General features: G+C 37.8%; 1 pseudogene; it reads right to left on the minus strand.

Annotated features, from left to right (window-relative positions):
• Positions 1–29,248: 29,248 nt before the first annotated feature.
• LOC124235131 (elongation factor 1-alpha 1-like) lies at positions 29,249–36,934 on the minus strand (annotated as a pseudogene).
• Positions 36,935–72,089: the final 35,155 nt, after the last annotated feature.

Here is a 72,089-nt window from a genome sequence, read left to right on the forward strand (position 1 = left end):
TCTATATTTTTGAAATTTATTTTTATCACAAACCGTGAATCAGAAAGAAAATGATATATGTTGTCAGTGAGAACAATTATGCTTCTCTTTGTAACTAGAAGGTAGAGTGTGAAAAGACAAACCACAGAGACTTCTTAGGTCATTGCAATGGGCCAGGATTGTGTTAGGTAAGTAAAGGCAAGAAATTTCCAGATGCCTTTTGAGCAAAGCATAAAATCAAACTAAATTTGATTTCGTAAACAAGATGCCCCAAGGCCAACTCTACTTAGTTTTACTTTGTATTACTTCACATAGACATGGCTAAATGGGTCCTCAATCACCCTCTGGACTAATTACACTTGATTAAGGGCTTCCTTAAAAGCTCTTCTTTCACCGTGAATTTAAAATGACTGCTAACCTCCATTGACAGATGCAGTGGGATCACCCATGAATTGATTAGGTAGTGCTGCATTATCCCCTTGGGATACCAGTTCTGTGGGGCCTCTGGAACCCTGGCTCCATAGATCAATGGGTGAGGATGGTAATTACAATATTCTCTTGCTATTTCTGTGCTGTAGTCCCCTCCATGTGGTGTAGTCACTATTTTCCCTCAATCCAAATCGGCGGATCCTCTGCTCATCTGGTTTTGCTCTACACTTCTCAGTGGTATCTTGTTCATAGCTGTTTGTTCAACCTAAGGCCGTTAGCTCCCCTGTGTTTTATGCCAGAGGGTTTTATTTTATAGTTTTATGCCTACAGAATGGGGTGGCAGGAGAGGGTAAGGATGGCTGAAAAGCAAATGGGTTGAACTATTAGAAATGTCAATTAAAAAGAAAGAGAAGTAAATGTCCAAGAGAAGTCTGTGGCCGACTACTCAGAATTTGTTTTTGAACAATGTTGGAAACATAATATGAATTGCAAACAGAATGTGATTTCTGGGAATAGTATTATATATATATATATATATATGTATATATACACACACACATATTTCAAATCCATTTCAAAAATAAACAAATGCTTCCATCTAACAGTCTTGGAAGTAAAGAGGTCACTTTTTTGGTATGTAGATCTTAATCGAGATTTAGCTTTGTCTCTCTCTTAGGTCTCTCGCTCCAGCTGTGACTCACACAAAACCCGAGAAGAGAGAAGGGGAGAATGGGAGAGGGGGGAAAGAAACCAAGTCTCCCATCAGTAAAGCTCACGGAAACATAAGTTTCAACTAAAGAATCCCAAAGGAAAACAGGCTCTGGGAACGACTATGCACCCAATAAATGTGGTCCTCTGTGAGGAGGAGAAAATTTAATTTTACTTCGTTAGAAGAATAGAATTCTTTTAGAGGGTTTAGCTGTTAACAAGCAGGTTCCACCGCTTTATGCCTGTGTTTTGATCCTGGCTCCTCTACAAACTAGCTGTATGACTTTGGGCAAATTACTTAACCACTCTCTTTTCATCAGTAAACTGGGTTAGTTATAGTACTACCTACCTCATAACATTATTATTAGGAGTCAATAATCTAATAAGTGTAAACTGCTTAGAATCGTGCCTGGCTCATAGTAAGTATGCAAATAAATGCCAGCTCTTGTTATTTTTATGCCCTTTATCTTTAACCAAAATTTTGTCAAAACTTTCTTAAGATAGGTTAAGTGTTGGTATTAGACATTTTGTCTTAAGTTTGAAATTATTTTCCTTTGTCCTAGGTTTATAGCTGTTACCCAGATGCTGCACTATATTTTGAGATTTCTTTTACGAATTCAAGATATTCTGGCTATCATCTTTTCCAAACATTAAGTCATTGTTATTAGAATAATAATAATAATAGCAAATATTTACTGAGTGCATTTATGTGCTAGGCAGAGTTCTAAGTGCTTTACATGGATTAATGCATTTATGCCTCATAACAACCCTATAGCATTATCCCCATTTGACAGGTAAAAATCTTGAGATACATAAAGGTTGAAGTATCTTGCCAGAGCTTGCCCAGCTAGGAAATGGCAGAGCCAGTGGCCAAGCTGGGCAGGCTGGCTCCAAAGGCACACCTTCACACTCTCGACTGAAACTACAGCTACTGACCATCAAATTGACTGCCTTAGGGTATCCTTTGGCTAGTATAAGAGCTCCAGACTTACTGGGGGATTGGCAACTAACCAGAATTTTTGAGTCATTGGCTCATCAATGACGTTAAGAGATATATTAGTAGAATTGATCAAAAGCATGATTCTTTCCAATAATCAAATTAACTAGAGACACAAATGTTTCTCTAGTAGTGGTTCTTGCTGGTGCATCTCCATGTGATTTATCTGTGAGCTGCTTTCTTTCTGTGTTAATGGCTTCACACATAAGAAGGGAACATAGCTCACATTTTTAATGCCCCCTGGTGCCTACTATAGGCTTAGATGAAAACATAACATTGGAACCTTTGTTTCTTCCATTCCTTTGTTTTCCTACGTTGAATTAACTGCTGAATATTCTCAGTTCATCTCCTTATTTTGTGTAGGACAGACTTGCTAACTTGCAGGACCTAGGTAGAAAAATTGGCTGGAATTGTGCCATTGGAACTATTTGTCAAATGTGTAGAGAAGCCTAGGTGTTGGAAATGAAAGCCTTCTTCCTAAAGGACAAATCTCTCAGGTTTCCTTACCCCACTACATTTGCCCGGCACCCCTACTCTTGATGGTGGACCCTCTAGAGTGAAGTCCAGCCTGAGAAGGAAGATGTGTAGCAGGGTGACTGCTGGAAATCAACATAGCTCAATTTGTCCCAAGGGTTAACTCCGAGCTCGGCAGGACTTCTTCATTTTTCTATCTGGTTTTAAAGGGTGTTCTTTCAGCTGAATTCTTTAACCTTAAAAAAATTATCTTCTTAGTGTACTCATTTAGTCAATGTTTACTTATTTACTTTAAATTTCTTTAATCTTTTTGTTTTATTGTCTTATCTTTTTACTGTATCTTATATAGCCTGAAGTTTTAGTTTGCTATTTTATCTTGTTTATTTTGTCCTATATTGTCTTCTTTTATTTAACTTGTGTGTATTTGCTTTATATGTGTGGTTTCAATTTTCTTTACACTTTATTTTATCTTTAATGGCAAGACGAAGTGCAGGAATCAGGTGAGCCGCTGGAGGACAGTCCCTAACCTAAACAAGAGCAACTGGATTCCTTGTTTTTCTGAATACCTTGCTAAATAGCCCTTTAAGTTTCCCATTGTATGTTTTTTCTTCTTCCCAATAATGAAATTTCAACAGAAAATATATCAAGCTAATTATGGAGATTCATCTGTCAGCTTCATTTTCTCTTACGTTTACCCTATCGTCCCAGGATAATAATTTTTAATTTTAGTGCCAGTAGCTTGGAGTTAGAATTGTGCCATCTCTTCATGATATTGGCCCGAACTTTCTAATTGCTTTCTGATCTAAATTTACAGTTTCTATATTTTACAACTGCTGGATATTGACTAGGCCTTGCATACAAATTGTGAGCAACTGAGAAAAACACAGGTGGGAGAGTCCTTCAGGATAGCCTCCCACTGCATATTTAATCTTCCTCTAACATTACAGCTGTTCCCTCCTTTATTTCTCATGGTCTCAACTCCATTAAAAGCCTTCACTACCACTTTGGACCCCTGTAAGTGCTGGATAACTGGACACCCCAGCTCAAGTCTCTTTCCCCTTGTTTCTTCCTGGTGAACCTCTTCCACATTGTTTTTCTTGAAGTACAGCCGTTTTTTCAAATGCCTCCACCAGTTCCCCATGGCCCATGAATGAAGTCCAAACTGCTCAGCCCAGCATTCAAAGCCCCCAGGTTGTCCCCAGCCTCCTTTTCCAAACATCTCTCTAATTCTCTCCCTCATGTTGGACAAAATAACCAAACCTGATGGTTTACGAGTCTTCATTTATGGCTCAAACGTTTCCACTTGGAATGTGGAGTTCAAAATTTCCGTTTGAAATGTTTGAGCCATAAATAAAGTTTATGGCAAATTTGGCCAGTACTGTGTTGTTTCTGTGCTCACTCTCTTTGTTTTTTAATGTATTTTTTCCTTAATTTGTGAATGTCAATACTGCCCTCTTTAAAGCCCTTTTCCCGCTTCTTGACTTCTCTAGATGAAAATAATCAACCTTTCCATGATGTTCCCAGGAGAAATACTCTTTTATGGATTTAGCATGGGTTTTGACCCTAGATGGACCTCAGTCCAAATCCTGGCTATGCTATATACTAATTATTGGACCTGAGGCAAGTTATTTAACTTTTTGAGCCTTGTTTCCACTCCTCTAAAATGAGGTTCATACAACCCATCTCACAGGGCTGTTAATAAAGAATAAATGGGATGAAGTATGAAGTTCTGAGGTCTTTTTTAGTTAAAAAGCTTGATGGTGTGATTCAGTAGTTGAGGAGAAGGGAAGGAGAGGGCTCCTCTGTTACAGTAACAGTTATAGAGTCATGGGTTTTGGAGTAGGGGGGTGTGAGACACACACATACACACACAGACAACCCCTCCCCCGCCCCCCCCAAGGGGTTTCAACTCCTGAAGCTGGAATTCTCATTTGATATAGTCAGGTTTTCTAGCTTTTCTGATTCTACCTGGGTTTAAGAGTCTTTTTATATATGGAAATACACTTCTTTTTGTCTAAGAAATGCCAAGGTAATCCTAGATAGACCATTTTGAAAACAAGTCAATTCACATAAACATCCTTTCTATTATTGAGGTCTGTTTGTATCTGGAGCAATTTCAAACTGTGCAAATATACTGATACCAGGATATCAAGTATTTAAGATAAGCTAAAAACATTGAAGTATACAACTAAAAAAAGCCTTGGAAGTGATGTTACCTGAGCAGGAAATTCCAACATGTGGAGGGAAATCGAGGGGACGGGGCACTTTTTATGGGAGATGTAGAGAGGTGAACAGTTAATGACAGGCTTGTGAATAAACACATCCATCAGTGCAAGGAAAGCGAGGATAACTTTTCCTGATTATTCCATTTTCGTGATGGGGCTCTGTCACCAAAGGAATTCAGCTAATAGGGCACAAATTGACAAGAGCACAGTCGTTCCAGTGACAGCACAATCTGCCTAAAGCTATAAAGGCAGAGTGAAGTTTGAAACACACGAGAAAGAAGAGACAGTAGTATTTCAAGTGAGGACTAGTCAGGGGTGAAAGCTGATTTTAAGTGAAAAGATACCTCTCTCTGATCTTTCTAAGTTAACATCACTTTAGGTTGAATAAAAACAGACTGGAAGGGACAGACATATTCTGAAACATATTTGTTCTTCACAGGATGTATTAAAGAGTGTGGAGATTTCTCTGCTTTCCTCTCTTCCTTCCTAGGAACTGAGGGACCAGATAGGCTGTCAACTTCCTTAGCAAAGGGAATGTAGAGGAACTTGTTATGAGCTGAAATGAGGAGGAGGAAATGAGGCAAAGTGACAGAATGTCAGAGACTGTGGCTTTGTGGGGAAAGTCCATTGTTTCATTTGGAACATTTCTTTAATATCGTTACTGAAACCAAAGTGGATTTGCCTCTTGGCAAGTAAATCAGACTCTCCACCAGAAGCAGTTGTCTCACAAAGTACAGTGTATTTGCAGCAAATAGGAGACCATGAAGGATCATTTCCAGAGTCATGGCATCCCCAAATAAAGGGAAGCAGAGACATTTATTTCGGATGGGGAATGAATATTCAAAAGGGAGAGGTGGGTATTCGCTTGCACAGGCTCAGTTGGAAAACATGCTTCCACATACACTGCAGGTATAGTAGTAAGGCCTAAGCTCCTCCTGGAGAGATCTTAGAATTAAAAATAAGGCAAAGGTCATAGGTGTTAGCTCTTTTGGTGAGGCTTGGTCTGGTTCAGGATGGCTGGTGATTGCATCTCCTTAACATAATAAAAGGAAAAATAACAATTTGGCAAAACAGTTAAATGCTTCCAAACCCAACCTTTAGTTCCTTGGTGGTGACAAAATCACTAATTATGGTGTTTTATATATGTCTATACGTAATCAGACTAATTATAAGAATGCTACATATAGGCCTACTTACATATATGGTATGCTATGTAATTTTAGTTTAATGATAGTAAATATATTACTGAGTGCCTAGTGTACACTAGATTATTAATGTTATCTTAAATGCTTCAAGTGACTCTGTAAGGTAGATATTATTTCAGTTTTAACAATGTAGAAACTGTAGCTCCGGGTGCTTAAGTGACTGAATCAAGCCAGCTCTAAGTGGCAGAGTCCTAACGCAGAGTCACTATTGTGGGATCTCTGATTAAAACAAACAAACAAACCAAAAAACCAAAACCATGCACTTTGCACAATACCTAATCATCCAGAAAAGTTTAAACAGTGTAAACTTTATAAATATCATGTGTACCAGGTAGTTTTGCAATTCTTATCACTTGACATTTTAGGCTTAATTATCATCATGTGGATCCGAATAGTGTTGGTTTGTAAATTGTCTAACTTTGGTTTGTTGACTGAAACTATTCTCTCTTTAATTCGTGTTTTCCTTGTGATTCTCGTTCAGGCAAATGCCGAAGTCGCCAGGCTGCTCTCTCTCTGCTCCCGGAGCACCCGGCTCCTCAAGCCCCTAGCCATGGCAATAACCAAGGGGGCAGGTATTGCTTTCAGTTTGGCTTCTGAAGCTTTAGATAACGATAAGCACAAAAATGGTCAAAACAGGACTAGATGATGCAGTCGTTGGCCCTGTGGTAAGCAGTGCTGAGTCTTAAGGACTGAGACTGAAGGCCAGGGAGTCTGGCCCCGGGGCGTGCATTGTGCTAGCTCAGCAGTCTCAAGCTTGCGCTGGAAGAAAACACCCATAAATCTAGAACCAGACAGGTGGTGAAAAGAGCCAAGAAGGGGAGGGCCGGCAGCAGGGAAAGAAAGCTGAGTGAAGTGGGGAAGCTAGAGGAAAGCAGAGACTCCAGGGAGAGGAAGAAACTGTGCGGTGGGGCCCGAGAGGATAACATTGCCACACCTGCAAACGGTCATGGACATACCACAGCTCCTTTGTGTCCTTAAATTGGCGGGGCCGTGACACGCACCTCTGAATGAACTGTATGCTTTCCTGGCTTGATTTTCCTCATAAAGTCAAATTATTTTGTGAGTCGAGACACACCCTTTCTATAACATACCTGTGACACGAATATATCCTATATTCTCCAAAATTGAATAATTCATCCTTTTTAGGATTGGTGTCATTAATTTTAATGTTTGTGTTTGATAGAACAAACATGCTTTATCTTCATTATATTGAAATGCCGTTCTCCCAACCTTTATCAAAAACACCTATCCATTTATGTTTTCAATTTACTTTGTGCCATTTTTCAAAAAGTCGGGTCAAGACCTAATTTCTAAAGCAATCTTAACAGTGTTTTATCGTTCACCAGTGACTTATATGATTAAGGAATCCATCAGGATTGTTTTTGTTCTTTCTATAGCATCTCCTTTGCCAATATCTCATTCTCTGTGGTTTGCAGTTCAGCATCTTGAATAAAAATTCATACAAGAAATGGTGCTGTGCTTTAGAAAACGGCAGCTCTATTTCAACAGCCACATAATTTCTTAGAATTTGTGCTTTCTTATTGTGAACTTCAATCATCTAAATATAAAAAAGCATTCAAATACTTAAATATAACATCTACCTGAGATTAATATGGCACCATGATTTTCTTTCAGTCATAACAATGGTACCCAAACATTCATTTCTAAAAAAGATTAAAAATTCAAATAATTCATCAAAAAATAAATGAGACTGAAAGGTTGATACTCAACTACTAGATTATTGAAAAGCCACTTTGGTGGGAACACTATGGAAGTTACTAAGATGTGAGGAAAGAAGGCAAAGACTGTGACACAGCCATAGCTCCCATCTGCTTTTAGAATGCCAATGAAGAGCAATTCAGTTCCAGGCTTAGAAAGTAAAAATCTTTTTTAAGTCCTCAGTTTACTGGTTGCCCACATGCCTTGCAGCAGGTTTAGAGGGAAAATTGTGTTCTTAACAGGGCAGTAAACGGACAGAGGAAATGGACTTCTTATTAAGGTAAATGACATTCATTTAGCATGCATGTTAATGGCACTAGGACATGTGGAATCAGGAATGACCGTGATATCTGTCTTGTTATATCTCATGTGCTAAAGCAACACTGACGTGGAAAACATGAGAATATTCTCACAGTGAAGCAAACAACCCCCATGATATACAGATTGAAATGAACCGACTATAAGACTTTACAGGTTAATATTTTCCTCAATTTCAAATATTGTCTTAAATCATATCATGTAATAAGCCAAAACTGAGTAATAGCTAAAAATGAAAATATTTTAAATTTGCTGTAAATAAAGTAAAGGCTACAGTTCCATAAATTGTCAGTGCCTAGAATTGACCTTCATAAAGATAATGTATTAGTTGAACTAATTCCGTTACGCTGCTAGGTTAAAGAACCATAGACCACTGCCGTGAAAAGGTTGAGTGTTAAACATATACACCATCAAATATAATTTTTTATCATGTCTTTTACAAAACATTGTTCTAAGTGAAATAGATTAGATAAAATAATCTCAAGTGACTAAGATTCTTTACTATTAATAAATGAAGTGAGCAGATATATATTTAGCATTAATAACAGTATAAATCAGTCATTTACAATTGGAGTATTCATTTGGAAAAATGCCTATTAAATTTGTTTGCTTTTCATTCATTCATTCATTCATTCGTTTGTTCATGTATTAACGTCTTTCTGTTTCAATTTTTTAAAATAAATATTTCTGGTAACTTATAAGACTATATATCATAATTTGGAAAAATATAATTCATTGCCCATAGAAAGACCAGAAAAATTTAGAATAGGGAGAAAAATATTTCTACAATTAGTTTTTAGAAGTAACAGAGCTTCCAAGCGGCCAGAGGAAAAGAAATGAAGATGTGTTTGATTACATAATTTGTATTCTTAAGGCAAAAAGTCATATCAGTTTCTGAGGAGAAAGATTTTCCCCCTTGGACCTCGGTATGAATTATACTTATTGAGTGCATGTTCTCAAATGGTCATTGAGTCACGTGTGGGTAAATACCGTTAGCTATTTAAACATGGCACAGGCAGTACCAGTTTATCTAGCATCTAGTGATTTGATCTCTGTGTGTTTCAGCATAGTCCTGGTCCTGTGGCCACTCTTCCCTAGTGACATTTATCACTTGTCCTATGTCTCCCATCTTTAGACAAGATATCAAGTCCTCTCTCACATTGTCTCTCTTTCTCTAACTTTTCCTTAAAAATTTGTTCATTATCCAAAGGTTATATTGCAACTCATGAAATGCATGCTAACTTTTCAAATGACAAAATGACATCAGAGAACGTGAAATCTCTTCCTGACTGTGAAAAGGTGATTTTACTATATAATTTAATTAATCAAATTGTTACATTATTAATAGCAGATTCCTAGAGAAAAAGAAGTATACTGATGATAGAGGGAATTAGGTCAGCTTTAGGTCAGCTGGGCTGGCAGTTGGGAAGGAAAGCTGGAGGTGAAGTGGAAGGAGTGAAGAGAAGCAGGAACCCATGAAGACAAACTGGAACCCACATCTGTCTCTCTTCACTTCCAGCTTAGTGATGCTGGTGACCTATGGGAGAAGCTAGTGTCTTAGGATACACTATTACACACGTGTCTGGACCAGGACTTGGGGAGCTGAGCAAAAAGATCTACAGGGAGATAGAGGAGTTGTGGGTTTGGGTGCTGACCGCATCAACAAAGGGAGCCAGTAGATGAATGAAAGTGTGCAGACGTGGCCATAGTGCCTACTGTTCTGCACTAGCCTTCAGAACATAAAAATTACTGCTTCTTTACTTCTGCTTTCCAAATCCTGGATAGATTATCATACGAGGTAAAATATTACACAAGGTAAGTGGCCAAGCCTAACCCATAATTGCATACAGAAGAGAAGTCTGGAACATTCAGTTCCAGTTTAGCTACAGTGACACAGCACCAAGCCGTCACAGTCCACTCTTTGTCAATTTGGCGTCTCTCTGCACCTCTTTTATTCATACTTCAATTCCTTACTAGCCTTCTTACAAAATAAGATATAAAGTCCCTCTATCTATATTTGGGGGATATTCATTCCTCTTCTAGCTGAGCATACCTGCATTTAATTACCGAAATATAAAGTTAACTGCTTTTAACATACCTAAGCGAAATGGAAAAAAGGAAGAAATTGATGAATATATCCACACATTTGTTCATATCAAAATAAGGAAGACATTAATAACAATTACAGTTCTTGTTTCTATCACTGGTCACTTGGTCATAGCTGGAATTTAAAACTATCTTCTCTCATTATCCATTCTGTATTCCCTGTGTTCTCAGCAAGCACCTCAGCTGATAGTGGTTCCCTGACTAGTGGGATGACCCAAGACTTAATTCTGGAATGGCATGAGCCAGTAGCAGTCCGACTTATATTGGATTGTTGTACTGTTATGTTAACTTTTATCACAGGACATGGAATTATTAAGATGCTCCTCAGGGCATCACCTGTATTCCAAACATACTCATTCATATTCCCATTGTGGAATAGCAGCCCAGTTGCCCCTTGAAAGTCAAGATCAATCATTCCAGCTGACAAGATAACTCCTCTCTTTGCCTGTTGATAAATTGGCATGAGTAGCCCAAACTGGCCTGGTGGCAGTGTCAACTTCCAGTTTTAAGAGAACCACAGCTGTGTCCTCTGGTGGAAGCATTCTTCCCTTGGGAACTAAGCCCTCTGGACTAGCAGAGCCAAAGTTGTGGGTTTGGAGTGAAAATATTTTGCTCGCTCATCACTAGGGAAATTGAAAGGAGCGGCTTCATTTTTATCCTTATGCTCAGAGATGTAATAAGATAGATTTCTATATAATGATCTCTAGGATTTATTTATTTAACTTTAATAGGTATAATTTATATAGAATAAAAATGCATAAATTTTTAACTGTATATTCTGATGAATTATCACAAATTTATACACTGTGTATCAACTCCTACAATCAAGGTGTAGAAAATTTTCCATCACTTTTCATTTCCTGAAAGTTCTCTTATGTCCTTTCCCTGAAAATTCCCCCACTCCCTGGCCCCAGACAACCACTGATCTATTTTATATCATTATAGATTATTTTTGTATTTTCTATACTTTTGTAAAAATGGACCATAGAGTATTTGCTCTCTGGCATCTGAACTTTTTCACTCAGGAATCTTTTTTTCGTTTTTAAGATTCATCCACCTTGTGTGACACATCAGAAGTTCTTCTTCTTTTGAATATTACTTTTTTGTATAAAAATATCACAACTTGTTATCCATCCCTCAGTGTATGAACATTTATGTAGTAACCAGGTTTTGGCTATGATAAAAAAGTCACTATGAGTATTCTTGTCCTGTCTTCGTGTGGACACATTTTCATTTTTCTTCAGTAAATACCTAGGAGTAGACTTTATGGGTCATATAATAAGTCAAAATTTAACTTTTTAAGAAATTGCCAAACTTTTCTTAAAAAGTTGTTTATTATATTACGTTCCTACCAAAATTTTATGAGCATTCTAGTTGCTCTACATCTCTACCAACACTTGGCATTATGAGTCTTTTTTGTTTTTTCCATTTTAATAGGTTGACAGTGGTCTGTCATTGTGGTTTTAATTTGCGTTTCTCTTGTCACTGATGATGTGGATTTTCCTGTGCTTATTGGCTACTTGAATATCTTGTGAAGTGTCTGTTCAAATATTTTTACCCATTTTTTTATTTTTTGTTTTTGTTTCTTAATACTGAGTTGAAAGAATATTTGATATATTCTGGATACCAATCCATCGTGTATGTATGTATATATGATATACATAATTCTTTGGCTTGCCTTTCCATTTCTTAACCATGATGTTCCAAGGGCAAAAGCTTTTAATTTTCATGAAGTTAAATTTATCAAATTTATGATTCATGATTTTGGGTTTTTTCCTAAATAATCTGTCTATTCTGAACTCAGATTTTCCTCTGTAATTTCTTCTTGAAGTGTTAGAGTTTTAGTTTTACATTTAGTTCTATTTTCAGATAATTTTTGCTTATGGTGTGAGATAAGAATTGATGTTCATTTTTTTTTCCCATAAAGATATCTAATTGTTCCAACACCATTTACTGAAAAGATTCTTCTCTCCTTATTTTGTCTAATATTGATGTTGCCACCTCAAAATTCTTGTCTTGACTATACAGACTTGTTTTCTTGCTTTTATTTTCAACTTCTAGGTCTTTGTATTTAAAGTGCATTTCTTATAGATGGAATACAGTTGGTCTTGCTTTTTGAGCTAGTCTAACAATATCTGCCTTTTGACTGTAGTATTTAGTCTAACAGTAGAAATTTTTAAGTAACATTTACAATAGCATCAGAAATATAAAATATTTTTGAATAAATTTAACAAAATACCAGTAAAATCTGTATAATAAGAACTGTAAAACTAAGCTGAGAAAAAAATGGAAATACTGAAATTAATATGCCATGTACACGTTGAACAGAAATCATGTTTTGTGTGTGTGTGTGTAAAACAAAAAGAAAAATTCTTATCTCCATAGAAGCAATTTTTCCACGGTCTTATACAACAGTTAAATGGTAGATCTGTAACCTGAATCCAGGTTTGTCAGACTCCCAAGGCCGTATTATTTTAAATACATGATATTACCTTCCTGTACCTACTTATCATGCTTAAATATTGCCTAATTTTCAAGACCTTCTGGCTTGTTGAGCTGAAAGAGAATGATTCATTGGTCACATAACCTGGATCAGTTGGAGTTGGCCCAATGCATTGACCTTTGCCTAATTCTTGCCTAACACCATGTACTCCCAGCTAGATAAGAGATGGGTAAGGATCATTTCACATCTACCTGGGATTATACTTTAAACTGATTTTTTCATATTCCGGAAGGATCCCAGGAAGTCTTCCTTGAATCATTTACCACAAAAATCAAGAATTATAACTAGGAGACATGAAAACTTTGGAAACCTCAGAGATATCTGTGACTTCAGCACATCAGTTACAGCCGTCACTCCCAGTCTGTTTCCACATAGAGTTAGTGAGAAGCATTTCCCATGAGATAGTCCAGCAGGCCTGTTTCATGGATCGCGATGGCAGAGGGAGCTGAGAAAATGGTCTCCTACTGTGACGCTAGACTTGGAAGGAAATAACCTAAGCAATAGTATGAAGAACAGCTTTAAAAAGCAGAAGAAAGGGGCCAACCCTATGGCATAGTTGTTAAGTGGCAGCCTGGGGTTTGCAGGTTTGGATCTCGGGGGCAGACCTACACGCCACTCACCTAGCCATGCTGGGATGGCGTCTCACATACAAAATGGAGGAAGACTGGCGCCGGTGTTAGTGTAGAAATAATCTTCCTCAAGCAAAAAAGAGGAAGATTAGCAACAGATGTTAGCTCAGGGCCAATCTTCCTCACAAGAAAAAGCAGAAGAAAATTAGCTTCAGAAAAAAAAGGGAAAAGGGTACAAGGTGAGCCAAGATGGGACTGAGGACCCACTTTAGTTTTGAGGTGGACTCTTATCTAGGGACGATTTATGATTATTTGGCAACTTGAAGAAAATTCAGACTGTCAAAACAGTAGCAGGACTGTACATTCCTCAGGCTAAACTGTAGTTCTTAATTTTTTCATCTCTATAAAAAATGGTCAAGTGAAGAATATTATCATATTTTTTTTTTTAAGATTTTTATTTTTTCCTTTTTTCTCCCCAAAGCCCCCCAGTACATAGTTGTGTATTCTTCGTTGTGGGTTCTTCTAGTTGTGGCATGTGGGACGCTGCCTCAGCGTGGTCTGATGAGCAGTGCCATGTCCGCGCCCAGGATTCGAACCAACGAAACACTGGGCCACCTGCAGCGGAGCACGCGAACTTAACCACTCGGCCACGGGACCAGCCCCAGTATTATCATATTTTTTATGGAAAAAAGATTAGTTGCTTTTCATTCTACAAATACTATTTGACAGCCTACTAAAAATTATCTTGGCAAAATACTGAGGGTAAATAAATGATTCAGTCATGGTCGCTGCCCTCAAGAAATGTACTGTTTATGGAAAGAAATACACAATAAGACATTTATAAAGTAAACACTATATCAGGTTATGCTAAGTTATGCAGTGGTTAAACAACAACCCCAAATCTATGTGGCTTTGCGTGACACGTTTTTATTTCTTTTTCATGCATTGCCTGCTGTGGGTCTGAGTGCCTCCGTGCGTGTGTTCATTGTTCCAGCTTCTTCAATCTTGTGGCAATCCTACATCAACAGGTGATTTCAGGATCACCATGATAGAGGAAGAGAGAGCCAGAGAGTAGAGCATCAGAATCAAGCATTCTGTTAAGGAGTGGCACTTGTCACTTTCATTTGTATTTCATTGACCAAGTAAGGTGTATAGCCATTCTTAATTTCCTGGCGGGGAAATTCAACTTCCCCATGTGCCTGTAAATAGAGGAGAATCAGGTATTAGTGAAAAGTGCTGGCTGCTACAGTATCCTATACAACAGAGGTTTGGTCAAAGGATCATGTGTCACTGGTCAGTTAGTATCAGAGGGTAAAGTGGCCATTGCTTGTATTTTCCTCTAGTTGTGGGATGGAAAACTAAGTTGGTAAGTTCTGACATATATAGTAAAGGGAAAAGATAGGAAATCATTAAAATGAGGGTCTCTCTGTGCACTCTAATCTCTAATCTAGACAACAAAAAATATGAAATTTGCACCCACTTATGTAAAGTCTGATGCAAAGTGCAAAATAAATAGAAGATATGATTCTGGCTCTTAAAGATCTTACAATATAAAGGGGCAAACCTAAAGAAATGCAGTAAAAGCTGATCGATCTGATAACCTGTGAACTGGAAATCTTTATTACTTCCCTACATATATAGGACAATAATAATGATAACCTTGTGACTCTGCAAAACCCTAAAGTGCTTTCAGAAGACTGCACAACCCTAAAGTGCTTTCAGAATCATTAAAGGAAGATTAAAGTATTTTCAGTATGGTTTAGGTTTGAGGCTATTATTGAATTTTAATACAATTGAATTCAATACAATTGAATAGACAATTAGTCATTCATGCACAGTGTATATTATATATCTCTAGTAACTTGAAACTGTGATGAACTAGAGTACCCCATTCTCTGATCATTTATAAACAAAATTAGAGAAACAGATAAACATTTGCTTCTAGCAACATCTGCACAGAATTGCTTATGCACATTGAGCAATCATGGTGATTTATAATGGGAGTGAGATGGAAGTGGGTTAAGTAGGAGTTTGTATAAAAAGTCTATCTGAAGAAGATGAGTATGTTTTTCAGGAGAGGCAAGAGGTACTTTGGTGCATAAGGAGATAAAGGTGGGGAAAGCATCTCAGAAAAAGAAGTGAGGTAGTTTAGAAACAGATATGAGGCTTGGTCACAATAATTGTGTTTGTGCAGCCAGAAAGGAGTATATAATGGAAAGTAGCAGGGGGAAGAAAGTCGTAATAATCAGTGAAGTCTTAATGCTTATGACCAGGAGTTTTTTCACGGTTCAAAGTGAAAATTAAAATCCATTCAGGTTCTCATTAGGCAGGTTTGGAGATACAGTTCCTGGATTTGTTTGTAAGGTAAGTTGGATAGGGAGAAGTTGCCAAAATGGTTGGTGCTGGAGTACAGACATGGATGCCCAGTAACTTCCAGAACAGAAGGTGAACCTTAAAGACTATAGGGAAGAGCAGTAGATTGGGTATTCCTTAGGTTTCTGTCTGAGATTCTCTTATTTCACCATTTCAGTGACCTTATCCATTGCAGAGATGTCAATTACCATCTATATGCTTATAATTCTTATCTAGAAATAAAATAGAAAAAGCATCATATAGTAGTAAAGCGTGTACTCAGTAAGTGTTAGCTATTATTATGTCTGCCAAGATCTATTTATTCTGAACCAAATTTTGTATATCCATCTGCATTTTGGCTATGTCCATTTGAATACCCAAAAGAAAGCCCAAGCTCAACAGGTCTAGAAGTATCCCCTCTCTTGTGTTGTGTTCCTTTTCATTTGGCCTACTGAATATATCTCCAACATGCTTATCATTGTATATGCACATTGTTTACTACATAGTACGTGCCCCAATATATTAGTATGAGACTATTCCATGTGAATAAAGACTAGATAAGAACAATGAAGGAGCTGAATTTTGAGTACAACTCTAAGGTCATAAACTTAGGTAGAAACGCAATTGGGAGTTGTAGGGAAACAATGTGGACATGAGAGTCATGGCTCAATTGTTGATATTACTCGAAATCTGCTTTACTTAGCAAATGCTTTATATTAGCAAAGCACAAATCATCAAGAAGCCCTTAGAAAAGGAATTTTTTCAACAAGCAGTCCTTCATTGCCTTCAAACATTTCCACACCTCACTGATTTTCTCTTCCTCCATAAAACAACACAACATTGTGGCAAAGAAGAAGGTGAAACTCTCGTCCATTATGGAAATTCAGCATCTTCTTGGCTTATATTACTCTTAAAAATAAGAGGTGACATCCTCTGGAAAGATTCCTGAAGGACACAAGTCAGCATCATTTTATAGGAGGAAAAAAGGGCATGCTTTGATGGATAGATAATAAAGCATGGGGGAAGAAGAAGATATTTCAGATGAAAGAAATGACAGACAAAGAGGGTTAGTGAAGGGTCAAAACAATATATGAAGATATCAACATTTCTCTCACAATCATTCAATAAAAATGTCAACAAGCAAAAGGCTGGCTGGCAATAACACAACCAAAATGGGTAATTTAAGTGAAGAGAGTAGGCTAACTAAGCTCAACATGGCTATTAACACTTATTTACTGGTCTCAGTGGAATAAAATACTGAAAGACAAGAGCTTGGAGTGAATAAAATTGTACCCAATTTACAATCAAATGAAAAGATAGTGGGCTCAGAGCCAAACAATATTCTTCAATTAAGCTTCTCTTCAATGGCTTTAGTTTAAGCAGCTGGGTTTTTATTTAAAGTTCTAAAAAACTACTATCATATTCAACCTTTTGAAAAGCATGATTTTCCTTTTAATAGGTAATCTATTTCTTTTACTGAAATGAAAGTCAGCAATAACTGTTCTGCACACATGGAAACAATGAAATTGACACAGAGAAATGGAAGGTGCAGCCCCTATTCTCAGAGACATGATAAGTCTATGAAGAAGAAATATATGGCAAACAAGATATAAGGGCTTGTAGGTCACGGGCATGCACGGGCCTGCCCCAGGTTTTAGTGCAAACGTACTTTGTTGTTTGCCAGTCAACTTAGGTTATAAGTAATAATTGAGATTCTATGTTTAATATAACAGCATGATTTTGAGGATGACGCCTCGATAAAAGCCTAGCTTAAGGTCAAAATGTTCCAATTAAGTAGTCCTCTTGCCATATACTAATATATGCAGTATAATTTGGTAAAATTTCCATTCCCAAATATATAAAAATCATTCAAAATTCTGGTACTTGAAGAGGTAAGCTTTTATCACCTGGAAAATTCTGTTTCACTACCATGCTGAATAAGTTGAATGGTACTATACTAGGAAACATATTTTATCTTTCACTTTGCATTTAAATTTTAAGACAAAAATCACAATATGAATATATAAATATAACCATATATGATGTTCCTGTGTTAGGATATTCCATATAAAGGGATAGTTTAATAGGTAAAAGTTTGGATTCTTTAAATGTCAAGTAATCAAATGTAATGTTTTATCGCTACACATGCAAATGAAGTTGAAAAACTGTGAAATCGGCAGATAGTCCAATCCAATCAACAAATGTTTGAATCCCTGCCACAAACAAGTGTGAATTCTGCAAATGCCGTAGAGTGGAGTGATATAGAGTCTCTGCTCTCACCAACTGCCACTGAGATGGCCCTAGAAGGAGATAAAATAATATCAATGTATCGATAACTACTACCAAGCAAAGTAAACTGGGAAGCAAAGCAGGGGGAAGTATATTTAATTGGAGAAAATTAGCAATGCCTCCATAGACAAGATGGCATGTAAGAAGGGCTTTGAAAGATAGGGAGAATCTACCTATAAAGAGAAAAGGGAGTAGGGCATTTTAGGGACTATAAAAGCACGAGCAGGTGGTAAAGAATGAGATGGATTTAGGAGAAATTCTGAGTAATACAGTTCTTTCTTATCAAAGGATATTGAATAGGGAAACTGATGGATAAGCTTGGGTTAGGTTGACATTAGGTAACATTGTAAGGCTCTGAGTGCCAGACTAAGGCTTTCGTACACCTTTCAATTAAAAGATGCTTGTTTTGCCATGCAATCTGCCCTAAACCAGAGCGTCACTTTTGAATACAAATGGCTGGATCTCAAGGGCTCCAGCAAAACAAGATCAGAAGATCTGTCTGACCAGGTTTCCATGAGATCTTAGTTTTCTTAAATGCATGTGGGAAATTCTTTCTTTCCTTGATGATTTGTGTCCTATTCAGCAGTTGCCCCAGTGACACTCTTTACCACTGTTTATGAATGCAAACATTTTTATAACAGTTTTATTAAATATAATTCATAGACCATAAAGTTCATCCTTTTAAATTGTACAGTTCAGTGGTTCTTAGCACATTTACAGAGTTGTGCTACCATTGCCACTATCTCATTTTAGAACATTTTTATCACCCCCAAAAGAAACTCCATACCTATTAGCTATAACTTCCCCATTCTTCCTACCCCCCAACCCCTGGAAACCAGTAATTGACATTCTGTCTCTGTGGCTTTGTCTATTCTGGACCTTTCATATAAAAAGAATTGTAAGATATGTGGCTGTATGTAATTGTAAGATATGTAAAATATCAGGGTTCTCCAGAGAAATAGAATAAACAGGATGTATATATAGTTGTATATAAGAGGAAATTTATTATAAAAATTGACTCACATGGTCATGGAGGTGGAGAAGTCCTACAATCTGCTGTGTGAAAGCTGGAGAGCTAGGAAACCCAGTGGTATAAGTCAGGCTGATTCTGAAGGCCTGAGAATCAGGGGAGCTGATGATGTTACTCCCAGAGTAGGGAGGCCCAAGAACCAGGAGCACCGATCTCCAAGGGTGGGAGGAGATGGATGTCCCAGCTCAAGAAGACAGAGAATTTGCCCTTCCTTCACTTTTTTGTTCTGTTTGGGCCCCCAATGGATCGTATGATGCCCACCCACACCAGTGAGGGTGGATCTTTTCACTCAGTCTACTGAATGAAATGCTTATCTCTTGCAGAAACCCCCACACAGACACACCCAGAAATAATGTTTTACCAGTTGTCTGGGCATTCTTTAGGCCAGTCAAGTTGACGCATAATATTAAACATCACTGTGGCCTTTTGTGTCTGCCTTCTTCCACTTAATATAAGGTTTTCAAGGTTCATCCATGTTGTAGCATGTATCAGTACTTCATTCCTTTTTATGGTAGAATAATATTTCGTTGACTGGATACCACATTTTGCTTATCCATTCTTCAGTTGGTGGGCAGTTAAGCTGTTTTCACTTTTTACCTTTTATGAATGATGCTGTTGAGAATAATCATGAACACATTTTTGTTTGGACATATGTTTCATTACTCTTGGGCATATAGCTAGAAGTGGAATTGCTATTGTCATGGTAACTTTACATTCAAAATTTTGTAGAACTTTCTACTGTTTTCCAAAGTGGTTGTACTATTATATAATCCCACCAACAGTGTATGATTTATGAGGTCTTAATTTTTTTCATATCTTTACCAAAACATGCTATTGTTGGTTTCTTTTTCAGTCATCCTAGTGTGTGTAAAGTGGTACCTTGTTGTAGTTTTTATTTGCATTTCTCTAGCGATTAATGATGATGAGTATCTTTTCATGTACTTGTTTTCTCCATTTGTATATTCTTTCAATAAATGCCTTTTCAAAATATTTGCTTGGCTTACTTGTCTTTTTATTTTTGAGTTGTATGAATTATTTTTATGTTCTCCATATAAGTCCCTTTTCAAATATATGATTTAAAAATATTTCCTCCAATTCTTTGGATTATGTTTTCACTTTCTCTGTGATGTCCTTCGAAACACAAAAATTATACATTTTGATGAAGTTCAGTTTATCTTTTTTTTTTGTCTCTTGTGCTTTTGGTATCATATCTAAGAAACCATTGTCTAATATAAGGTAAGAAAGGTTTATGTTTTCTTCTGAAAGTTTATAGTTTTGGCTCTTATATTTGGAGCTATGATTCATTTTCACTTAAGTTTGTATATGGTGTGAAGTAGGGGTCCAACTTAATTCTTTTACATGGTTATCTAGTTTTCCCAGCACCATTTGTTGAATAAATTATTCTTTTCCCATTTAATTGTCTTGGCACCACAGATACAAATGTGTTTTAATGGTTACCATACATGTTTGAGCACATACTTACCCATAACTAAATTCATAGAGTTTTAGATTAAATATACTACTTTCCAAGTGAATGTTTATGGGAAATATGGAAGGCTTCATTCCTTGTATGTAAGTGTGGTGGCCTTAGAAATTGACATAAAAATTTGGTCTTGTCTGCGAACTAGGAAAGAGGACTCCTATTCAAATCCTGCAGGCTACTCTCTGTTTCAGAGTCTGCTTCTCAGACAATCCACCTGAGACATCTCTAATAAGGGGACAGGGCCTCTCAGTAGAGAGACTTACTCTTGGGAGAGCACCATTTGGAACCCATGATCTCTGTGGACAGGCTGACTCAAAAAAGGGGAGGAAGGCTCCAGTTATACCTGCCCAGTTTCTCCTTCCAACCTCACTAATGACAGCGGAGTGAATGAGAGGATGTAGGCAGACCAGGATTGTAATGTTAATACATATTCATCTGTATGAAAGGAAACATAAGAGGTGGAGAATAAGTATTTTCCCCAAAACCATGTACCAAATACATCTGGCAAGGTGCTGGGCTCTGGTGCAGGTCTTAATTCTTTCCTGCCCACGTCCGCATCCCACCTTTCTAAGTTATTCAGTGAGGAGAATTGATATTCATCATGTTTACTTAGAGCTTTAAGATGAGGGTTTACCACATACACTCTATCATTGCTTCTTTATGTATTGTGATGCCTTTCATATGAACAGTCAGTCACGCCAGGTGATGAATGTTTCATTTCCTTTCACCAAAAACCAATTGACTCATGAACAGACTCAAAGTAAAGGATAGCTTTGCTGGGAAACTTTGTTCTTTCTGTTTTTTGACCACCGTAGGCAAAAAGACCATTATTGCTGGATTTTTGGTCTAAATATACTGTAAATTTTGGATGGAAATTGATGGCTGTTCTATTTTCAGCCAAGAATTCGTTTCTGGGCCCTACGAAATGACATTTTTGGCTTTACTTTATATGGAGCCAAAGGGAATTGTTCATTAACATTTGCAAGCTGTTTCTTTGCATTCATGGTTTGATGAAAATGACTTGGGAGCCAGAAGATGTGAATTGCATTTCCATTTCTTTCATTGACTCCATGTGTGACCTTGGACAGAACTTTTAACTTCCATGAACCTGTTTTCTTCTCTGTAAAATGGGGATAGAAACAACAGTGGACATTGGCTTCATTGCTTTGATTCCCATACAAAAATTTTATAAAGATTCTGTCACTCACTAATAAGGATATAATCAAGTGGCTCATATGAATAAAAATTGAAAAATAAAAGTTTCATATAAATGCAAGTTTTGATGGCTTGACTCACTTTAAGGAACATAGACATTTCTGAAAATTTGGTATAAAGTATAACACATTGGTTTCTTTTCCATTTTTAGAATGATGTTGTATCCACATTTAAAACTGTTGACTTGAGCGTGTAATAGTGATCATTAAATTATGTTTTTAGTAACATGGTTTCCTCGGAAAGCAGATGTGTCCTTTTTTCAACAATTTTGGTACAACGTTTTCTAATAACTCTGGGTTACAGTAGACTTTTGTTATGTATTGCTTTGTGTTTCAGAGGACAACATGATACCCAAGCCCATGTAATGACAAGCTAGTTATTAAATAGTCCCACAGTATAAAACTCAGATAAAACAGACATATTCAGAGGTGGTTTTAGAAACTCTAAATACTTTTTAAAACAAAAAAATAATTCATTTCATGTTTTCTTTAAATAGCAAGCTCATCATTTCAACTACTTAACAAATTCAGAGTTTGCAAAACATTTAGGGAACACATCTGTCACCAGAACAAGGCACATTCTGCTCTCACATCATGAGATGAGAACAGCATTCAGATTGCTGCTGAGCCCTTGGGAGCAGGAGGGTCTCTTTAGATGCAGCATGTGGCTTTACTTCTCCCAAGTAAACTTTCATGATAAAGACAACCAGTGAATAACAGGAAAACTCTTGGTTATTTCCTAGACCATACTGTAGCATTGACCTATTGAATCCAAAGAGGTTTATTTCAGCTTCTCTTCCATTTTGTGATCTTCCAGGATTGAGCACAGGATTGAGTTCTATCATTCTGCATATTACTTCAGTTGCATTAATTGTTTAATTAATTAATTGTTTAATTAATTAATTGTTTAATTAATTAATTACATGTTTAGGTTAACCTTGGCTTTGCTAAAATAATGGCTACTTCAAGGGACTTTGTCCCTCTCACAAAGTGGCTCACAGAGTAGGTGAAGGTCAAGTGGAGGTTAAGTCATCTGCTCAGTAGTCGCTATCAAATATAAAGACAGATTCATGGGTGCCCTCCTTGGTTATTTTATTTATCTGGTTGGAGAGGTGACCAAGGAATGTGAACTGAAAAGAAAAAAAAGAAAACTTTCCCGGTGCTTCTAACATCCAGCCACGTATGAGAATGACTGTCTTGAAGGCCTCCATGAATTCAGGGTAAATGTTGCCTAAGAGATGGAGTGTCATCCTGTAGTCAGCACTGACCTTTTGAATCCCCATTCAACTTCATGTGGGCTTATTTCCTACTCGTGGTTCTGGTATGCAGCTGGTGCTTGGCCTCTTGACTTCTGTTTTGTATTGTACGCTATGAACACCATGTTTATACGTTTCCCCCATTTATGCCCTAACCCAAAATAATTTGAGAATTAGATCTGTATCCAAGTGCTTAGGCCATTTATTAATTTACTCTTTGAACACCTATTGAGTATATAACACGTTCCAAGCAGGTACATTTATTGCGGACATGAGAGGACAAAGGAGGGGGGAACCCCCAACCATAGCAAGTCTCTATGCAGAAGGGGCATTAAATGGGGATGTTAGAGTGGGTAAGGTGAGAAGGGCAAAACAAAACAAAACAAAACAAAAAAGGCAGGATATCAAAAAGGTGAAGTTTTATTGACTCTTTATCCTCTTAACCTGTCGCACACTTTTGCACCACTTTAGATTGTGCAAATTCAGCAGTTCATATTGTCTTTCTTATTTTTAAAAAATTAAAGACTATTGTCTTGGTTATTGGGGATTACTTCAAATTCCTAATTCAAAGCTCTTAGGAAATATCAACATCAAGCAGAGCTTTGAAAGGCAACCCTTGAAAACCCTACCAGACTGAATAGCTCTGACGTTACTGTTATGTTCTGCTGCATCCTGTCTAAAATAATAATGTAGGACATTAACCGAAGATTATTTTCAATCTGTGCCATCCTTTTATGTCTTCAGAATGGCATGCTCACATAATAGTCTTATTCTATAATGTTGTTTCTGCCATAATAGGCCACTCTTCCTATTAACCGTGTCACCGACTGTAATAGCAATGGCAGTGATTGAGCTCCAAGTGAAATGTAAATCGGCTGACCTCTGAACTGGAACTGGTTTCTTGTTAGGTTAAATTAGCTAATATATTGACAAAACTACCCACAATCCAGACTCCTAGGTAGCTTTTGCAACGTCAGCCTGAGAGCTGAAGGCACTCTGGTCAGCAGGCGGCCGTGAGGGAGGTCTTAGGTTCTTGTCTTCCAGTAGCTGTGCCCTCGCGGAATTGATTGGCACTCCCATTATTCTGTGGATAATGAGATGAGATGTGCTGATCACAGCGGTTTATTGAGAACAAAAAGCTACACATTAGCAAACCACAATTATAATTAAAGGAAAAAGAGAAGAAAGCTTTGCATAAATAGTGCCAAAATTTCAGGGGACCCATCCTCAGAGGACAGAGACATCAAGATTCAAATTTGATGAGTAATTTTTCTAGGCCATGCGGCCCCAAATATATCATCTGACACAGATCTTCTTTTGATTTCCACTTAGGTTTAATGGTTGAATAATCATGGCTTATAAGTTTATCTTTAATAACAGTCACAGCAGACAGTTTATTAGCAGATTCTGCGGGCTGCAGGGTTGTCATTTGCTGTTATAGTGATTGTCTGTTTTAAATATCACAGCTGTTGGTGTTTTTATTTATTTATTCATGATTTGATTCCTGCCTCTCCCACATCTCTGATGCTCAAAGGCAGGCTATTTTCCCTTTCTCTTTGAATTGTGAAAGGCTGCTGTGACAACCCCTAGCCCGGGCCATGGAGTGTCACACAATGTCCTGTGGTGACAAACAAAAAGCCACGTCTTCCCAAATCCGGCAGGGCTCTTTATGAGAGCTGCGACTTCTTGTGGGGGGGCTTTCTCTGTCAGTGAGTGGCGGGCATGAATAGAATCCTATCAGGGCCTCTGGGCCAGTGAAGACCCTTCTTCATGTGTTTCTTGGCCAGGAGAGTGGAACCAGTAGGAGAAATGTAAATGCCCAGGCCTCCACTTTCCTATGCAAAATTAGATACCACTGTGAATAAACATAAGAAGCACTGTAAGCTGCAGTTTCTAAATTCAGCTGAAGAGAAAGCTTGGTCATACGTAATACATAGCATCTTTCATCGAGTTGTGGGGGGACAGGCTTGTATTGAACAGCTGACATTATTTCATTTGTCTTCAGAAAGGCCCTGTGAGGCAGAATATATATAGTGATACGATTTTGCAAAGAGAAACTTTGGGGCCTCACACATTCTCAGCACGACTGGAATTAGGCATGGAAATTAGAGAAGGCTGCTGCTGCTGGGTGGCTGATTTGAGGAGCCTGAACGTGCCCCAAATACCCAAATCCTGCCCACTCCCCCGAGGAAATACACCATGCTCTATAAATCCCCTGAGGAAATAAAGCAATGTCTCCGCATGGTGGATAGGAGGTGGACAAAATCAGATGTTCCACAACGTAAGCCCATAATGTGATTCCCCTGGACGGAGCGCCCATGGAAAGTATATAACTCATCTCAGTTCATTTCCTTTGAGCAGGCTTCCATCCCTGGTAGGCCAGTAAAAGCAGAGAAGAAGGATGTAAGAAAAGAGTGAGGAAGGAAAACAGAAGGCACATCTCACCCATTTCTTGATCTCAAGAGGGACACGTTTTGCCCTCCACATACTCTAGAAGGTATCTACCAGTTTCTTGCCAAGTTCAGCAAAAAGGAGAATCAGAAGACTTCTGTGCCCGCTGTTGCTTTGGGAAAGGGGATACCACAAACTGCAAAGAGGCAATCACCCTCTCCTTTACTACCAGCAGCAGATTTTTGTTTTAGCTTCCCTGACTTTCAGTAAGTGCTTCTGTAAAATAACAGTAAAAGCTAACGTGCAATAATATTTCAGAAGTTAATGGTGGGTGCTGAGGATTATGGAGCACTTTAATTTTTACTGTTGCTTTGCTAATATCTTTATCAAAATAATGAGCACCAGAAAGTGGTATCTATTGGTAAGCAGAGCCAGAGCCAGAACTCAGCGCTGAGAGCCTTTCCACCTGTCTGGCTCCAGATGCACTCCCCAAAGTCAGGTTGAATTCAGATCCTTTTAACAGGTGAGAAGTGCCTCCTACTACCCATGAAAAACCCATTTCAGTATCAGCATCATCATTCCTCACATACGTGCGTCATAATGATTCTCAAACTCTGTCTCTAAAAATCTCTGGGAGTCTGCAAGCGGGGTGCCAATGTTCTAAGGCTCAAGTCCAACAATTAGTCATTGTGGACATAATAGAAATGTAATAGACATAATGTTAATGTAGCAGATATGGTTTTTGTTTTATTTTAAGCTGCTTTGCCCATAAATGTTTATTAAGTCTTTGGCACTTGATGATGTTTGCTTACTAATGAACATTTGCCAGTATTTACCCGTTTAAACAATTTGTTGAATGCATCATAAAATCCTGTTGACTCTACTTTGATATAGCCAGCATTCAACTAATTTTCCTCATGGACACACCTCCTACTTTGGTCTGAGCCACAAAAACTGTGGCAATCACCTTCTAACAGGTCTTTTTGTTTCTGTCTTTGCTACTGCATAGTCTATTCTCCACATAGCAGCCAGAATGAGCCTTTGAAAATGGTCAGCTATGTGACTGTTGCTCACAATTCAGCAATGGCTCCCCATTTCACCACAGAGGAAAGCACAAGTCTTTATAATGCCTTACAATGCCCTACATGGCCTGGCCCTCCCTGACCTTGCCTCCTCCTCTTCCTTTCACACACACTGCTCCAGGTTCTTTGGCCTCCTGGCTGCTCTTTGTATGTGCCAGGTAGCCTTGCACCTTTGGGCCAATGCCCTATTTTTCTGCCTGGAAGGCTTTGCCCGTGAATATCTGCTTGCTTCAAAAAAACTTCTTTCAAGTTTTTGCTCACTTCTCACCTTCTCAATGCAACCACACTGTTTACCATCGCACCTGTTTCCCTTTCCAACCCTCCCTCCCTCTCACTCTGCTCTGCTTGTTTGCCATCTCTTCTATTCCCTTCCAGTATTTTAACCCATTTGAATTGGAATGTCAGTACTGTGAGGACTGGAATCTTGGTTTTTTACTGTATTCCTGACTTCTAGTAAGAGCTCTAGAAATATTTATTGAATAAATGAAGGTCTATTATGTGCCAAATCCTATTACATTCTGAAGATACAAGAATTAACAAGACATACATGCTTGCTTATAGTTAGTGGGGAAGACATATAATTAACAAGCAGATACAGGAAAAAGAAGAGAACAAAATAGCAGATGAATAATAATGGAAGAAATCATCAAGGAACAATTAGGCTGAGTCCAAGAGTTTTCTGTGTGTCTATGTGTACGTGTGTGTGGCACGTGCTCATAGTTGTGATCTCATTCTGCATTCACTTGTTATATTTTCTCCCGTAAAAATGGTTCCTCTAATACAATTCAACACATCAGTATTCACTGGGATCTCTAAGGAGCACTATGACTTTCAGGTGCTCCATACTTGAGGAAATTTAAAAACTGCTTTTTGACTGTGTGATGATTTTGAAGGGTGTTCACATATTTTTCTCATCTGATCATCAGAACAACCTTCAAAATGCAATTCTTATGTGTTATCTTCTTTAATATGTTCTCCCTGTTTTGACTTTCAAGCTTTAAGCGATGACATTTAAGGTAAATTAAGATGCCTACAGCTTCTATGAGATTCTTATATGTTGCTGTTGGTGCTGTGGCTGCCACCCTGTGTTCATTTTTCTTTTCTTTTTTTCAATTTCGGTCCATCATTATGGGTCTTTCTCTCTAAGTGAGATTAAATTCTGCAATAATTGGTAGAACTGGAACAAGTGCATCTTAATAGAAACTTTTGTTTTCTTCCTGTGCAGTCAGCTGGACCCCAGACACTGGATCATCCTCTCTTCCAATTCCGGGGGCATTTATGCTGTAATGATTGTGTAAAAGGCATAGTTTAAGTAGTCGTAGGAAATACAAAGATGAATCAAATAATATCCTTGTTTCAAGAGCTTGTGGTTGAGGAGAGGTGTCAATGGTGTCAGCAGTGGTGGAATACGCTGTGTACAGGTTCCTTTGTGTGTGTGTATAATTTTTAAATCAACTTTCCATTTTAGAATAGACTTAGATTTATATAACAGCCATGAATATGGAATAGAGACCTCTGATATATCCCACACCCAGTTTTCCCTATTATTAACATTTTGCATTATTATAGTACATATAGCTAATGAACCAATATGGATACATTATTATTAAGTGAAGTCCACACTATATTCAATTTTTCTTTCTTTTTTAAAATTACTGTCTTTTCTCTGTTCCAGGATCACTTCCAGAATATCACATTACATTTAGCCATCATGTCTCCTTAGGATCCTCTTGGTTGTGACAGTTTCTCAGACTTTCCTTGTTTCTGATGACTTTGACAGTTTTGAGCAGTACTAGTCAGGTATTTTGAAGAATGTCCCACAACTGGGTATGATGTTTTCCTCATGATTAGACTGAAGTTATAGGTATCAGGGAAGAAGACAAAAGAAGTAAAGTACCACTTTCATCGCATTACATTAAGAGTGGCTTGCTATCAACAAGGCGTATCACTGTTGAGGTTGACCTTGATCACCTGACTGCAGCAGTGTTTTCAAAGTTTCTTCACTGCAGTTCCTGTGATTTTTATGTACCCTTTACTTTGACCAAATCAGGATTGTGTAGAAGCTTCCTTGGACTTTCTGTTTCAAGTCTAGCCTCTTCAACTCCTGAACCAGCTCACCTTCCTCCCATTTCCAAGATTTTCTATAGATTTTTTTTGTCTTTTTTGTGGGCCAGATACTTGTTTGATGTCACTCATGGAGAAATATCCATTTTGGAAGTGGAGGGTGCTTTTGTTTTGTTTGTTGTTTTTAATTAGTGACTCAGGTTATCTTTGAAGTTAAAAATCTTAGTTTAAGAGCAACCAAGCTAAGGAACGCGAAAAAGAAGACTAACAATTAATTTTATGGATTCACAAAATTGTAAAATAAAAGTAGCTTGATTTCAAGTTAGAGATGCAATGCACATGTGTTGTTTAAAAAGTTAGAAAACAGAATTTTAGAAAAAAAGAAACAAAAACCACCTGTAATTACCAAGAGATAATTACTGCTATCAATTGATTACCTTCAGTCATTTCTTTTACATTTCTATATGTGTGTATATTTATCCGTGTACCTATATACCAATTTTATTTTGATTTTTTGGGATGATCTTATAGGTATAGTTTTGTATTTTGTTTTTTACACTGAATTATTTTCTCATTAAACTCTGTTTTAATGAGTGTCAAAGTTCTGTAACATATTTTTGGTCAAATTGTTTCCATTAAAAAGTACTGATTATAAAAACTAATAACTTAAAACTGCCACAGAAAAAAACTAATGATCCACAAAACATCCTCTTTTTCCTGTGAAGCTTTTATACTACATTGTTGTAATTAACCAGAATTTTACTATTAAACTTAAACGGCCAATTGAGACAAACAGTTCTGAAACCTTCTTCCGCCACTGAGGCGGTCTAGGGTGACAAGTACTAGGAATAACATTCATTTAGCCTACTGAATTTTACGGGCAGACTTGGCGACCTTACCAGCGCTAGCAGTCTTTTTTCTCCACTGATTTGATGACACCAATAGCAACAGTCTGTCTCATGTCACAAACAGCCAAATGACCCAGAGGAGGATAGTCAGAGAAGCTCTCAACACACGGGATTTCCAAGAACCATATCAACCATGGCAGCATCACAAGATTCATGAATTTGAGGCAGGCCATTTTCCAGCTTCTTAGAAGAATGGTGATCAATCTTCTCCTTCAGCTCAGCAGACTTGCAAGCAATGTGAGCTGTGTGACAATCCAACACAGGTTCATAGCCAGCACCAGTTTGGCCTGAGTGTTCAGGGTAATCACCTGAACAGTGAAGCCAGCTGCTTCCATGGGTGGGTCATTTGTTTTTTTATTATTATTGAGTTCATAATAGTTTACATCAATGTGAGATTTCAGTTGAGCATTCTTTCTTTCTATTTTTCTTTTTTGAGGAAGATTAGCCCTGAGCTACCATCTGCCTCCAATCTTCCTCTTTTTGCTGAGGAAGACTGGCCCTGAGCTAACATCCATGCCCATCTTCCTCTACTTTATATGTGGGACACCTACCACAGCATGGCTTGCTGAGCGGTGCTATGTCTGCACCCAGGATCTGAACCAGCGAAACCCGGGCCACCAAAGTAAAATGTGTGAACTTAACCGCTGCGCCATGAGGTCAGCACCCCCCCACATGTTATTTCTTGACTGTCACCACATAAGTGCTCCCCTTCACCCCCTGTGCCCTCCTCTACCCCACTTACCCTGGTAACCACTGAACTGTTTTCTTTGTTCATGTGTTTGTTCTTATTCCACATATGAGAGAAATGATCTGGTGTTTGTAATTCTCAGTCTGGCTTATTTCGCTTAGCACAATTCCCTCCAGGTCCTTCCATGTTGTTGCAAATGGGATTAATTTGTCTTTTTTCTGGCTGAGTAGTATTCCATTGTATATATATACCATATCTTCTTTATCCAATCGTCAGTTGATGGACACTTGGATTGTTTCCATGTCTTGGCTATTGTGAATAGTGCTGCAATGAACATAGGGGTGCATATGTTACTTTGGATTGTTGATTTCAAGTTGTCTGGGTAGATACCCAGTAGTGGGAGAGCTGGGTCATACGGTAGTTCTATTTTTAGTTTTTTAAGGAATCTCCATACTGCTTTCCATAATGGCTGCACCAGTTTGCATTCCCACCAGCAGTGTGTGACAGTTCCCTTCTCTCCACATCCTCTCCAACATTTGTTAACTTTTAGTCTTAGTGATTACAGGTGGTATCTTAGTGTAGTTGTGATTTGCGTTTCCCTGATGATTAGTGATGTTGAACATCTTTTCATGTGTTTATTTGCCATCTGTATATCTTCTTTGGAAACATGTCTGTTCATGTCCTCTGCCCATTTTTTGATCGGGCTGTTTGTTTTTTTTATTGTTCAGTTGTGTGAGTTCCTTATGTATTATGGAGATTAATCCCTTGTCAGATATATGATTTGCAAATACTTTCTCCCATTTGGTGGGTTGTCTCTTTGTTTTGATCCCAGTTTCTTTTGCCTTCCAGAAGCTCTTTAGTCTGATGAACTACCACTTGTTTATTTTTTCTTTTGTTTCTCTTGTCTGAGAAGACATGGTATTCAAAAAGTTCCTTTCAAGTTTAATGTCAAAGAGTGTACTCCCTATATTATCTTCTAGGAGTTCTGTGGCTTCAGGACTTACCTTCAAGTCTTTGATCCATTTTGAGTTTATTTTTGTGTATGGCATGAGATAATGGTCTACTTTCCTTCTTTTTCATGTGGCTGTCCAGTTTTCCCAACACCATTTTTCAAAGAGACTATCTTTTCTCCATTGTGTGTTCTTGGCTCCTTTGTCAAAGATTAGGTGTCCATAGATGTGCAATTTTATTTCTGGGCTATCAATTCTGTTCCATTGATCTGTGCACCTGATTTTGTACAAGTACCATGCTGTTTTGATTACAGTAGCTTTGTAGTACATTTTGAAGTCAGGAATTGTGATGCCTCCAACTTTGTTCTTTTTTCTCAGGATTGCCTTAGCAGTTAAGGGTCTTTGGTTGCCCCATATGAATTTTAGGACTTTTTCTTCTATTTCCATGAAGAATCTCATTGAGATTCTGATTGGGATCGCATTGAATCTGTAGATTGCTTTGGGTAGTATGGACATTTTAACTATGTTTGTTCTTCCATTCCATGTGCATAGAATCTCTTTCCATCTCTTTATGTCATTATCAGTTTCTTTCAGTAATGTCTTATAGTTTTCATTGTATAGGTCCTTCACCTCCTTGGTTAAATTTATTCCTAGGTACTTTACATTTTTAGTTGCAATTTTAAATGGAATTGTATTCTTGAGTTCTCTTTCTGTAAGTTTGTTATTAGAGTATAGAAATGCAACTGATTTTTGTAAGTTGATTTTGTAGCTTGCAACTTTATTGTAGTTGTTAATTATTTCTATTAGTTTTCCGATGGATTCTTTGGGGTTTTCTATATATAAGATCATGTTGTCTGCAAATAGCAAGAGTTTAACTCCTTCTCTCCCTGTTTGGATTCCTTTTATTCCTTTCTCTTGCCTAATTGCTCTGGCCAAAACCTCCAGTACTATGTTGAATAAGAGTGGTGATCGTGGGCATCCTTGTCTCGTTCCTATTCTCAGGGGGGTGGCATTCAGATTTTTCCCATTGAGTGTGATGTTGGCTGTGGGTTTGTTATATATGGCCTTTATTATGTTGAGGTACTTTCCTTCTATCCCCATTTTGTTAAGAGTTTTTACTATAAATGGCTGTTGGATCTTGTCAAATGCTTTCTCTGCATCTATTGAGATGATCATATGGTTTTTATTCCTCAATTTCTTGATGTGGAGTATAATGTTGATTGATTTGTGGATGTTGAACCATCCCTGTGTCCCTGGAATAAATCCCACTTGATCATGATGTATGATCCTTTTGATGTATTGCTGAATTCAGGTTGTCAAAATTTTGTTGAGGATGTTTGCATCTATGTTCATCAGCAATATTGGCCTGTAGTTTTCCTTTTTTGAGTTGTCCTTTTCAGGCTTTGGTATCACAGTGATGTTGGCCTTGCAGAATGTGTTAGGAAGTGTTCCTTCTTCCCTAATTTTTGGAATAGCTTGAGCAGGATAGATATTAAATCTTCTCTGAAAGTTTGGTAGAATTCCCCAGGGAAGGGGTCTAGTCCTGGGCTTTTATTCTTTGGGATGCTTTTGATTATTGTTTCAATCTCTTTCCTTGTGATTGCTGTATTCAGAGTATCTGTTTCTTCTTGATTCAGCGTTGGGAGATTGTAAGAGTCTAAGAATTTATCCATTTCCTCAGCATATAGTTCTTTGTAGTCTTCTCTTATAATCTGTTGCATTTCTGTCGTGTCTGTTGGTATTTCTCCTCTTTCATTTCTAATTTTGTTTATCTGAGCTTTCTCTCTTTTTTCTTTGTCAGTCTGGCTAGGAGTTTGTAAATTTTATTTATCTTTTCAAAGAACCAGCTCTTTGTTTCATTGATCCTTTCTACTGCTTGTTTGTTTCAATTGCATTTATTTCTGCTCTGATTATTTTTATTCCTCTCCTTCTGCTGACTTCAGACTTTGTTTGTTCTCCTTTTGTAATTCAGATAGGTGTAATTTAAGATTGCTTATTTGGGATTTTTCTTGTTTGCGAAGGTCTGTCTATATTGTGATGAATTTCCCTCATAATACAGCTTTTGCTGCATCTCATATGAGTTGGTATGTTATGTTATCATTTTCAATTTTCTCAAGGTATTTTTAGATTTTTCCTTTAATTTCTTCAATGATCCATTGCTTGTTGAATAGCTTATTGTTTAATCTCCACATCTTTGTACCTTTCTCAGCTTTTTTCTTGTAATTAATTTCTAGCTTTATAGTATTGTGAATAGAAAAGATGCTTGTTATTATTTCAATTTTCTTAAATTTATAGCGGCTTGCCTTGTTTCCCAACATATGGTCTATCCTTCAGAATGTTCTGTGAGCACCTGAGAAGAATGTGTATTCTGCTGTTTTTGCACAGAGTACTCTATATATGCCTATTAAGTCCGACTGGTTTAACTTTTCATTTTATTACACTGTTTCCTTGTTGATTTCCTGTCTGGATGATCTATCTATTGATGTGAGCGTAGTGTTGAGGTCCCCTACTATTATTGTGTTATTATTAACATCTTCTTTTAGGTTTGTTGATAGTTGCTTTATGAACTTTGGTGCTCCTCCGTTGGGTACATAGATATTTATAAGTGTTATTTCTTCTTGATGGAGTGTCCCTTTGATCATTATATACTGCACCTCTTTGTCTCTCTTCACCTGTCTTATCTTGAAGTCTACTTTATCTGATATAAGTATTGCAACACCTGCTTTCTTTTGTTTGCCATTAGCTTGGAATATCATCTTCCATCTCTTCACTCTGAGCCTGTGTTTGTCATTGGAGCTGAGATGTCTTTCCTGGAGGCAGCATATTGTCAGGTCTTGTTCTTTAATCCATCTCACCACTCTGTCTTTTTGTTGGAGAATTCACTCCATTTATAGTTAGGGTGATTATTGATATACGAGGGCTTAAGGTGCCATTTAATTTCTCATTTTCTGGTTCTCCTGCATTTCCTTTGTTTCTCATCCAGTGTGTTTTGTTTTACCCATTGAATTATGTAGTTTTTTATGATATGTTTGTTTTCTCCTTGTTTATTATTTGTGTTCTGCTTTTTTGTTTAGTGGTTACCATGAGGTATGTATTTATAATCTCGTGTATAAGATAGTCCATTTTCTGATGGCCTCTTATTTCCTTAGTCTAAACTGATTCAGTCCCTTTCCTCTTCCCCTCCCAAGTTGTTTTTCTCACATCTTATTCCATCTTGTGTTGTGAGTTTCTGATTCAAATGACAAGATTATCTTTGTTTTTGGTATTTTTCTTCCTTTTATCTTTAATGCTATACTTGAGAATTTGCTATCCTATTCTGATTCTGTCTACCTATCTATCTCCTTATCCCGTGCCTTGTGACCCCTTTCTCCCTTTTTCCTTTTTCCAGGTATGAGGGCCTTCTTGAGGATTTCTTGTAGGGGGCCTCTTGTGGCTACGAACTCCCTTAGCTTTTGTTTGTCTGGGAAAATTTTTATTTCTCCATCATATCTGAAGGATATTTTTGCTGGATAGAGTATTCTTGGCTGAAAATTTCTGTCTTTTAAAGATTTGAATATGTAATTCCGTTCTCTCCTAGCCTGTAAGGTTTCTGCAGAGAAATTTGCTGAAACCCTGATTGGGGTTTCTTTGTAGGTTACTTTCTTCTGTTTTGCTGCCCTTAGAATTCTTTCTTTGTCATTCATTTTTGCCAGTTTTACTACTATATGCCTTGCAGTAGATCTTTTTACATTGATGTATCTAGGAGATCTGGAAGCTTCTTCCACATGGATTTCCCTCCCTTTCCCTAGGTTTGTGAAGTTTTCTGTTATTATTCCTTTGAACACACTTTCTGCTCCATTCTCCTTCTCTTCTCCTTCTTGAATACCTATAATTCTTATGTTGCATTTCCTAATTGAGTTGGATATTTCTCAGAGACTTTTTTCATTTCTTTTTAGTCTTAGTTCTCTCTCCTCTTCTGTCTGGAGCATTTCAACATGTCTATCTTCTATTATCCAGATACACTTCTCTATGATGTCCACTCGAGCTTTCAGGGAATCTATATTTTGTTTTATCTCTTCCATTGTGTCTTTCATCTCTAATATTTCTGATTGATTCTTCTTTATAGTTTCAATCTCTTGATAAGTAGCTCCTGAACTCGTTGAATTGTTTCTCTACATTCTCTTTTACCTCATTGAGTTTTTTGATTATAGCTATTTTGAATTCATCGTCATTTGGATTAAATATTTCTGTGTCCTCAGGACTGCATTCTGGGTACTTGTCGTTTTCCCTCTGGTCTGGAAATTTGATATAATCTTTGATATTGATATGGAAGCTGGTTTGGATCTTATGCATCCTGATATTATTATCCTGGTATATTATGATTATAATATATCCTGATATATTTCAGGTACCACCTATTGCCACTTGGTGGGGGTCAAGAGCAGTATTCTGAGCCCTCTGCCTTCAGCTGTGATCGCAGGCAGTGGAACTGGAGCAGGCAAGGGCCATGAAGAGGAGGAGCACTTTCTCCTGAATGCACTCTGGTCTTTCTTACTCTGCTCTTGCTATCTGCTCTCCTGGCATATTAGCTTGATGATGTCACCCCCCGCAAAAGCTCTTGCCCAGTAGATGTCTTCCCTCTAGGCTGCATAGGAAGGTAGGGCCCTTGCCTCTAGGATCCTCAGGGGTCCTTGATGTTCCTACGAACAAACATCCCCTCCTCTGTTCCTTCTCTCTCAGAACCTCACATGGTCCTGGATAGCAGTCTTTAGGAGAGGGAGTGAAATTCTCTCTTACCCTGTTCCAGCTCCTCCAAGGGGGACTCCAGTCTCTCTGCCCTCCATCTTAAGGCTGCGTGTCTCTCCAATGTTTTTGTGCTGTGTTAGGATGTCCTCTGTTGGAGTATGGATGTTCCTTTTCATTGTATGTTGGAGGGGAGAAAATCCCAGGCAAGTTCACACTGCCATGATACTGACGTCACTCCCATTGGTGGGTCATTTTTGCTATCACCAGCCACGTTGCCACAATGAACATCTTTGACAGACACTTTCTTGACATCAAAGCCCACCTTGTCCCAAGGAAGAGCTTCACTCAAATCTTTCCATGGTGCATTTCAACATACTTTACCTCAGTTATAACATTGACTGGAGCAAAGTTGATGACCATGCCATGTTTGAGAACACCAGTCTCCACTAGGCCCACAGGGACAGTATCAATACCACCAATTTTCTCCATATCCTGGAGGAACAGACCGACGGGCTTCTCAGTTGGATGAATTGGTGGCAGGATGCAGTCCAAGCAACAAGCAGTGTGGTTCCTCTGGCATTGCCATCTTTATGGGTGATTTTCCATCCCTTGAACCAAGGTATGTTTGTACTTGGCTCCAGCACATTGTTACCATTCCAACCAGAGATTGGCACCAATGCTACTGCATCTGGCTTGTAGTCAATTTTCTTAACGTAGGTATTGACTTCCTTAACAATTTCCCTCATGTTTCTCTGGCTGGAGTGAGGCTCAGTGGAATCCATTTTAACACCAACAATTAGTTGTTTCAAAACCAGTGTGTAAGCCCAAAAGACATGCTCATGAGTCTGCCCATTCTTGGAGATAGTTTCTTCAAATTCACCAACACCAGGAGCAATGATCACCACAGCGGAGTTAGCTTGAGATGTGCCTATTATCACGTTTTTGATAAAGTCTCTGAGTCCTGAGGCATCAATGATGGTCATATAATACTTATTTGTCTCACACTTCCCCATGGAGATATCAATAGTGATACCATCTCACATTTAGCTTTCAGTTTATCTAAGACCTAGGCTTACGTGAAGGAGCACTTTCCCATCTCTGCAGCCTCCTTCTAAATCTTTTCTATGGTTCTTTTGTCAATCCCACCACATTTGTAGCTCAGATGGCCAGTAGTGGTGGACTTGCCTAAATCTACATGTCCAATGATGTCAATGTTAATATGAATCTCTTCTTTCCCCCATTTTGGCTTGGATTTAGCAGTGGTTTTCATAGTATCTGTGTTCTGGAAGCAAATCTGTTGCCAAAAAGCTATAATAAAATTATACATGGAGAATTTCCCCCTATTAATTAAGTTAAAAAAAGGCCAACTCCCCTATAAGCATTTAATCATACTCTTAGTGTTGGGAATTTTAGTTAGGGAATTTACAATTATTTCCTCTGTAACAAATTCTGTGATGAATGACTTTGAAGCATCTTTTGAACAATCCTTGACAGCATTTTTGATTCTTTCCTTATTGTAGTATCTATGTCAAGCTCATTAGAATCCACATTCTTGGAGGTGGGCAGGATTATACACTCCAAGATCACAGAATTTGCCATCTTCCTTTTTTGAAAACCAAGGTAACTAGGTGGCTGCCTCTGAAGGCATAGAATCTGGCATAATGTTCTTCCGTCTCTAAGATTCCATGATTCTATGATTATTGACTACTCTTAGAAGTTTTTTAATGGATTATATAATATTTTATACATATATAAATATAAGGAATGTATGTATACTCTCTCTACATATATATGCTTTAATGTATATATATATATACATTATATATATATATACACTTTAATATGGGAAATACAACTTAGACTAGGATCCTACAGAAATTAATTAAAATTTAAATGTCCTTAGAAATTGGATAAACTATTAAGCTTGGTATTTCAATTGATATGTTCAGTATAATTCACTCAGGAAGAAATAAGAAAAAATCAGAACACTATTTTGGGGCAAGTAAGTAGAACTTAAGAATGAGCTGGAGTGATTCTTTCAGTCAGATTCTATACAAATAGTTGAATAAGATCTAGATTACAAGGTAACACAGAAGTCAAAAACATGTGCTCACTATTTAAAATCAAGCTCTAAAAGGTGGGCATTGGAAATATGTAGTGATTCTCCCAGTATGGTTCATGTGGTTCTAGTCTTAACTGCTATTGTAGTGAGATTCATTTTAATCCTATTATTGATCTAAAAAATGAAGAATTTGGATATAGTCCATAGAATATGAGAGTAAAAAAAATAGCGATTAAAGGGTTGACTGGGAAACACTGAATTCTTTGGGGTTATTGAGTTTGGAGCAGACTAAGGAGAGACTTTCAATGTCAGTTTCTGACTGTATAGGCAAGACTGTGGTATGATTAACTGTGTGTGACTGATTTCAGCTTCCACAAAGGAAAAGGCATATTTACACAAGCACGAAGTGTTCTGGTCATTGAGAAGATGTAATAGGCTAGGAGACAGCTGCGATTTCTTATCAACTCTAAGAATCATTGTAGCTAGGAGAAAGAAGGCTCACTGCTTACTAGGAGAGGCCCCACAAAATGAACGGAATTGCAGAATAGAACAGTGTGTAGACAGGAGCTGTTGTCTGCCTCCCAGTCACACCGGTTTTAATTGGTACCACAAATAATGATGAGGAAACCATCTGTCCGTGAAAACCAAACCTCCCAATACTGAGCCCCACCCCATCCTGAGTCCTTTATAATTGGTTTGGGCCATTGCCTTCTCTGTTATTCTGTGCTTATTGTACATTAGCAGGAACTGACTGGCATCCATTCCCTTTGTTTATGTAGATGGCATCTGTGAACTGCAGCATGACATTTTTAGCTCATGTAATATAAATGCAAAATCCGTATGTCTATAAGTCACACTGATTTAGAAAGAAGTTCTACTTTCCCCCAGTGTAACAAGGTATCCCTTTGGAGTATGTTAAGCACTTTTGGGAACTTCATTTGGTCATTGGATCAATAATTCACTATTTGGAAAATTAATGCCTTAAATTATGTACTAAGTTCAAGTTGGTGGGTTACACAGATCTGAAACTCGGGCTACTGGTATTGTTAATTCCTCCTGAAGTATCTTGAATGGAGTTTTATAAGGATAAAAGAACAGTGATGAAAATGCAGATTTCCTTAATAGTCAGGGGACAGCTGAGTCTGGAATTTAGCTCAGGGCAGTCACAGCCCCTCACTTCATCTCTATCTTTCCTTATTGCTCTCTGACTCCAACCATAACCCCTCCACTCAGCCCTCGTTCTCGGACTCTGTTTATTTCCTCCTTCAAATTTTCACTGAATTTGTCCACTAACTTCTTCTTTTGAAACAATGCAGTGTAGTGCTAACACCTAGGGCTTTACAGTGACCTAGACATGAATTTCAAAGCAGCTCCATCTCTGTCCTAGTTCAGAGCTTTCACCAAGTTTCTTAACCTCTCTGAGACTCAGTTTCCTCAGCTGTGAAACTAACATAACAATATTTATAATGTAGGGATATTGGGAGGATTAAATGCAATAATATTTGTAACAGGTATACCCCATCTGGCACATACTAAAACTAAAAATTTCTAGGAAAAAATAGCTGTTTTTTTCTTATATGATCAATTTCTTCAAGTCTGGCACACTACTGATTATTCAGCAAATATTTATTGAGGACTTATTATGTTACAGCTTTGTGCACAATACATTGTGCTGAATAAATAGTTAATAATAATGATAAAAATAGACATGGTTCTCCTACATTCATGGAACTTACAGTAGATTCCCCATTGATCTAATAACAGCTTTTCAGGAAGAATGGGAAATGATACACATTCAACTATGTTTAATTTTAAGGTTCATCGTGATTTCAGTAATGTGAAATTGTGAGAAATGTATATACCCTATCATAAAAAATATTGCATAATTATTGTCCCACTCTAATTTCTGATCAACTTCTGAATACTGGTCATCATTTTGGATTTTCCTCTGGTTATATGTGTTCTATTCTCCAGCAGGCCTATTTCTCCTCAGTGTCCACACAGGTTCCACCCAACCCTGTGGTTGTTGGTCAGCAGTGTGTCAGGCCTTACTCCTACCTTTGTTACCCATTGTTGTGCTAATGCTGTGCACTATGCCTGAAAATTCCAGTCCTGCTGAGGTGTCGCATTCAGAGAAGCACAGTCAAGTGACCAAAAGTAATTTAATACAGTGCCAGCAATTGCTTTTTGCTTCTTCTTTTGCAGAACATGAAAGAATATCCAATCCTTCATCCCCAAGGCAGTGTGTCTCGATACGATACCCCATTCCTTCCCTCCCTCTGTCTCTCTCAAACTACTCAGCCTCTCCAAAGCCTCTCTATCTATCTCTCACATTCTTAATAGTCTTCTTGTTGGTCTTTCACCCCTGTGATTAAAATCAGAGAAAAAGGAAATGCCAATTAGGCAATGTCAGGATTTTTCCTTATTGGAGGCAAGAAAGGAGAGGCTGTGAATGTTGATTCATACATTAAGAATTTTGTTTCTCTCACGCAGCTATATCCTTTTGTTATTCTCACCTAAGGATTGGGCACAATGAGGCAAATCAGGATAAGGGGTGAGGATGGGATCCGCTGAAAGTGGGGAAAACTGACAGAGTTGGTCCCTGCAAATGCCTAACTCCTTTTGAGCACATCTCTGTAACCTTAGCAATTGGGTCTCCTTAACTCTCCCATATAGACTTTAGGGACAACCCCGGGCTTCGGCAGGAGCAACATAAAACCCTGTGGAAGCTGCTCATTGGTTCAACAGGAACTTAGTTTTACTGTTTATTCCATTGACATTTGAACCTCATTTCTCTGATAACATTGTGTTTGCCTGATACCCCAGGTTCCATTGATTGAGTTCTAAGTGCTAATTCTTTAAGAATTTTCCAGACATTTAGGGTTAATGTAGTAGCCACAAAACAATCATTTAATAATGTGCAAGGCTAGCAAAACACGAGTCAACATCCATATTAAAAATACCCATAACTTACTATGATAATTTGGCCTTTGCTATTTTGTGATCTTGTAATTTATCATATGTGCTTATTGATGTTTAGTCATGGGAATGTTTTAAATGGGGAATGTCAGCATAGTGGATTCACTCTATTAGAATAAGTACTGAATCTGGGGGAAATTGGGCCTCTAGGTCTGGGAAATGTACTTTAGAGAGGATTGCATCTTCAGATTTGTCTCATGTACCTTAGATCTTACCTGTAGGTAGGAAAGCTGCACGAGATAGAGTAAATTAGGACAGTGATATTATTGGATTAAATCATGACTTAATTATTCCGTTACTTGGGGCTACATAATCACTGAGCCATATCTTTTGATAATGTTTCTTTAGACTCTCTGGGAGTAATCAAATTTAGAGCGATGTGCTGTCATGCTACTTCTAAGAAACATTTTGCGTGCCTTCCTTGGTGATTGGTTAGTGATGCCTCAGAGAATATTGTTTGTGTAACTTTCATTAATTATTTTACTTCAGACATGATGAAAGTGTTTCTAAAATATTCAGTTGAGATCTAAAACAAAACCAGACATAGTTTGGGATTCAGAGCCCCAAAGGATTTGTTTCAGGAGCAAAACTGTTTCCGTGGAGTTACAAAGTGTATCTGAAGTTTATAGTTTAGTTAAATTTATCAAGTATTTATAAAGTTACTGTTTAAAATATGCTAAACAGTTTTGTAGGGACTCTCAGACATTTGGTACTGGAGAAAGTTAGGTTTAAAGGCAGCCATCTGTTGAAACTGAAAGTACTAGTTATTCCATGGCTGCCACTCAAAGTTTCACTGCGTAATTACGCTGGAGTTGCTACAGCTTCCCAGGATCCGATTCAGCACTGTACATTGCACCTCTAGATTTATTTCCACAATCCTACAAGCCATGGGGGACTTGGATAATCCCTTATTTACTTATGTTATTATGCTTGACATCCAGCTATAGTATTTGTGTTGTATTATTCAGGACAATTGATATTTCCTCAGAGTTTGGGGTTTTCCGAGTAAAGACATACAATTATTTTTCTCTCTTTCCACAGACTATGTCTGCAGTCTAGATAAATGATCAATAGGGGCATAGTGATACCTGTATAATAACTTCATGGTCCAAATGAACAGTTACAGCCACAGTTAACTGAGATTGCCATTAGAACTCACACTTCCTTTCATTTACAATTTTTATAAATGCAACCAAAAAGTGCATGTTAAATTGTAACTGTGAACCAATCTATAATGAATAATGATAGTGTTTGAAGACAAGACTACAAAATATAGACACCTAAGTACAATTGTATACTTTCTTATTAATCATCAATATCAATAATTGCTGCTTTAAATAATTTGTAGTTTTACCTCTGAGGTTGGGTAAGATAATTAACCCTCAAAATTTTATTACTGTAAAAAGCCAATTTGTGAAGATGTAGCTCTGATCCTCCAGGGCGTCTGCTTGGATATTTAACTCTTCTGATAATCTCACTATGCAAATTGGTACTCAGTCCTCCTATCTTCTTGCTTCTCAAGATGAAAAATTCATGTAGATTTCCCAAGTCGCATCCTCTACTTGTAGCAAAGTATAAAGCGAGAGGAAACTTTAAAAAGGTCTGTTTCCTGAAAAGCATATCTTCCGTTCCGTGCCAGTCATCCTCTCCTACCCAGGTCCTCATTCTTAAGAGCTAATACTGTTGTGAGTGAAATTGTGTCCAAATTCAGATCTTTACTATTGGTATTAGATTTCATTTTCCATTTCTAGCCAAAGATTGTAGGAAGGTACATTGCTTTCTCTTCTTCGCCATCCATTTTTATCAAGAAATGAAATGTGTTTGCCAGTCATATTTCAGGGCCTACTTTAGATTCTATCTATTTTATGAAGATTTTCCTGAAAATTCTGTCACGGCATACTCACTTTTCTGAAATTTTGCAATTTTTATTATTTTCATTATGCATTTGGATCCTGACTACTGTTAGTACTCTACTTTCTCTATAAATCCTTGAATATGCGTATGGAAGTTTAGTATTGAAAGATGACTTTTCTTTTAAAAGGATGAGATATGGTTTTGTTTCCAGAGTGCTAAATACGTTATAAAATTTCATTTCGTACACCGTATATTTTAGAAGTAATTTCCAGTTTCCAACAATATATACTGAGACTTTCTTGTCTTTATAAATCTTATCCTTTTCAGGTACAATTGACCATACAATTGATAAACTGAGACCCAACAAGCATCTGATTAGGCTTTTATGCCTATTGTCATTCATATTTTCTCATTAGTATTAAAACTATGAAATGACTGGTAACAGCATTTTCACTTCTATTGACAAACCAGCTTTGTATCATCTTAGTAGACACTGAAGATGTAATAATTCATTCTTGACTATTAAAGTCTAATGCAAATTATTACTTTTATGCCAAACGTGACACTGCTTGAACCTCAGGTCCTTTAAACTCTATTTATTTCCTCCTGACTTTTAAGTAATTTTTGCATTTTAAGTAATTTTAACATTTTAGTTTTTACATGTGTTTTCACTGCAAAAGACATTATAATTATAATTTTATATAGTCAATATTCCTTTAAAATGACCCAATAATGTTTTTCTTTTTCTTCTGCCTTGTCAAGTATTCAATAGGGATGAATTTCCATTTGCCTGAAGAATTCCCTTTAGATTTTCTTTTAGTGTAGATCTTTTAGTAAAACAAAATTCTCTCAGATTCTCATCAGCAAATGACTTTATTTTACCTTCACTTTTGAAATAAATTTTTATTGCATATGGAATTTTAAGTTGGGAGTTATTTTCTTTTAATGGTTAGAAAATGTTATTCTGCTGTTTCTGGCTTTCGTCAGTTCTGTTGAGAATTCAGCTGCCGGTCTTAGAATTACTACTTTAAAGGTCATATTTTTTATCCCTGTCACTTTTAGGATTTCCTTTTTGTCCTTCATATTCTACATTGTTACTATGATGGGACTGGATGTGGTTTTCTTTGTGTTTTTCCTTTTTTGAATTGAATTTTTCCTCATTGGAATTCTTTGGGTTGATGTTCTTTGTGAGTTTCAGAAAACATTCAGCCACTGTCTCTTCAAACATTATTTCTGCCTCTTTCTCTTGCTTCTCTCCTTCTGGAACTGCAACTATAAATGCGATTGAGATGTTCCCATGTATCTACTTCACTTGTGCAGTGTTTTCCATTTCACTAACCCTGTGTCTCCAATCTGCTGTTAAACCTATCTGATATGGTTCTACTTTCAGATATATATTTTTTAATTTTTTTTTTTTTTTTTTTTTGCTGAGGAAGATTAGGCTTGAGCTAGCATCGATTCCCAATCTTCCTCATTTTTTCCATGAGGAAGATTAGCCCTGAGCTAACATCTGTGCCAATCTCCCTCTACTTTATATGTGGGTCGCCACCACAGCATGGCTGACAAGTGGTGTAGTTCTGTACGTGGTATCTGAATCTGTGAACCCAGGCTGTTGAAGTGGAATGTGCCAAACTTAACCACTACAACATGAGGCTGGCCCCTATTTTTTAATTTTTAAGTTCCTGACTATCCACTTGATTATTTTTATAGGTGCCAATTTTATGTTAAAACTCTCAATATTCTAATTCATTTTGTACACCTTATCTTCTTTTTTTGGATATAAGAATCATAGCTATTTTAAAGTCCTTGTGTGTTAACTCTGATGTCTAGATCATACATGGGTCTGTTTATATCGTTGTTGATGTTGTTTCTCTTCTTCTTCTATGATGTTTCCTTGTCTATTCTCATTTCTAATTTTTAAAAATTGTATGCTGGACATTGTGTACTAAAGAGCTTTAGAGAATCCCAGTGATGTTGTATTCTACCAGTGAGAGTTTCCCCTTTCCTGTGTTAAGCGGATGGGATGAGGGTCAGACATCTCACTTCAACAAGAAATTGAGCTGAGTCAAGGCATGGTTGCAGGTTTAGAAAAACTCAGCCTAACTCTTGTTCATCTTCTTCTCTAGGTATGTCCTTCATGGGATATGTATTAAGAACCTTTCAAAAATACATCTTCTCAGTACCAAAGACTTTCAAGAATGCAATTCTATCCTTCAGAGAGTCTCAGCAAAGCTCTTTAGCTTCCTGCCCGATGAGCCTTCCAATATGGTAAATGTCTTTAGAAACGGACCAGGGAGGTTTTTCAGGAAAGCAAAGCACCTTGTGAGTACATCGGATTTCACTGTCCCTTCTAGAATATTTCACCCAGCTAACCAGACTCCCTCTCGGCACTGGAACTCAGCAAGTATCCTTATGGGAAAATTGGATGCCTTTCAAGGTTTTAGTTTGTCTCTTACTCACAGAAACATTCAAAATAATGTTTGACCAAATATCTGGGCACCCTGTGACCTAGTCAAGTTGATGCATACAATTAACCATCATACTATTATCAAATTTATAACAATTTATATTATTATTAATGATATTTTGTAACATATACATATACATGAGATATAATTTATTAAACGTCATATCATGTAATATATTATTATGTGAACTACCTAACTTGGCATCCAAGGCTGTGAAGTATATTGTATGCACTCAATTCATATTCATTAATTATAAAAAATACCAAATTCAAATACCAACGCTTCTACGTAGAAATATAGCTGAACACTCATATTTTGGAACTATTCTGCCTGTGTTAAAATCCTATCTCTATCACTACTAGCTGTGTGCTTTTGGGTATCAATTGCCTTATCTATAAAATGATGAAAAAATAACTATCTCGTTAGGTTGGTCTGAAGGTTAAGTAAGATAATGACTAATCAGTGACTGGCACCTGATAAACAGTTAATAGTATATGTGAAATACAATCCTTGGCATCATTTTCATTGCTATTGTTGTAATTATTTGCAATTTTGAGTCATATTTCCCATTCCAATGAGATGTGCTCTGCTTTCAAACTCTCTTAACTGTATGTATGCATTTCCCCAATGGCTTTAACATAACTTAAAATTGTAGCTCTTTAGATATATGATTTATTGCTGAACACTTAATTTTAAAGTTATTTTTCTTTTCTTGACCAAGGATTGTACAGTATTCATCATCATCATCATTATCATCATCATCTGAAGTAGTTAATACATAGCAAACACTATTTGTTGAATAGATGAATGCATGAATGAATAGAGAGTGGAATAGTATTTTCTATATCTGCTAAGAGAATGAAATAATAAAACATACTACACGCTATATTCAGCATCTGAGTTTATGTTTGTTTTAGTTTTATTCAGATCAATATTACTACATTAATGACCCAGGACCAATAAGAGAGAACAAAGGTTGGCTTAATACTCAAATGACGTATTTAAATGCAAATAAAAGCCAAATGCCCTCACTGCATATTATAGGAAGGTCGGTTTTGCATTAGTTAAATAAAGAAGAATGATGGAGAAATGAATCACCACAAGGTACACAATAGTTTAGGCATGAAAAATTCTACAGAATCTGTATCATAGTAGCCAATATCATATTCTGGGTTTTGAGTGGAGATTCGTTTTCAGCAAAACAGTATCATCCATCATATTAGTTTGAATTTTATTGGTTTATTGTTTGTATTTATTTTATAACCTGCCTTGTTTTTTAAATTATACCCAAATTAATAAGTGTAAGAATACATATTTAAGTTCATAGCTTTCATATGTATCAATATTTAAGTAATATAATAAAATAATTTCAGACTTGGAGTTCATGTCACTTGTTTTCCTTTAAAAGGAGACCGTGACTGACTTAAATTTGTGTAAGCACCATATGACCCAAGTACTTACTCACTAGAACTCTGTCTGAGCACAGCTTGTTAGCCTGTAGATTTGAATATATGTGCCCTCAGAAACATCACAGCAACATACCAAAGCCCAATATATCAGAGTTAATCTGTGATGCAGGCATCAGTCCAGCTGGTACATTCTACTGCTGTGAGTACTTCAGTCTATTTTTACTGGTGATTTATTTGGCATTCAGATTGAGATCTTATGTGGGAATAACAAAATCGACTCAAGTCCTGAGCTGCCCAATTCCCCTCCTAAGTGCCACTGTGTGAAGATGCGCAGTCTTGGGCCTGAGACAGTTGGTAATTGCCTCTTCCTCTGCTTCCTTCTACATTTCTATGAACTCTCTTGAATAAATAATAAATGACTTCTCTCCACCCCCCACTCCACAACTAAGTCTCATAATTAGAATTTGCTACTTCTTTTAATACATTCAATTATCTGCTGATTCAAGCATCTTCAGGTCAAATGTGTTAGAAAACAGCTAATTATGCTCTTTCCCATAGGTAAGAAAATCTTTAAATTTAATTAAAAGACCTTAACTCCACTCCTTCACATTACGGTCTACTTCCCAATGGATTTTCCACAGGGTGACAAAGAACCAAGCTCAATATTAAAATTAGCAACAGCTATTACTTGTTATTTCTTTTTCTTTAAAACAAATTAATTTTCATTGAAAGATACTTTGATCATTAATTTCATTCTCTCGACTATTCCTCTGCATTCACTCTTAAAAGCATAGATTAATTGAAAATGTTTGCTTGCCAGTTTTAAAGTTGTTTACTTTCTACATCTTATGCCAATAAAGCACCTTAAATGCAGACTACACTTTCTCAGTCTCAATATTCTCTTTGACATACTAATCAACACACAAGCAAAGGTGGCAGAAAAAACAACCTTAAAAGAAGAGAGAAAGATGTTAAGCACCACATCTGAGCCATGTAGGGTTCAAATATACAGGATATTCTGACTTTTATGAGAGAAAGCCACAAAAAACATTTTTCTATTTTCCCTTTCTAAATTGGAAAATTGGAACAGAGAGTGCTATCTTGGCTTTACATCTTCCAGGAAAGCATAAAAGTCAAGGCAAATCATGTGTTTTTTCTTTAGTTTCATGAGTTTTACTTTTATTTTTTCTTGACTTGGAACAAACTTGTTTTTTATTAAAAATTGGCCTTACACAAAAAGAGAAATCCAGATGTTGAAAGGAAGGAAGCAATATGGAAAGAAGCAATTATGTTTTATCCTTAGGTGAGTTTCTTCCTTTCTTCCAGTCTTTCTCTGTCCCTCTCTTCTTCTCATCCACCCTCCCTCCATTTCTCTTCTTCTCTTTTCTTCTCCCTCTCCTTCTACCTCCCTTATACCTTTCTTCTTTCCCTGCTTGTTTGGCAAAATACTTCTAGAAGACAGTTAATTATGTGAGCAACGTCTTGATACCTTAAGGTGCTTGTGAGGAGCCAAACTCACATCCACTCTCATTCCTTACTTGTTTGAATCAGAGTCATTGGAGAGTAGTTAACGATACTAATTGTTCTTATTTATCCAACAAGTAGGCATTGAGGAGCCGTTGGAGATTTTTGAGCAGAGAAATGGCATCAGGACAGTGACTTTTGGGGGAAGATTTATCTGTCAATGATGGGCAGGAAGAATTAGAATTGGAGGGTGGTAGACTCGTTAGTAGGGTTTGTAATTGTCAGGCAGAAGGTGGCAGAGTTTTGAACAACCTAGCACAGTGAAATGGAAAGGACTTCATATTGAGACATTTCAAAAGAAGAATAAACCAGTGATAGACTGGTTATAGAAAATAAAGAATAGAGATGAGTCAAAGATTGTTTTAGTCTTTGAAGCCTGAATGATTAAGGAAAATGGAAGTGTTATAAATGGGAGTTGATCAGGAGAGCAGATTGAGTGGAGGGGGTAAATTCAGTTTTAGGCATATTGCCATTCAATGTTATGAAGCTACTTCTAGGTGGAAATGACCAAATCAATTGGGGAAATTTGGGGAAAGTTGGAGCAATTAAGAAAAAAAAAAAACTTCAAAGCCTTGCTGGCATAAACTCCCTGAACCTCTTAATACCTTATCCATTGGTTTATCTTCATGTGAACTAAAATCTCATTCCTCTGCTTTGTGTGATTGGAAAAATAGCAATTCTAACACAAAAATGTACTATTTATAGTTCTGTATCTGTTTTCCAAGACAGGTGGATCCTAGTAACTGGAGAATCTTTTGTAAACTCAAGGATTTTATTAAAGAGGGCTTGGAGATGCATGTTTGGAGGAGGCAAATATGTGAGTAAAACATGGTGAGTGCTATAGAGAGGCCAGGAGGGAAGGAAGGTGCATAGGACTGTAGTCAAGAGAGCTTGAGAAGCTATGGAAACTATTGCAAGGAGACAGAAGAAGAGTGAGTGGCAGGTGAGGGACTTTGGGAAGAGACATAGAAAAATCTGGTTATGAATTTTGGGGTGAGATGCTGCATATGTGTTATAATACAACTATTTCTTACATGCCCCCATAATCCCTATGGATTTTGAATATGTATTTCTCATTACTCCTAGTGGTGTAGAGTTTTTTTGTGTGAATAAAAAAATATTGTGCATCCTGCCTTATGGTTATGCTAGGATGGGGAAAATATGCTATCTGTGGAGTCAGTCACATGTGGTTGATATTTGTGTTTGTGTGAGTGTGTGTGTATGTGTGTGTGAAAGAGAGAGAGAATTAGGAAATGAGCATCTAGGGGGGTCATTTACTAAGGAGGATGGGTTGTTGCCCATTTTGTTCAATGGGAAATTGGAAATTCCAAATGCGAAGCCTATTAGGTGGAACAGTAATGAGTGCAAGCCCTGCAGTGTGGGGTGGGCTTGCTGAAGAAGAGTTGAAGCAATGGAGGACGTGGAACGCCGTGATGACGGGTGAAGTCTATGATCAAAAGTAGGTGAAACCACTCTACCACGTCACTGGACCTTTACGGAAAACAGTTTTTACCAAAATAAAGCAGAGCTTTGGGAACCAGAAAAAGGACTTTGTTCTCTCAACAACTAAGACCTTTGGCCTTAGAATGATAGGAAATATGTGCAAAGAAGGAGAGAGGAACCTACAAGTTTAGAGTATGTTACAGCTTCTTTCCTAATGTGAGACAATCTGAGAAAGTGATAAACCTCCAGAGCACACCTGGGGCCCCTGTTCTCACTTTATCAGAACGTGGTTCAAATCAAGAGATTCCCTCATATTTTAGAATTTCTGGCTATGCTTTGTAGTATTAGTCACCACAGATAAAATTCAAAATAGAAGAGATGAGACTCTGTGTCCTGAGAATACAGTCTTTTGTAAAGAAATACATTTGATCCTATAGTGGTCACAAATGCCTAGATGTTACCTATGTCACAAAGGGAACTGGCAGGGGAGTTGCTGTTTGGGAACCAGAGGACCTATGGCCAGGTCCATCCAACAGAGGAGAGGGGAGTTGAAAAGCAGTCAGTGATTTGAGGCTATTTTTATAGTTCAGCTAGGCCTGGAAAGCCCATCATACTTCAAGGGGATATTGAGGTTTGAGGAGTTCAGACCTAGGTTAGCCACTGCTTCAGTCTATGAGAGGAGGTGTGAGGATGGGAGCAGAAAACTGAGCCATGATACTGTCTGAACAAGTCATACGCTTTTATGCTTCCAAATGACTGGTCCCTCAATCTGGAATTCCCATTCTTCTCTTAACCACCTCTGGATTAACAATACTGGCACACTTTGAAGGGGGCATCCTGGGGAAATCTCCCTGATGAAAGGAGGAATAATTGTCAAAGAAAGCCTCAATAATATTACTATTTATAATACCTAATATTTGAGGCAGAACACTATTCTTTGCAACAACTGTATGACGTCATTGCCTTTATCTTTATTTCACTACTGAAACATAACTTGCCAAAAATTACGTAGTTGTAATTGGCAACGTCAGGATTTCAGTCTAAATCTCCCAGACTTAAACTCCTTGCTCTTGAGCATTATGCTTTTAGGAAACCACTTCTCTTCTCAAATCTGTTGGTGAATATATGAAATAAGAAATGCTTAAACTAATCACAATTTTATTGGCTAGTTTGGGCATCCTCTCTACCTGGCTACTAGAAATACACTGTATGATCTAGAGCCTAGAGGCAAGGAGAAAATAGTGATGATTTTCTTTCTCACCAGACGCTTAACACATGTTTTCATTAAATCAAAAATTTTAGTGAAGGAGTTTCTTAATCAAAGAATTCCAAATTTTCCACCCTATAATATAGGATACAATTCAGGTTAGTTTGCCATCCAAGAGGTTTTGTAATTTGGTTCCACTTTACTAATACATATTTGTTCAATTTATTTCAAAATCCACAGACATTAATGGAGAGCTGGGAGTGTGCTAGGCACTACAATGGGGAGAAGAAACAAAGATGAAATGAACACATTTCTCCAGGATCCCATGGAGTTGTTGTTTGCATTTAAAGGTAATATTCTAAGTGCTATTTTGAAGGTATATTCCAGGTATGATAAACACAGAGACAAAAATGATAAATTGCTTGGAAAGACAGGATAAGGTAACTGAGAATGTAAAATTTGAGCTGGGCATTAAAATATGAGTAGAAGTTTATCAGGCAAAGAAGAGATAGAAGGGCATATCAAGGAGCAGCAGAGCAAAGCATGAGAGTGTGAAACAGTATAGTGTGTTCAAACAATGGCAAGGAGCTCAGTGAAGTGCTAACCGGTTATGTGTATGGAGGAAAATAGAGGAAGAGAAGGATTGAAATGTGGCATAGGGCCAGATTATGAAGGTCCTTGCATGCCGTATTAAGGATTAAACAATAATTGTGGTTTTTAATTTTTTTAATTAACATTTATTTTCTTTTTAACATTCACTTTCAAGTATGTGCTTGACAAATAAACAGAGTATTTTAATTTATCTGTGTCCCTTGACTGTAGCGCAATCTCTTGTTCATGCATGGTAAGGGCCAGAGAGAAATTTTCTCCTCTCGGCCTTCTATGTGATTAATTTTGCACATCTTTAAACCTGAGGTGAGTACTTATGATTTTATCTCCCAGCTTTTTCTGGGAGGAAAAAAAAAAATTAAATCGTAAGTTTTAGGAAGGGGAATTTTGTTTTTAAAAAGCTTACTTCCTGAAGGGAATGTAAAAATGAAGAGACATTTCTCCTTTTTCTTTATATAATTTTTAATCCAGCCATATCACCCCCTTTGTTGCACTCCAATACACCATTCCAGTTCCTGACTCCAGCCGGGTCCTTTACTCATGTTGTTAATTCTGCCATCTCAGGGATAGAGTGCTTCTCCCTCCTCGCTTCCAGATCCAATACCATCTCTCGTTCAGGCAGAAACAAGTCCTGACTCCTTGCTAAGGTCTGTTAGGTCACCTTCTTCAGAAGCAAGCCCTGTGACAAGGATTCCTGAGCAGCTGATTTATTAAGAAGTGTCCTCAGGAAAAACTGGCAAGAGAGTCGAGGAAGCAGGACAGGAAATAAGAAGCCAAGCAAGGGTTCAAGCTTCAGCTTGATCCTCTGGAGAACTCTGCAGTGTAAATTGCACCTCAGGTCCTGCCTCCACACGAGGGGGCTGGACTTTCATACTCCCACACCAGTCAATTATTGGCTGTTGGCTCCTCCCAGGAGGGAGGTGTTGGCGGTGTAACCTACTAGGTGCTTCTGATTCTCTGCACCTGCAGGCAAAGCTGTTCCCCTAGCCCAAGGCAAGCTGAAGACAGCTGCCGGTGGAAACCATTAGAAGCCAAGCACAGAGAAGCTGGGGTTTGGATGCACAGAATGGATGGGTAAGAGGGATTCTCAGGGGCCTGGATGGAGCAATGACAGGTTCTAATAGAATAAGGCATTCCTCCCCTGTTCCAGCCAAACTGGTTTGCTCTCTGCAATTCTCTGGAAGTTATTTTGCCTGCCACTCAGATAGTGAACCTGTGCTTCTTTTGCGTGTTCCTTGCTGACTAGCCTACTACTTTGCACATAGAATGAAAACATTTTTTTTCCCAAGTAATCGTGCATCTCTAGGAAGAATTTCAAACCAATTCACCTCCTTGAGATTCCTTCATATCTGAGGAACCAACCAAAGTCCAGCGGTGATCTTTACAGTATGAGTATTTGCTTAAGTGGGCCCCGGGGCCCATTTCACTCCTAATATGAACCCCTTGCTATTCCTCAGAGTCTATAACAACTCCTAGAGTTCAAGAGTGAGAGGTAATGCATCCATCAATCCAAGTGTAAAACGATAGGAATGGAGACTAATTTAGTCAGCTGATGGTAAAGCATCAAGGGACCCTTGGTGACTCCAAAATGCAGTTTGCCAGCGTGGAATATGTTCAAATGTAATAGCTGTCCCAAGTTAATGCATTGGAAACTGGCTCAATAAGAACATTTTAAAATGAAAAGTATAGTAGAAAATTGACTGTCAGTCATGTGAGGAGACAGTAGGCCTTTTCCTTCTTGCATTTCTCTATTTTTCATAGACAGATAGCAATCTGAGGCGTTTACATGTAGAATGAGACCTGGGAAATTGCTTAACGAAAGCACTTTTCAGCCTAGGCTGGTAGGAACAGTGATGCCCACCGATTTCTTTGAATCCACATCCAAAACGAATACATTGTATTTATACATGTATTTCCTCCCTTGTATCATGTCACCTTTTTTGAGGGGAAAGAAAAAAGCTTGGAGAAAAGTATGTTGCTAATATGTGTAGTCTTCCCTTTTGTCTGTTGTCTAGATTAAAACAATAACAAAAACAAAAACTTCCTTTTTGAGAAAGAAAATACTACTCAAGGGGCATATAGGCATTTGCTGTCGGCTACAGTGCAAAAGAGCAGGTCACAATATATCCTGTAGCCCGACTTCATTCAAATTCATTTCTAACCTTGTCTTCTTACCTTGACTGTTTCTGATCTAGAGATCTGAGAGGCTGGCTTCTTAATGCTTGTCCAAACTTTTCCGGTTGGAATACTGAGGAAGGGCTGCTGGAGCCATGAGATATCTTGAATTATATTTGCTTAATTATTAATCATTGAACTTGAAAGACAAGGAAATCTTGCATGTAAATATCAACTCTCAATAACCTATAAATAATTTCTTTACTTCCTTCTTGTTCTGTTATTATCATGAATCCCCTTATTTTTTCAGTTGTTTACCTTTCTGAAAATATCAGAAGCAGAGTTGACATATTACAGGTTTTAGATTCAAGCAAAGTTATACACAGAGTGCTATACAGTTCAGAGTGAGTCACTGTTCTTTAGCTGATGGAGGTTATAGTCTGAATAATTAGTAAAATTCCCAAGGTCAGCAGCAGGAAATGTCAGGGAGTTGAGAGCATAATGAAGGTAACTGTGACAAATATCTTAGCACCAGGCAGGAAAAATAAAACAACCAAAACACAAACCAGATAGATACCAAGTCTTATTTTCTTAATACAAGTCTAACATGAAATAGTTATCTGAGATAAAATGGTAGAACTGCCTGACATTTGTGCAAAATATTACTATTTACTATTAGGATCATATTAGTATCTTAAAGCTATTCTAGTTTTAATCTATTAGTTATTGTTTTAATGACTTGAATCTCATTGCTTTTGTGGCCAATAGATTTCCTACAATCACTTCACCACTTCCTTTATTCATAAAATAAGCATTTATTGAGCACTTCCTGCCTTCTAGGCCCAAGGTTGGGCACTCTGGATTCAGTGACAAGAGGTACAGTTCTTTCTCTCAAGTCATTCACAGGCTAATCAACTGTGACAGGGAACTTAGCTGCAAGCTACATAAGCTATGTTGTCTGAGTGAAGCAGGAAAAGAATTTCAGTAAAGGACATGAGGTAGCTCAAAGAATCACCCATAAAGCAAGAGAATCAGATTTAAGTCGAAATAGCCAGAAACAGTGTCCAAAATGGCACCACTATGGAAGCAGCAAGGGCATCTGTGCCACAGGCACAAGCAACAGACCCTGCTGCTCGCTCTGGAAACACCTCTGCTGTGGGGCACTGGAGGCTGCTGCGTTCACCTCTGCCCATGCTGCCTGCTCCTGAGTGCACTGACTTTGCTGCAATTGCTGTCTTCACCCCTTGAAAGAGTTCCTTCCAGTCTCCGATTCTTTGCATTATTACTCTTGGTTTAAAAGCTCCTGTGGGTCTGTCAACTGTGAGCCTAGGTTCTGTGCCTGGAGCTGGGTAAAAGAGAAGCCAGGAAAGTGAATAGCTGATATTTCAGCTTCTATAGTGGAATTCTCCAAATTTAAGGATGGTATTGACATATAGGACAACCACAGTGACAAATGTCCATTATAGTCCCTGATTTTGGTTACCTGAAATCAATGTGTTCTCTTCTTTCCTTACTTACACAGCCTGCTATGGTGTGTCTATAAAGACACAATTCATTGATAAGGCAATGATTGATAAGGGAATGATATCATTGTAACACAGAAGTTGCGTTGGTCTGTTTATGATTTTTCTCAGCCTACAGATGTTTTGTGTTATCAAGTAACAACTGGTGAATGCTTCCTCAGCAAGACGTGGAGGAGCGCAGTCTTCTACACGGTGCCCGTTCATGCTCTCCCTCCTGTTTTATTTAGGGCATGCGCTCTGCACAACAAGTCCTCCTTGTATGGTTCTGCCCAATCTTTTTGCATTTTGCCCTTGTCTCCACTGATCAGCAGCTTCAGCTCTTCAGCAGATTTTTACATGCAACTTACTTAAAAAAAGATAAAGCCCAAGATATTCTGTAATATTTTTTAGGAATTATAACATCTTTTTTTTAAAAAAAGAAAAAACTAGGCTAGAAAATTTATTGTACTTGTCATTTCTCTGGTTACAAAATTGCATAGGTTTTGAATGTTTGCCTCAATCTATTTTTTCTGTTAGATTCTGTAATTATTTGTGATTTTGCAGGACATGAGTTTTCCAGGAACATGTAAATTTCTTACAATAGAAACACTTGAACTTTAAAAAGTGCTTTCATTGACATGATGCAAAAATCTCTCATACCACAAACACTCTTACCCCCTCCCCAAGAGGAGTAAAATTCACAGTTTTGGTGCTAGCAACAAGCCAAGATCTCTGGGCGGTGTCCATTCTCCTTTCGTTCTGTCACAAATCTAACTATAATGTGTGGACTAGACTGGAAGGCTCAACACCACCCGGCTCATCTATACAAGTTAGTGGAGAAAGGGAAAGAAGAAGAAAATAAGTTAAAATTTATAATTACATACAACACAGAGCAAAAAACTAAACATGGATGAGAGCCATAGTTTTCATCTCTGAAGCCGATTTATAGGCTATATTTGGTCATTATTTCCCTCTTCTATCACTTTTCTTTCAGCCACCACCTCTTTTGGTTAGGGTTCTCTGACCAATCTGTTATCACTGAAGGATCTGAGTGCTTTGTGGTACTCCTATACAGGTTTGCTATTATCTTCCATTAAATTTTACCACCGAAAAGAGAATTATGGGGGATTCTATAGGTCCTATCCATTCCCTCCTCTTTCCCATTTTGCAGCAGCAAACCTATTGATAGTTATTCAAGACAAGAGCTCCATGTGTGCTGATGGAAATGTTCCTTCATTAGGGATTGAGAACTCTAAACCAAAGTTACAGGGCAAGAGGAGCAAAATTTTTAAGTGGGTTATTAGAACACTAGGTCTAATATTAACAGGAGGCTCTCCAACTTCTAACCTTTGGTTCCAAGACCTGTATATTCTGATGATGGGAGAAATACATTGGCTAATAGTTCAGAGAATTTGCTGCCGGTGCAGTGCCTGAGTCTTTAATAGGCCATCTCATCAAACTCTAAAGGCCATCTCTAAAAAACTGCTTTTAGAGAATTCAGTTCTGTCCATTGTCACCACCTCTGTTTTCATAAAGTGAATGTTCCTTAGTTGGAAGCATGTTTGTAGTGCACTGCAAAGTTTAATAAGGCGTTCTGTGATTCCTCAGATGGTGACGCTATATGAGCATGGTGAGCAGGGAAAGCAAAACTATCACTAGATAAAAATACTCAATTGCCATTTCTTCCATGATTTAAGGATCCAGTGCAATTGAACTTCAACTGGATGGCTGGCTCTCCTGAGATATTATCCCATATTGGGAGGGAGGGGGTCACTCAACACTGGCTCCTGCTGCTAAATGATTGATCACTCATCAGTGGAAGTAAATAGGTCAGCCTTGGGAAGGTGAGGTCCATAATGTTGAGCTCCCGCATAACCTTCATCCTTGATACAAAGACCACTTTGTTTTCCAGCCTATTGAGTAGGAGTTAGAGAGACTGTGGAAAGAGGCTGATCAACATCCACAAAGACAGTCACCTTGTCCACCTGATTATTGACAGCCTTATCTACCAAAGAGGCCTTTTTGTTAATGTTTACATTGGAACCAAGGTTCTTCCATTTTGATCCCATTTCAAGGGGTCCAGTGATGCTTCATCAAACCTCCTTGACAGCAATCTTCTGATTTTGTTATCTCAGAATGAAGAGCTTTCCTTAAGGTCATATTTCCTTCAAGGAAAAGTTAACAATCAGATAGACCACTTAAAGTTCTGCCTCACTAGGAGGATTTTGTTAATCCTCTAAGAAAGGGCTAGTTGCCTCATCTGTCATCAGACAGGCACCGGCTGTCAGCTCCTTTAGGGTTTGCCTCAGTGCCCAAAGCCACCTTGCCAAAGGGCATAACTTTCCCAGGGCAGCACATACCCAATGACTGATTGAGGTAGAAGCGTAAATGCCTGGCCATTTTGGCCCAATGGAGGACAATGCTGATGAATATGCTCTAGAGTTTCCCATGGGATTGACCAAGTTTTGCTGATCTTCCATCATCATTTGACTTCTTCTCTTCAATCCTGCTTTTCCTCCCTTCTTTTCTCAGGTGTTGATTCCTAATAAATGTTCTGTACTCCAAACTACATCTCAGTATCTATTTCCTGAGAATCTAACCTGTGACATCATGTGTAAATCAAGCTGGAATGTTTTCCTTCTTAGTCAACTAGTATAGGAATTGATCCATCAATAGAGGTTGAAGAAGGTTTGTCTATGTGGCAAGATTAGCTGCACTGGACTGAAAACTTCATGCTCATGTAAAATAATTGTGCTTTCAGGACTTGCTTAAGCCTGAATTTCTATGTACCACTTCCACCTGACAATGGAGTGATTAAGGGCCTTCCTGAGTTTATAGCTAGTGTATTAGGTAAACCCAGTTTTTTTTTTTTTAAAAGATTTTATTTTTTCCTTTTTCTCCCCAAAGCCCCCCAGTACATAGTTGTATATTCTTCGTTGTGGGTCCTTCTAGTTGTGGCATGTGGGATGCCTCCTCAGCGTGGTTTGATGAGCAGTGCCATGTCCGCGCCCAGGATTCGAACCAATGAAACACTGGGCCGCCTGCAGCAGAGCGCGCGAACCTAACCACTCGGCCACGGGGCCAGCCCCAGGTAAACCCAGTTTACAATGAATTGTTCAGATCATATGGTCACTAATTAATCCGCAATCTGGTGTTTAGTTAGAAGAGTAAGAGCTGACTCTGAAAAAGAGTCTAGTAACTTTCCCATATAGGTGTGACTTCGTTCCCAAACTCTGCCCACCTTCCCTGAAATTTTCTTTTCGGGGAAACTCACTCCAGGCACATCCAAATCTTCCAAAGTCACCGTGAACACAACGTGTTTACTGAATAGCAGAAAAGTGAGGTCTACTTTTCACCAAGTCTTATAAGGTGAAGCATTTCCCAAACATTGAAAAAGAGCTTTAGATCCAGGTGACAAACGACCACTGCTAGACCCTGCTTAATATTACAGTTCAGAAAAGTATAATAGGCTTTATCATAGAGCAAAACGTATTGGATTAAGAATGCCCATGGTGGTGACAGTGGCACATCTAAGCCAGCTTGGAATAGAAAATGATTCAAATAAGGATCCCTGGAGCCAGGGACATCTGGGATGGAATTTGAAGACTGTGTCTGAGTAAAGGGACTAAAGGGACAAAGATGCCAGGGCATGCTCAGCCCAGGGAGCATCATTTATCAAAGCAGTAAGGTAAGAGAGTACAAAGCATATTCACTGTACTGTAAATTTTGAAATTAACCTTGTATCTCATCTAATTTGCAAGAACTCTAATATACCTGAGGAGACCTCTGGTCTACCCTACCTATGTAGATAGGGATTGTTTAATATTAGTGGAAGAAGCTCCAAAAAAGTGTCCAAGGGTTACAAGTATTTTTATCCTCTCCTAATCCACTGCATGGAGAGAGATTTGTGGCAATATTGCATAAATTTTACAAAGGAGAAAAAGAAATTGGAAGAACTTCTCCCCACCTTGCTGCTTTTTAATCCTTGGGGATTTGCCCTGGAAAGAGGTTTGTGCATGCATACAATATGTCATAGTGGTTAATGTAGGCTCCAGCTTGAGGGCTTTGTAAGTTAATGGCTATGAAACCCTGAGCAAGTTACTTACCTAATCTAAATGTCAGTTTCCCTGTGTGTAAAATGAAGAGAATATCTCTCTAACTAATGAAATTATTACAAGGATTAAGTGAAATGAGGACAAAAAAGGGCTTAGAAAAATGGTGGGATATGAAAAATGCTTCAAAATTAGCTATTATTATTATTACTTGAAATATCTGTATGATACCCTCCAAATATCACAGACTTTTGATAAGCATAATAGGATGGTGGGCTGATTTTGGTTCTCTTGTCAGTTCTCTTCACCATGATCTTGACTCTCACTTCTTTCCCATAACTCAGGATGGCTCTAGACCAAGTTTTAAGTTCATGTTCATGATTATGGTCATAGAAAATCCGTTCTCTAATACCATCAAGTCATTTTGTTTATGTATGTATCTAACACCGCCAAATCCTAAATAAAGGTTAATGTTTATGGAAGAGAACAACCATTTGAAAATTTATGAATTTGAATTCCACTTAGGTTTATTGACAAAAATAATCATTGAAAATGAAAGTAATTAATTTATATTAGTGTCAGGGATACCAGGTATATTTGTGATATCTTGACTAACAGACAGACATTTGTCCTAATTAATCCATAAGCTTTGTTTCTTACTGAGAATCAGGAAGAATGCTATGTAGAAAACAAGAATCAAAATTTCTCACACATTGCACCTCATATTTTTCAAAGTGAGTTTTGAAAACTACTAGTTGTTGGAAATTATGAATGGTTCTCACGTGCAAATGGGTTCCATAGTCAAAGAAGTGTGGGGAATATAGAGATTTTTTCCAGTTATATTTAGATATAATTGACATATTGTGTAAGTTTAAGATGTGCAATGTGATGATTTGACACAGGTATGCATTGTGAAATGATCGCCACAATAAGGTTAGTTAACACATCCTGCATCTCATGTAATTACCTTTGTGAGCGTGTGTGTTGAGAACATTTAGGATCTACTCTCAGCAACTTTCAAGTATACAATATGGTATTGTTAACTCTAGTTACTATGCTGTAAATTAGATCCCCAGAACCTATTTATCTTATAACTGGAATTTTCTACCTTTTGATCATCATCTTCCCGTTTCCCCTACCCCCCAGCCCTGGTAACTACCAGTCTACTCTCTGTTTCTAGGAGTTCAGCTATTTTAGATTCTACATATAAGTGAGATCATACAGGATTTGCCTTTCTTTGTCTCACTTATTTCACTTAACACTCAAGGTCCATGCATGTTGTGTCAAATGGCAGGATTTCCTTCTTTTTTATGGTTGAATAATATTCCTGTGTGTGTGTGTGTATCATGTTTTCTTTATCCATTCATCTGTCAATGGACACAAGCTATTTCCATGTCTTAGCTATTGTGCATAATGCTGCAATGAACATGGGGATTGTACATATCTCTTTGAGATAGTGATTTCATTTCCTTTGATATATAACCAGAAGTAGGATCGCTGGATCAAATGGTAGTTTTACTTTTAATTTTTTGAAGAACCTTCAAACTTTTTTCCATAATAACTGTACCAATTTACATTCTCACCAACAATATACAAGAGCTTCCTTGTCTCTACGTCCTCATCAACACTTATCTCTGTCTTTTTGATAATAGCCATTCTAACAGATGTGAGATGATATCTCATTGAATTTCCTTGATGGTTAGTGATGTTAAGCATCTTTTCCTGTATGTGTTGGTCAGTTTTAACAAAGTTAAACAGAATTTTTTACTGCAAGACTTCTCAGAAATTTTACTATGTACTTATAATTTGTAGATTTCTAAGAGGGGTTAGAGCAGTGCTAGCTAACGGAAATATTATGTGTGCCATATATATAATTTTTAATTTCCTGGAAGGCACGTAATCCAATGTATCCAAAATATCACTTTAATATATAATCAATATAAAATTATTAATTAGATATTTTACTTTCTTTTTTTCCCCATGGTAAGGGTTTGAAATCCAATGTATCTTTTGAACTTGCAGCCCATCTCAATTTGGACGAGCTGCATTTGAAGAGCTCAATAGCTGTGTATGGTGAGTGGCTACCACATTTGACAGTGCGGGGCTAGGCTATACAGTATTTCACAAACTTGCTTTCTCAAGGCTTCCTTTTTATGGGACATGTTGAGGGATTATATTTCATGAAATACATTTTGAGAAACACTCATTTATGGAGGATACTGATAGAGATATCACCAGAAGAAAGAGAAGAGTGAGGAGATGGAAAATGTCATCAAGATATGAGATCTGAGCAAACATGAAGCCTGCGTGGTGGTTGTGAATATTAACTTAGCATCACACAAATATCACACGTTGGTGTATTGACCTATATGCAAGAGTAGACTGATACTTAGTTCGATTACCCTAATGAGCAGGCAGAAGGAAAGTGAAAATGCAACATATCAGCAAATATAAGCAAGTGAATGGTGGTCAGAGCAAGAGCCTGGAGAGCACACTAGAAACAGCCTTGCAGGGGAGATCCTGGTGTTCACACATGAGGACTCTCAAACTCACAGGCTCTAGGGGGGATAGTGAGTCCTAAATTTAGTCATTTTTCCAATCAAAAGGAATCCTAAAAAAGAAAGTATTCAGTTCTCAGAACTCCTTATACATTCTGAGTCACTCCTAGACATTTTAGGTGAATCCAATAGATAAGAGTTGCTAGAAAGGGATGCTGAATTTTTCATCCAAAACAAAGTTTGGCTTGAACACATAAGGATTTCTTTTTTCATCTTGAAGGATCATAGACCCAGTTGTTTTCCCCTACCCTGTGGTAGCTCAATGACTGCCTTGGCATCAAATTGTGTCCTCCTGGCCTAAACGAGTTTGTTGTTTGCCTCCTAAAGCACCTAGATTGCTTATAGGGCTGTAGGACCAAAGAGGATTTATACACAAAAATTGAAATAGATTTAAACACTGTCCACATTTCCATCCCAAATGGGGATTACAAGATAACCTTATTCAGGGAGCAATCCAGAGCCTTTCTCTATTGAAAACAAGGCAAAAGAAAACAAAATCCTGCTCAGAACATTTGCTCAGGGGGTCTTGAATTCAAACCTAAAGAGGAGAGAAAAAGGGGCAAAGTGAGGAAAGATCTAATGTGTCTAATTGTAGTGCCAGGGACGGGAACACAAATACTGCCAGATTTCATTATTCCTTTCATCTTGCCTTATTTCACTCTTGAAGATCAATATGCTTGTTCTCTTCTTAAGTAGCAATGATTTCTGAAATCTAAACATAAATTTAATCATGTGCTGCCATCCCAGTGTTTATAGACTCTGTCAAAGACATGGCCCATTATAATTATTTTTTCGATCATTCGCCACAAGAGAAACACTTCAGGCAACACTAAAACTTAACTTAATCACCAGAAACAATATCAGTTCAACAAATGGATCTTATTAGATGGCCTTTTTAAAAAAGGAGTAAAGCTCATTTCCCAATCCTTTAATTTTCTGCTAAATTTCAAAATGTGTTTACATACAGAGATTGAACTGTGGCCATATTTTATATACACCGTAAATGGAATAGTAGCACAAAGATTATTATTAAAACTGATTCCCAGTGTGGCATATGCAAATTTCTAAGTCATAATCATTGAGGGTAGTTTATTTACTTCTACTCTAAAAAGGAACAGTGTGTTAATGCTAAAAGTGAGTAGTAAGTGTAGGTTACAGAAACAGCTGAAAAGAAATAAATTGAACTATTAGAAGACAAAATGCTTGTGAGAAAAGTGGCAGCTCAGATGACCTCCAAAACTTTTTCAGGTCCAAGAGATTTCAGATTCAATATAAATTACAAAAACAAATGTGGAATTGTGAAAGAAGGTAATAATGTTTTAACTATGAGCACATGATCCAGCAATACCAGAGGCAGGCCTCACGGTACCTCTGTCTTACAAGATGAGTCTACAGCATAAATATGAGGAAACTCAGATGAGTATATGTCTTTTAAAAGTAAAAGCATGACAGTTATTCAAGCATTAAAATCACGTACAATGATAGCACATGACTATGGAAAATTAGAAGTATGTGTGTGCATGTGAGTGAACGCATGCAGAAGCATGTGTGTGTGTGTGTACGTGTGTGTGTGTCTGTTTCATTCATGTGGATGTGAGTCTGTATGTATAATATATATGTATGTTTTGAACTTTGCTCTTGCTCTTTATAAATAAAATGGATAAATATATTTCTCTCAGGGAAAAGGCAACTTGCTTAAAGTTGTTTTAAGGACAAAAGAGGATCTGTTATAACCTCAAACATTTTGTTTTAAAAATGAGAACTAAACTATATATAAAAATTTGTGACAAAATCAGGTAAAACTCTCTCAATTTTTTTTCAAAATAGTAAGGAGAGATTTCTGATTAAAATCACTAGAAGCAGCTCTAAAGAGTGCATTTTATTGTTTGGTTAATTTTTTTATTATGACATTTAAAACTCACAAAATATTTGTCTAGAGAAAAATAAAACAAATGCCCTGTAGCTACTACCAGATTTAGTTAAATCTACCATTTACTCATATTAACTGTTTTTTAATGTTTACATTTTTAGTAGAAGATCTTGTGTACTCTTTTACAAACTCATTTCCTTCCTTGTCATGCTACAAGTAATCACTGTCCTGAAGTCTTGTATCCTTTCCATTCATGATTTTGTACTTTTAATGTTTAATCATGTTAAATACACAACACATTATCTCCGTGGGTTTTTTTCACTTTATGGAAATAAATTTCTATTGTAAATATCATTCCATGTTTATCTTTCTTTGCTTAAAATTATGTTTTTGAGATTTACTTATATTGATAATATTCATATTGATAGCTCTACTGAATTAATTTCAACGGTTATGCAGGATTCATTGGAAAAGTATAACATTATTTTTATCCATTTTCAAATTTATAGACATTTAAGTTATTTCCAAATTCATCATACTTGTAATCAATCAAGCAGCAATTATTCTGGTACGTGTCCCCTTCAGCACATATGCAAGAAATATGCCGTGGAACTTGACTAGAGGTAGAATTATTGAGTTGCTGGAAAGGGCATCTTTGACTTTTTTAGATCACCAAATTGCTTTCATTGTGTTTGTACAATTTAAATTGTGGAATATAAAATTTCACATTATCCAACATCCTCATCAAAACTTGTTATTACCAGGCATTTTAATTTTGTCAGTGTGAAAGATATGAAATGGTAACTCAAATTTTGTCTTAATTTGCACCTTGCTGATTGCCAATAAGCCCATTGTGACATGAGTTCCAAATATTTTTCCAGTTTATTATCTGCCTTTATACTTTGGTGATAGTGTCTTTCCAACCATTGTTTTCCCATTAATTTTTGCTTTCCTTTTGTAATTTCTCATTATCTATTTTGTTTGTGTTTACCCTTTTGTCCTTTTTCTCCAGACTCTTAAGGTGAATCCTTAACGCATTTTTTCTGGTCATCCTTTATCTTTTTTTTTTCTTTAAATATAGATGAAAATCTTCTTTGAGTCTCAAGACTTTGCTGTGAAGACAATGATTCATCTGATGCAGTAATTTAAACAGTGGGAATTTTAAGAATAACAGGCAGAGGTATGTAACAATTTTTTAAAGCAAGATGATTCTTTTGGGTTCCTTGCAATCACATAATATGGGTGGCTAGCTAGGCTGCCTAGGAGATTGGGGCAGGTTTTGCCTACATAGTACAAATTTAATTGTGTTTAAGCTGGCATGCCCAGTAATTATGAACGAGTGCTTTTTCCAATTAAGAAGCTTCAGCTTGTCTCCCTTTAGGTTGTCTTATACATAAAGGAGTTAGAATTCTGTTTAATAAGGAGATCAATGAACCCTAGTCAGCGGAACAACTTCCAGAAACATGACTGTGTCACTAGGAAGTTATCCTTAGATGCTTTCAGTTTAATCCAGTATCCTCTAATTCTGCCTTTCAGAACATTTTGTTGTCCTTGGAGGGCATTCAAATGCCTTAACTGGAAACCTCCTTTTTGTGTGCATGAAAAGCCAGAATGGTTTAAAATATATATAGGTATATGTAACTTTTCCCTCTTAAAACATGACTTATTGGCAGGGAATTACGAGCTGATTCTATGGGGTAGAAATCAGGTCCTTCCATTGACCAAACTTAGTTTTTTCCCTAACTAAAAATAGTATTGAGACCTGAGGTGTATCAGTAAGACCATTTACCTTATGTACTTACCACTTGGTGATTTTTCTAGCGAGTTTTTGGGCCCTTTTTCTTTTGGTCTTTCAAAAATATTCTAAGTTACAAAACCTTCACCCAATAGACCGTTAGAAATCTTGCCCACATCCCTTGCAGATGTGATAGCCAGGAATTACAGCATCTTACAGAGTGCTGTCTTTGCAGATTCAATCACATTGCTATTCCATTTAGACTGGTTTCCATTATTATGGTTTCCTGGGTTTCAAATCATTTTAGTCTTTGGTGTCTTTGTCTATCATTGTGTTCCAGAAAAATATGAAAAAAAAAATCCTTTATTATGAATCGAGAACCATTTCCTTCTGTTTTTTAAGTCTACAAACATGGATAACACAGAGAACAAAGCCACCTACAGAACCTCCATTCTGTGGACCCCACACGCAATTTCTAAAGGAGAGATGATGAATCTAGAGCCACGATTCTTACTAAAAAGAGGAAATATTGTGCCTTTTACTCTCTCTTTTTTGATTTCTTTTTTTTAAGAACCTAGATGAGTGCATTTGATAACTGATAGTTGGAAATACAGTTTGTAGGACCAACTATGGGAATGACTGGTCAGTTTTCATCACTGCATGTTTTAATGGTCATTGGGAAGAGAGTCATAGCAGTGCACTATTATATATGTTTCCACCATACAGATTCATTAGATGTAAATAACCTCCAGAGCATAGATGATATTAAATTAATTAGAAAGTAATGAGGTCTGAGTGTATATTACCTTTGTTTTTAATATAATTTATTTACTTGTAGGTTTATGTAATTACTTTTTAATTAATGGCTGTCCTTAAAAATCGATTCTCAAAATTCCTGGAAATTTATTTTGGCTCTTGTGAGCCAGTAGGAGTATCTGCATCATATCACTGTTTGAGTCTTTCTGAGACTCTTTGGTTTTATGACTTGACTTTATAAACAATTTCTAAGTGAAACATAATAGTTGGAGTTTTCAGGGAAATTATTCATTCACCTGGGAAGTAAATTTCCTATTTCTTTTAGAAAAATAGATATAAAGAAATCTTTTTTTGCTATCATTCCATTAATTTACCATACTTTCTGATCAATTTATGTTGTATTTTCATTAAAAATTAATTAATTATAATTACTAGTACTGAAAGAGAGACATTTTCCTGTGGCTGAATTGATATTCAATTAAATCTTTGAAGCAAGCAGATTTTATCGTAATTAAATAGAAAAGGTAAAATTGAGATCCTTTGTTGTTCAAATTTATTTCATTTTGTGAAGTTACTAGAACAGTTTCATTATTTCGTTCTGGATTTTGAAAGGAAAATGATACAGAGTAAAACATAAGGGCTTAGAAATCAAACTATCTTGAATTCCAATCCTGCCTCCGCTATTCAGCCGCTGTGTGCCGATGAGCAATTTAGTTAGTTCTCCGTCTCAATCCCTTTTCCAAAAAATAGGAACAGTAACACCCACTTTCGAGATCGTGTAAATAAGATTGATAATGATACATATTTGAAACATTTGATCTCTAAACAAATTTTGGAGGAGCTGATCAGCCTGTCTCCCTCTCTCTGAAATTCTGCACCTAATTTTTCATTTATTTATTTATTTTTAAATTGAACAAAAAGCACACAATTAAACAAGAGTATAAAACAAAAATGTCTCCCTCCTGCCCCAGACCCCCAGTCTCCCTCTCCAGAGGCATGTCTTCCTGCTAAATTCTTCCCATTTCTTATTCTCTTTGCAGAAATAATCACAGCACACGCAGACACATCTACCTATGGATGACTGTTCTGCACCTTGTTATTTTACGTAACAATGTATCTTCGCAATTGTCGCATTAAAGTGCACATACAGCTGCCTCATTCTTTTGCCCAGCTGCATAGGACGCTACTCTAAGGATGGGCCAACATTTATTTGACCAATCCTTTGTTGATGAAAATTTAGGTTTCCAGTGGTTTTTAAAAAAAAACATTGTAATGGTAAACATCTTGGTACGTGCATCATGGTCCATATGTATAACAATACTAGTATAACAACTTCATAGAGGGGAAATCACTGAGTCAATAATTTCTTCATTTATACCATGCAGAGTTACTGTGAGAATTGAATGGTATAATTCAGATAAAGTGCTTCATATAGGATTGAGCATACAGTGAGCACTCAGAGAACATTATGTATCATTAGTAGGACACTCATAGTTCCCAATGCCTGCAGGTGAAGCAAGATCCAGCAGCCTCAGGGCGGCTCTCAAACAAGGAGAGGCAGGTGCTGGCTGTCAGGAGCAGGAGCACTTGGGTGGGGGGAGGGGGCAGGTTAGATGAGAATAGCAAAGGGGTCAGAGAGGACATGGCAGAGCACTGACAGGGCCTGCGCCAAAAGCAGTCATTATGTTGTTTCATTTTCCTTAAAGAGTGACATGGATGTAATTGGAAATGGTCTTACTGGACCCAATAATTAGGTTTCACACTTAAATGGCATGATCATTTTTGTTTTGTGTGATTGAAAACAACTAGTATGACTTAATTTTTCATGTTTTAGCTGAACACTTTGGCAAGTTTTAGACATTTTTGCATAAGCATTTAAGGCAAAAGGAGTTTAGGCCTTATTACTTAAGTTTTTTCAGTAATATTTATTACTGAAATTAGACATTAGACTACCTCCTATGGTGAGAAAGACTATAGACTGGAAAGTGGCTTATAATATCTACTATCAGGCTTCTATGCCTTTGGCATTAGAGCTGATGTATCATCTCTGCTATGTGCTTCATGCCAAAGCAGGGCCCTCACAAATCCCACTTTTTAATTGGATTTTTTCCCTTTTTGTAACAAACAACTCTCTATTTCTCTATTAGGAAAAATTCTTCTTCCCTGCTGAGTGCTAAAAGGTTCAGCATTCGAGAAAGGAGGCAGGTTTATTCTGGCTTTTAATTTTCACGTATTGGATTGCTTTCCTAGTATTTACTGAGCATTCAAAATGCGAAAGGTTCTGAAAACTAAGATACCTTGCTTCTTGTCCCTGGAGCTCATCATGAGAGGAAAAGAAAGCATGAGAGCTAATTAGATATTTATTTATATTTAAAGGAGGGACAACTGTGTGCTCTTTTTTCAGGGAAAAAAAAAAAAAAGTCAAGGTATTTTAGCTCCTTATCCTCCATAACAGGCATACTGAAGGTCTGCAGTTTCCCTGCAAGCCTCGCTTGGAACTATGCAGCTTTCTGGATGCCCTTCTATGATGTACGTAAAGTATGTCTATCTCACAAAGATTATCCGAATCTCAGAACCCAGATCCTATTTATAGTCCTGGCTGCCCAAGCTACTTCTGCTACAAGACTGTTTAAAACATTTTGTGAACAGTTAATGTTTCCAATGACCTGGGTGCTTGTGGGTAAACAACAGTGAAAATCAGTACCAGAAGGCAGGAGGAGCTTGAGGAGGAGGAGAGGGGTGTTTACCTGAGTGAGAGGCAGATCTGAACTGCACTGATCTATTTCTTCCCTTTTCACCCTTCCCCAACTTCTTTTAAATCCCTCTGCCCTCTCCCACGGCTTCCATTCTCATAACTGTTAACCAGGTATTATGGACTGAATGTCTGTGTCCCCCTAAAATTCATATGTTGAAACCCTCTCTTCCAATGTGATGGTATTAGGAGATGGGGCCTTTGGAAGGTGATTAAGACAGATGAGGTCATGAGAGTGGAGCCCCTCTGAATGGGGATAGTGACCTCATAAGAGTCATCCTTGAGACAGCTTGCTTCCCCTCTCTACTTTCCACCACGTGCAGACACAAGGAGAAGTCTGCAACCCAGAAGAAGGCCTTCCCCAGAACTTGACTGTGCTGGCCCCTGATCTCATATTTCCAGCTTTCTGAACTGTGAGAAATTTCTGTTGTTTATAAGCTACCCAGGCTATGGGATGCTGTTATAGCAGCTTGAACAGACAAGACACCGAGAGAATTTCTTTCACCAAGGCTGATAGTATTTACATGAAAAAGTAAATGAGTCAGAGCCCAAGGACCTTAGTCATTCAAGGGAACATCTGCATTTTCAAAGGAGTGTTTGCTAATGCCTTTCCAGCTGGGGTATTATGCTAGCATATTTTAGGTGCCACTTCTGATACTTCCTGCCTGTTGCACAGGATAGTGCTGCTTGTTCTTTCTCTTAAAATCTATTTATAGAACAAAATGGGAGAAATCTCTGGTGGCATCACAACGCTATGGCCCTGTGGTTTCCTGAGGTTGAGGGGGAAGGGAGTCCAGTTCTCACTGAAATCTGAGTTCCCACACCAAGCATCTGCCCAGTGCTCTTCCTTTAGGGTTCTTTTTTGTGCTTTCAATTTTACTACCTCTATTTGCTGCAAACGTGTCCAGTTGAACTTCTAGCTACAGCTTTTTGTCCTTGTTTTCCTTAACAAATTTCTGGAATGAGAGTCCTCCACCCCTTTCCTCTACCTCCTCCGGGATCACCCCATGTACTTGCTCATTCCTCCCCCCTGGCTGCTTTGTCTGGTCTCTGTTCCCACCACTCAACTCTCCAACATCACCAACAGACCAATCTCATTGCCTGTTTAGTCAGCAACCTGACCTTTTAGAATTTTTGCCTCCACAACCCGCTATATTTTGACCTCTGTCCCGCCTTTCCACTGAAACTGCTCTTGATGTGGATTAAGGCTGCCCCAGCTAGAGAAGCCCAAGGTGACCTGGCCTACATGCCAAACTATATGACCCAGTGGACTTTTTTTATGGTATGAATTAGGACCGCCCCAGGGAGAGAAGCCCGGAGCATCCTCACCTGCATGCCGATCTATATGGCCAGATTCGTATCTAAAGTTATATGACCACACAATAACCAGACCCCATCTGCACTGAAATCATTTAATGACTTTTTACATCATCTTTTCTTTTTTCCAGTAAAAATAAGTCACATACCCATGCCTTATAAAATTAGCCCTAACCCTCAACTCGGGGCAGCAGCAGGAGCTCTGACCGCCCGTGGGTCCTGTCCCCACGCACCAGCTCTGCTTGCCCATGGGTCCTGTCCCCATGCCAGCGGGGGCAGCAGCAGCTGCTCTGCCTGCCCATGGGACCTGTCCCCATGCCAGCGGGGGCAGCAGAAGCGGCGGCAGCAGAAGCTCTGACTGCCCATGGGTCCTGTCCCCATGCTATTCCACACTATTCTCTAAATAAAAGAGCACTACTGCCAGATCTTGAGAGTCTAAGAAATCTTTCTTTCGACTCCTCGGCTCACCGACCCCGCATCACTCTTGCCTGAGACACCAATGACCTTTTTTAGTGATATCCAATGGCGACTTCTCAGCTGATCTCTTGGCAGTGTGTGGTTTTGGCTTTAGTATAGTTGACCCCTCCTCCTTGTTGACACACTCCTCCCTTTACTCTTAAACAGAGAACTTTTCTGGTTTTCCTCCTACTTCTCTGGCAACAGTTCCCCAGCCTTCATTGTTGTCTCCTGTTCCTCCACCTACCCCTTAAACATTGATATGATTCACGGATCCATTTGGGGCCCTTTTCTGTTTTTTCCCTTGGGAATATGTATAGTAAGCTTGTTTTCTTCTGAGGTTCTAGTTTTCATCTGCTATGTGGTAACGACTTCCACATTTATATCCCCAGACTCGACCTCTCTCATCACCTCAAACATATTTAACTGCCTACTAGACATCTCTCTTTAGATATAATCTCAAACTTAACGTGGCAAGACTGAACCTCTCCCTCATCAAATTGAAGTAAACCATGCATGCCTACACACACATCCCCACACCAACACCCACCCACACACACACAATCCCTAGCTACTTTTGTGTTTTGTACTTAGTGAATGGTAGCACGAACCACCTGGTGGTCAAGGAAAAACTAGATATTTCTCTTGACTCTTCTCTCCCACTCCTCCAGCTGCATCAAGGCAATCAAGTCTTCTACCTCTGCCTTTTGAGTCCATTCACATTTCTCGGTCCCCATGGATGCTGTTCAAGACCAGGTCTCCTGAATCTCACTGCCCTGTTTTTCCCTCTCTTCTCTATTTCCACATTGCTGCCAGAGGGATTTTAATAAAATTAAAATCTGATAGTTCCTCAGCTTAAAACCCATCAGCTGCTTCCTATGACTCTCTGGACAGAGTCCAAACTCCTTAATGTGACCCTCAAGGCTCAAAATAATTGATCTTATCTTTGCAGCCTCCTCTCTCGCTGTTCTCCATCCTGTGCTCCGGTGTATCTTGCTCTCACTCTAAGTTGGATTTTCACACTGCATGGAAATGCTCATTCTGATTCCCTACGCCCAATCTCCTGCCACTCAAAGGTCACTTTCTGCTAGAATTCTTCCCCCAACCCAACTCTAAGTAAGGTGTTTTGGAATTTTTCCAGATGCCATAACAGCGTGTGCTTCCCTCCTTCCTTCATAGCAGTTATTACCTTACAGGGGACTGGTGGGTTTACCTGTCTGTGTTCCTCACTGGACTATAAACTCTCTGTGATATCAGAAGCCATCGACCGTGTTTATCTCTGTGACCCTGGTACCTCACCTCACACAGTGCCTGGCACATAGTAGGGTCTCCGTAACAGGTTGTTAAATCAATGACTCCCACTATGATGTCTTAGCCCTGGCCTATTTCCTAGAATTCAGCTGCCTGCTGTGCATTTCTGACTCAGTTTCTAGCTAGAACCTTCACTCCAATACATCCCAAACTGAACTCCACTTTCTCCAAAACTCCAAATTTGTTTTCTCTCCATGGCAACACTATTATTCCAATTCCTTGGGTTCCAGACCCTGGCGTCCTCTCTGACTCTTCTCTCCCCTGTGCCAGCCATATCAATCAGTTGTCAACTCTGTAGATTCTGCTTTTGCAGTCTCTCCAGTCTCTCTCTTTTCCTATTCCCACTTCCACCATCCTAATATAAAAGATTTATTATATTTTGACTAGATGACTAAAATAGACAGTCTCATGTGTTTCAGTCTCCAATCTCCTTCCAATATGTTGTA

Source organism: Equus quagga, chromosome 2, assembly GCF_021613505.1.
Source record: "Equus quagga isolate Etosha38 chromosome 2, UCLA_HA_Equagga_1.0, whole genome shotgun sequence".
NCBI lineage: Eukaryota > Metazoa > Chordata > Mammalia > Perissodactyla > Equidae > Equus > Equus quagga.